Below are 72,089 nucleotides of genomic sequence, written 5' to 3'. Positions count from 1 at the left end.
AACAACGCAAGCATAAGGCATTTTTCATGGAGCAGTGCAACGTCTCTGTACAAACGCTTTGTCAACTGAGCTTTGGTAGACCACCAGCTAAAGTTTGGAATAACTAATGAGGCAGATGTGACGTCACATGAAACCCAGCAATTGCAGCTTCCCCAGCTAAACAACCATTCACACACACATTCACACCTATGAGCAATTTAGAGTCACCAGTTAACATACAGTAACTGCATGTCTTTGGAATGTGGGGGAAACTGGAGCACTCGGAGGAAACCCACACAGACACAGGGACAACATGCAAACTCCACACAGAATGTCAGAACATTTGATATATACAGCTCTAGAAAAAAAAATTAAGAGACCACTTGAATTTTTTTCTTAAATCACCATCTCTATGTATGGCAGCCATTTCATTCCAGTGTCTGTGCTGGAATTCCAAGCACACCTCATTTTACTTAATGAGGTACTGATTATGTGAACACCTGAACCAAATCTTATTTAATGAGGAAAAATATAAAAACCATTTGTGGTCCTCACTATCCTCTTGCAATTGGACCAGTTTGGATGGCAAAAACAGTGCTAGTAGTACCTTAAATTTAAATGAAATACAAAAATATCTATCCATCATGCCAAAAGAATTAAAAAGAAAAGTTTTCAGTGAGAAAAAGAACAGATCAGTTCTGGTTTTACTGACAGAGGGATACAGTGAGTGTTAAGTTGCTTCCATCCTCAAAATTTCAAAGATGAGTTCATAAGAACAAGGTCAAGCAGCAGACATTGGGGACAACAAAGGTACAGACTGGCAGAGGGTGAAAACGACTTGCCACTGGGCCACCGGGATGACTGTCAACTCCTTTGACTGTCATTCAACAATCATAGGATGACATCAAGTGACCTACAAAAATAATGGCAAATGGCAGCTGGGTTAAGTGTACGGCGAGGACAGTTCGAAATGGGCTCCTCCGGGCGGGGTTGAAGTCATGCAAAGCGAGAAAAAAAGCCTTTCAGCAATGAAAAACAAACGAGAGCCAGGCTGAGGTTTGGTAAAGACCATAAGGATTGGACCATAGAGGACTGGAGTAAGGTCATCTTCTCTAATGAGTCCAATTTTCAGCTTTTCCCATCACCTGGTCATCTAATGATTAGACATAGGCCTGGAGAGGCCTACAAGCCAAAGTGCCTCACATCCATTATGAAATTTGGTAGAGGATCGGTGATGATCTGGGGTGCTTCAGCAAGGCTGGAATGGGGCAGATTATTGTTTGTGAAAGACACATGAATCAAGCCATGTACAAGGTTATCCTGGAAGAAAACTTGCTTCCGTCTGCTCTGACAATGTTCCCGACCTCTGAGGATTGGGTTTTCTGGCAGGACAATGCTCCAAGCGACACAGCCAGGCCAATCAAAATGTGGATGGAGTAACACAAGATCAAGACCCTGTCATGGCCAGCCCAATCTCCAGACCTGAACCCCACTGAAAACCTCTGGAATGTGATCAAGAGGAAGATGGATGGTCACAAGTCATCAAACAAAGCTGAGCTGATTGAATTTTTTCACCAGGAGTGGCATAAAGTCACCCAAGAGCAACATGAAAAATTGGTGGAGAGCATGCCAAGACCCATGAAAGCTATAATTAAATATCAGGGTTATTCCACCAAATATTGATTTCTGAACTCATCCTAAGTTCAAAAACTAGTATTTTTGTTGTTTAGAGTTGAATATGATCTTGATTTCTATGCTTTATTCAAGGTCTGAAAACACTTCATCTTTTTTGTTATTTTGATCAGTCGTCATTTTCTGCACTTAAATGCTCTGACAAGATTTTTATGTGGAATTTGTGGGACATTTTGTCAGTAGTTTATGGAATAAAACAAAATGTTGACACATACCTATAAATAGTAAAACCAGAGAAACTGATATATATGTAGTACCTTGAGGATGATGATGTGCTGTCATTTGTGTGATTGCATGTGGCTCCAAAGTCAGAAGGCCAAAGAACAAATGCAACTACATACAGGGCAATGGACACCCGTCCATGTTGCAGGATTCGCAGCTGCTTGGTGATGACTTTTGCATGCAGTAGCTCGACGTTGGCAATGTCCATCTTCAAAATTGGAGATTGCTTTTCTGGTCAAGGCGTGCCACCTGGTCCGGTTAGAGGCAGCATCTTCAAGTTGATTGGGCAAGAGGTCAGCCCACTTGCAGTACATCCTGAGGTTGTCTTTATATCTTTTCTTTGGGTGACCTTGAATTCGACTGCCAGATGATAGCTCCCCATAAAATATTTGCCAAGAGATTCTTGAACCATCCATACAGTTTACATGGCCAGCACAGCGTAGCTGGGCCTGGAGCAGCTTTGCCTCAATGCTTGTGGTATTCGCTCTGTTGAGAATAGCAGTGTTGGAGATCGTCTTGCCAGCGAATCTGCATAATCTGTCGAAGGGACCGTGTGTGGAATTGTTCCAGCTGTTTGATGTGTCTGCAGTAGACAGTCCAGGTTTTGCAACCGTACAAGAGCAAGGGTAGTACTACCACAATGTATACCTTCAACTTCGCTGACATGCAAATATCTTTGTGCTACAAAATTCTGGAATGGAGTCTCCCCATCGCCTAACTGGCTTTCTGGATTCAGGCTGTGATTTCCTTGTCGAGGGAGCCGTCGCTGGAAATTGTGCTCCCAAGATACATGAAGGCATCTACAGTCCTCAATTGAGTACCATCAGTGATGATGCATGGTGCCTGTGGGGTACTATTGAAGGAAGATTGGAAAAGAACTTCAGTATTCTCGAGGCTGATTGCCAGGCCAAATAGTTTGGATGCCTCTGAGAATTTATTGACAATAGTGTGAAAATAGTACTTTTGGTGGACCATCAGGGCACAATCATCAGTGAACAAAGCTTCTGTGATGAGTTTCTCCAGGGTCTTCATTTTTGCTTTGAGACGGCGAAGATCATACAGTGAACCTTCCAGTTGGTATCTGACTTAAGTCCTGAGGTTGAGGTCTTTGACAGTGTACAGCAGAACTTGAGCGAAGAACAGATTGAACAGGACCAGAGCAAGGACACAGCCCTGTTTCACACCATTACTAATGTTGAAGCTTGCTCTCCACCTGACAGTCCTTCTCCTGTCATGTCATCATGGAACAGCTGGATGGGTTTCGTAAACTTCATCGGACAGCCCAGCTTCCAAAGTACAACCCACAGTACCCCTCTGTTGACTGTCAAAGGCTTTTGTCAGATCAATGAAAGCTGAGTAAAGATTCATATTCTGCTGTAAGCATTTCTCTTGGACCTGCCTGATGGTGAAGATCATGTCAACAGTGGATCAGTTAGCGCAGAAATGGCACTGTGACTCAGGGAGGTTGCGTTCAGAAATTGACAAAAAAAAAAGTATTCAGGATGATGCATGCGAGGATCTTGCCAGCTACTGAAAGCAGTGAAACGCCCCTGTAATTCCCGTGTTCAGCTCGTGAGCCTTTGTTTTTATACAGGGCAATAATTGTAGTGTCTCTGAAATCAGAAGGCATTGCTTCTTCTTCCCAGTGACTCCCCATCTAAAATCTTGTACAGTTCAGCAGGAATTCCATCTTGTCCCGGAGCCTTGCCGCAGTTCATCTGATTGATTGCGTTCTTGGTCTCCCTGAAAGAAGGAGGTTCATCCAGTTCTTCAAGGGTCAGCTGTTGGACAATCTGCTTGAGTGCTGATTGCACTACCAATGACAGACAGTTGAGCAACTGGCTGAAGTTGTTAGGGTTTTGCTGGGATTCGAACCTGGTTCGTTGGTGTGATAATCCAGCAAATCCCCACTAGGCCACTAGGGGGATGACTCAAATGCAGAGGCGTGAGGCAGAAGTAGAAAAAAGTATCTCTCATCTCATCTCATTATCTCTAGCCGCTTTATCCTTCTACAGGGTCGCAGGCAAGCTGGAGCCTATCCCAGCTGACTACGGGCGAAAGGCGGGGTACACCCTGGACAAGTCGCCAGGTCATCACAGGGCTGACACATAGACACAGACAACCATTCACACTCACATTCACACCTACGGTCAATTTAGAGTCACCAGTTAACCTAACCTGCATGTCTTTGGACTGTGGGGGAAACCGGAGCACCCGGAGGAAACCCACGCGGACACGGGGAGAACATGCAAACTCCACACAGAAAGGCCCTTGCCGGCCCCGGGGCTCGAACCCAGGACCTTCTTGCTGTGAGGCGACAGCGCTAACCACTACACCACCGTGCCGCCCCCAGAAAAAAGTATCAAAAGGTTTATTTACAGTATATACACAAAAAATCCAAAAAGTAATAATCCAAAAACGCTCAGAAGATATAAGGGAAAAAATCCAAAAGTACAAAACAAAAGCCAAAAAAACAGAAAAGAAAAGGCAAAAATACCAAAGCTCAGAAGATCCAAAAACACAGTAACTACTAGGTCCAAAAGAAAAGCAAAGTGCAAAACAAAGAATACGGTACAGAGGAAACTGGAGATAAGCATAACAGCACAAAGACTCGTGACAAGAGGACTGAACTCAGGGGGTATAAATACACAAACTAAATTGAACACAGGTGAAGATAATCAGGACTAAACAGGCAATTAACACAAAACACAGGAACAGTGGCGGCCTCTAGAGGCCAAAATAAACATGACACGAAATGGAAATAACAGCGGCCTCTAGAGGCCAAAACAGTCCTAGTCCTAACAGGACCCCCCCCCAGGAGCGTCTCCTGACGTTCCCAGGGCAATCCGGATGGGCCGAATGGAAGTCCCGACACAGTTCTTTATCTAGGACATCCCGAGCAGGAACCCAGCAGCGCTCCTCAGGACCATAGCCCTCCCAGTCCACCAGATATTGCAACCCGCCGCGGACCCGGCGGGAGTCAAGCAGGCGATGCACAGTGAACACAGTCTGACCCTGGAAGATGCAGGGGGGTGGGGGTTCCTAGGGGCAGGGGCATATGTAGACATCAGTACGGGCCGCAACAGGGAAACATGGAAAGTGGGGTTGATCCTCAGAGTCCGGGGCAACTGGAGCCGGTAGGAGACAGGGTTCACCCTGCGCACCACCTTGAAGGGGCCAGTGTAGCGAGGAGCAAGCTTGCGGTTCTTCACCCGCAGCGGAAGGTCCTTAGTGGACAGCCAAACCCACTGCCCAGGGCGGAAAGCATGTGCAGGTCTTCTATGGCGGTTGGCCTGAGTCTGGTTGGTTCTGGAGGTCTGTATGAGGGTCTTCCTGACCTTGCTCCAGGTCTTGCGACACCGTCTCACATATTGGTTGACTGAGGGCACCCCTGCGTCCTCCTTCTGGTCCGGGAACAGAGGTGGCTGGAACCCGAATTGGCACTGGAATGGCGACAGCTTGGTGGCCGATGACTGCAGGGTGTTGTGGGCGTATTCTGCCCATGGCAGCCAGGTGCTCCACGATGTCGGGTTATTCATAGCCAGGCCTCGCAGGGTGGTTTCCAGGTCCTGGTTGAGCCTCTCCATCTGACCATTGGACTGTGGGTGAAACCCAGAGGAGAGGCTGGCAGTGGCTCCGATGACCTTGCAGAACCCGTGCCACACTCGGGAGGAGAACTGGGGCCCTCGGTCTGAGACGATGTCCTGTGGAAGACCAAAGACTCGGAAGACATGATTAAACATAAGTTTCGCTGTTTCAAGAGCAGAGGGGAGTTTGCACAGTGGTATGAAGCGGCAGGCCTTGGAGAATCTGTCAACTATGACCAAAATGACCGTGTTACCTTGTGACTCAGGGAGACCCGTGATGAAGTCGACTGCCACGTGGGACCAGGGACGCCGGGGAATGGTCAGAGGATGCAGGAGACCCTGGGGACGCTGTCGTGGGTTCTTGGTTCTGGTGCAAACCTCACAGGACAGGACAAATGACCTTACTTCCTTCTCCATGTTAGGCCACCAGAAGCATCTTTTCAGGAAGTCCAGGGTCCTGCGAGCTCCCGGGTGGGCGGTGAGAGGGGAAGAGTGACCCCACTGGAGAACCTTGGCCCGGGCTTGATGTGGGACGTACAAGAGGCCCGGTGGCCCCGTCCCAGGACCGGGGTCCTGGCGTTGGGCTCGTCGGACAGCCTCCTCAATACCCCAGCGGACAGGGGCCACAATCCGGGACACAGGGATAACAGGTCCGACTTCATTCTCCCTGTTAGTGGCAGAGAACAGCCTGGACAGTGCATCAGGTTTGGTGTTCTTGGAGCCGGGGCGGTACGAGAGGGTGAAGTCAAACCGACTGAAAAACAGGGCCCACCTAGCCTGTCAAGGGTTCAGTCTCTTGGCTTGCTGGAGGTACTCCAGGTTCTTGTGGTCAGTCCAAACCAGGAATGGATGTTGCGCTCCCTCCAGCCAGTGCCTCCACTCCTCAAGGGCCAGTTTGACCGCTAGCAGTTCTTGATCCCCCACATCGTACCGGGACTCCGCAGGACTCAGGCGGTGGGAGAAGTAAGCGCAGGGGTGCAGCTTTCCTTCCGAACGTTGAGAGAGCACCGCGCCGACACCACTGTCCGAGGCGTCCACCTCCATGATGAATGGTTGGGAGGTGTCCGGGAGGACCAGAATGGGTGCCGTGCAGAAGCGGTCCTTGAGGTCTTTGAACACCTTTTCCGCCTGAGGAGACCAGACATAAGATCCACCTGTCCCTTTGGTGAGGTCCGACATGGGTGCTGCTACAGAACTGAAGTTCCTGATGAACTTGCGGTAGAAGTTAGCGAATCCTAAGAACCGCTGAACCTCCTTAACGGACTTGGGAGTAGGCCAGTCCCGGACGGCCAGGGTCTTGGCAGGGTCCATTTGGAGTTGGCCTGTCCGTACAATAAATCCCAGAAAGGAGACCTCGGGAACATGAAATTCGCATTTCTGGGCCTTGGCGAACAGATTGTTCTGTAGCAGCCTCTGGAGAACCTGGCGGACATGGTGGCGGTGCTCCTGCATGGTCTTGGAAAAGATAAGGATGTCGTCGAGGTAGACAAAAACGTACAGGTTAATCATGTCCCTTAAGACGTCGTTGATTAGGGCCTGAAAAACAGCTGGTGCGTTGGTGAGTCCGAAGGGCATCACCTGGTATTCGTAGTGCCCAGACGGGGTGTTAAAGGCAGTCTTCCACTCGTCTCCCTGTCGGATACGGATGAGGTGGTATGCGTTCCGTAGGTCCAACTTGGTGAAGACGGTGGCGCCTTGGAGCAGGTCGAAAGCAGTGGACATCAGCGGAAGGGGATATCGGTTGCGCACAGTGATCTTGTTCAGGCCCCTGTAGTCAATACATGGTCGGAGCCCCCCATCCTTCTTGCCGACAAAGAAGAAGCCAGCACCAGCAGGTGAGGTGGAGGGTCGAACGAACCCAGAGACCAGGGCGTCTTTGAGGTATTCCTCCATGGCCTTGCGTTCTGGCTGAGTTAGGGAAAACAGTCTGCCACGAGGAGGGGTAGTCCCAGGGAGCAAGTCGATGGCACAGTCGTAGGCCCGGTGCGGAGGAAGAACGGCGGCCCTGCTCTTGCTGAATACCTCCTTGAGATCCCAGTACTCTGTGGGAACTTGAGATAACTCGGTGAGATCAGGGGGCTCGGCAGGAGACACAGGGGAGCTAGAGAGCAGACAAGAGGCATGGCATGCAGGGCCCCATTCCACAACCTGGCTTGTTACCCAGTCTATGCGAGGGTTGTGGCGAGTAAGCCAAGGAAGGCCTAGAATAACTGGGAACTCAGGTGAAGGAATCAGGTGCAGGGATATTTCTTCCTTGTGACCTTGAGACTGGAGGAAGACTGGAGAAGTAACTTGGGTGACTCTTCCATCACCTAACGCTTGGCCATCGAGGGCAGACACAGACAGTGGGACTTCAAGAGGTGCAGTCGGAATATTGATGCTTTGGGCGAAGTGAATATCCATAAAGTTCCCAGCCGCCCCTGAGTCTAACAAAGCTTGACAAGAGTGGACAGACTCACCCCAGGAGATGGAGACCGGGATGTAGATTCCTTGGCCAGGGAGTCCGGGAGAGAGGGTAGGCCCTGTCACAACCCTCCCTCGGCTGGACGGGGCGGTCCTTTTCCCAAGAGTTCGGGACATGATGCTCGGAAGTGACCAGGCTTGCCACAGTAGATGCAGCATTTGTCCCTCCTTCTGCGCTCCCTCTCAGATGCGGAGAGGCGAGTACGACCCACTTGCATGGGTTCTGGACAGTCACTGAAGGAGGTAGACGGTCTCCAGGTAGAGGTAGGGAGGCTGGGGGGGCTCAAGGCTTGGTGGCATTCTCTCATCCTGTTGTCCAGACGAATAGCATGTGAGATGAGGGTTTCGAGGTCACTTGGGCATCCAATAGAGGCCAGACCGTCCTTGATGGGGTCAGACAGACCATGGTGGAAGGCTGACACCAGGGCAGTCTCGTTCCATCCACTTACTGCTGCGAGCGTCCGGAACGAGATGGCGTAATCTGCGACACTTCCTCCTTGCCAGATGGACATGAGCTTTCGGGCTGCGTCGGTACTGATGTCTGCCTGATCGAAGACCCGAAGTATCTCTTCAGAAAACAGCTGGAAATCAAGGCACTCAGGTCCCTGTCTCTGCCAGATAGCAGTAGCCCAGGCTCGCGCCTTACCAGCTAATAAGGTTATCACAAAGGCAATCTTGCAGTGACCCGTAGTGTAGGTGGTAGGCTGAAGCTCAAAGGTGAGTTGACACTGGGTAAGGAACTCTCGGCACTCACTATGCTTGCCGTCATACCTCTGTGGTGCAGGAAGGCTGGGTTCGCGAGGTGAAGAAGGCAGCATGGCAGGAGGCACTGGAGCAGGAGCGGGAGCTGGATCAGGATGAGGAGATGCAGAGATGTCAGCTGTGCCAGGGTTTTCCCAATTTGCTGAAGCAGTTCCTCGTGGCAAGCAAGGGCCTCACGTTGGCTGGTGAGCATACATCCATGAGTGTCCATGGTCGCTCCGAAGCGTGTCAAAGCTGCCATAATTCCCTGAAGGTTGGCCGGGTAGACAGTTGAAGCAGCCTCTGCTGAGTTGGTCATGACGGAGTCTTTCTGTTAGGGTTTTGCTGGGATTCGAACCTGGTTCGTTGGTGTGATAATCCAGCAAACCCCCACTAGGCCACCAGGGGGATGACTCAAATGCAGAGGCGTGAGGCAGAAGTAGAAAAAAGTATCAAAAGGTTTATTTACAATATATATGTAAGGCAGTGTATTTGTTTCTCCACTAGATGTCGCTATAAGACCATATTTAAGTTACCATTGCTATTTTAGAATTGCCTTTTGTCCCTCTGGTAACACCGTAGGGTTGGTAGTGTGTGTGTAATGCGCCATTTTTTCTTTAGTTCATGTTATCAACCCTACAGGTACGCCATGTTATTTTTCTGCTCTTGTAAATTACAAAATATCTTAAATGTGATCTCTTTTGAGTTAGTTGTTATCAACTATTTTCAGTACTGTAATGCTACGCTATTGGAAGTTGAGCAATTTTTGAAGCTAGCACTCTTATTTTTGTTTAAAATGGGTATTGCGACTGAGCGCACAACGTGGTGGAATGTACTATTGGGATGGATTAGCCTATTGTAAAATGTTTACTGGTGTGATATCAATCTGAGTTCATGTTATCAACCCTACAGCGATGTTGTGGAATGCAACTTACTAAAACAGCCACTATCCCGAACCCTTCTGTCTGTATCTTCCCCTTTCTACTGGCTGCGCCCCCCGTCAGCCGTCCATATATAACCAAACACAACGCAGAGTAGTGGTGTGAGGAGGTGCAAGGAAGCCAGCGGGAGTGTGAGAGAAGGGGTTACATCTATGGTGCCGTGACCCGGATGGTGGCGTTGCATTACTGAAGAGGAAATTGTATGACCAGGCTGGTATTGAATATTGAACTGTGAAACGTTTATCTGAGTGAATGGACATTTGCAGGTTATTTTCTGATCTTGATTTCTATATCATATATACAGACTGTTATGAGTAGAAATTGCTTTGCGGTTGCGATTTAAGTATTTTTCCATGGTGCAAGTTGAATTTTGAACTGTTTAAGCGGTATTACTGAAGATTTGTAGTGTAGGAAGGATTTTTTTTTTTGATTTATCAAAGTTTGTGTATTGAGCAAACTGATATTAAGTGAAATTTTAAGTTGAACAGTGACGTGAACTGGCAAAATATTTTAGTTAACAGTTTTTTGTTTTGTTTTTTTTTTGTTAAATTTTTTTTCCCTTTCTTTTCGTAGTATTGATGTATCATTTAAACACACATTGATAGTGTTGGAACACTCATACACACCTTGCTCATTTGTATACACACTATATTACTACAATATCGTTTCATTTGCTTTCCACTCATAGTACTGATATAGATCATCTCTGTATCATTTGAACATACACTGATAGTGTTGGCACACTCATACACACCTTGCTCATTTGTATACACACTATATTACTACAACATCATTTCATTTGCTTTCCACTCATAGTACTGATATAGATCATCTCTGTATCATTTGAACATACATTGATAGTGTTGGCACACTCGTACACACCTTGCTCATTTGCATACACGCTATATTCCTACAGCATCATTTCATTTGCTTTCCACACATTGCATATAGCAAGATGACACAGAATTATACTGATTTTGTACTTGAGTTGCAGTCCCCCTCCATTGTAATGCCCGGGCTCTTATCTACTGCTGGGCATGTAGCTGCTGATGTGCTGCCGCCCTTAGAACGACACTATCCCCCGCCCCACATGCTTTCACCTTATGTGGATCAGTATGTCACCGCAGCCCATCCATCCAGGCTGTCAGGCCCCAGGGCTTCAGGACAGGTATCCCCACTCTGCCTTGACATTAGCCTTGTTAATACAGCAGGCAGCCCAGCAGTGGGATTGGCAGGTGCTACTGCACCCAACCCAAGCGGACATGGCCCCACAGGCCCTCTGCAACCTACCACACCCAGTGCTTTGATACCAGCAGCTCTTCATCAGCCCCCTAAGGCCTACCCGGCGGCTACCCCCTTTGCACCTCAGTCGGTTGGACCAAGCCCTCAGGTGTTTCTAAACTACCCACACTCCGCCCCTGCAAACTATGTGCCTGATCCACGTTTTCAAACACCGCTACCAGTTAGCATAACAAACCAGCCTGGGGTCACTGGGCAGACCCCTCAAGTACGTTTCACTGGAACCACCGATCATAGTGCTCTGAGTTTAGGCCATAGTGAATCCTCGCCCCTACCCACTCCCCATGAAAGTGCTCCTAACACAACCCCCTACAGCTCCCATGCCACACACACTAACACAACTCCCTACAGCTCCCATGCCACACACACTAACACAACCCCCTACAGCTCCCATGCATTACACATGGCTGCTGATAGCCACCTTGATCCCACTGCATTACCCAATGTGTACACTTACCCACGTATGCCACGGTCAAAGACCCCTGTTCCGGCCATAGCCAGCAAAATCCCTCCAGTTTCAGCTTATGGTGGTTTCATGCAAACGCATCAAGTGAAAAATGTCCCAGTCTTTACTGGAAACCCTGACTGCAAAATTCTAGTGGAGGACTGGGTGCGTGATATGCAATACCTCCTGGATGCGATAGAGCTCCCCATGCACTTACGTTTTTCCACTGTGGTGCGGCACCTGAGCGGTGAAGCTCGAAAGTTAATCCTAAACCTGCCTACCCATACCCAGACCCCAGAGAAAGCGTTCGAGGAGCTGAGAGCAGAGTATGGTGACACGCGAGGTTCCCTAGACCCGCTGGCTGACTTCTATGAACGGAGCCAAAACCCAAGTGAGTCCGCCTGCTCCTATGCCATAGCGCTGGAGTCAAAATTACGGGATGTGGAAGAGAAGCAGAGGGGGGGAAGGCCTTTCCCCGACCGAGACAGCAAACTCACCCGACAGTTCATGAGAGGCCTTGCCGATGAAGAGGTGTATGTGAGGATAGCACCCATGACACCCCGGCTTTTGAGCTTCCGAGAGCTGCAGACTGAGCTCCGCAACCTGGCAAGAGAAACTAAGAAGTTCCAGCCTCAGAACAGAGCAAGGAAAACGTTTACACAAGTACACGTCATGTCAGACGACAGCATAAATGTGAAATCCGAGAAGACTAACCCCCGTTCTGAATTAGCTGAGTTGACCGAGATGGTAAAGAGGCTAGCCTTTAATCAACAAGAACAAATGGCCAAATTGTCTCACCTGGAGCAAAGAATAGCTTCGCCGCCCCCGGCCTCCCTACCGGCAGTCCAGCCAGCACAGATGAGGGCAGCCCCGAATACAAGCTTCACCTGTTATCGGTGTGGTAAGCCTGGTCACACCGCCCGAGTTTGTAGAGCAGTGCTCCCCCCTCTCAGCCCAGTTGGGGCTCCCCAGCCCATCACTCCTGCTGAGGGGCCCACACCCCAGTCACCTCAGCCTTTAAATGCTTAAAGCCCATGGTAGCCAGGGCAACCATGGGCATCCAGCAAGGGCCCCACCTGCCCAAAAGAAATGATAGCACTGGAGAGGAGGGAACCCCCATAGTCGGACCCAGGAATGAAGGAGAAGTTGAAGTGAATGGCATTCAGTGCAGGGCTCTCATTGACTCTGGCTGCCAGATAACCAGTATTACACACAGCTACTGGCGGGATCACCCTGTCTTACAGGGGCAACAGTTAAAACCATCAAAGATACCAATAGAAGGTGCAGGTGGCCAGGCCGTGCCCTACCATGGTGTTGTGCATATTGACTTGAAAGTCCTTGGGAAAGAGCATAAATCTGTGCCTACTTTCGTTGTTCCTGACTCCGACTACCGTTCTTCAGTCCTCCTTCTGGTGGGCACAAATGTCATTCGGGCTTCCTGTAGCTACCTCCAAGCATCCTATGGCCAGCAGTTCCTACACGTGGTGAAGGAAAAGCACCCAGAGTGGTACACGGCGCTGCAGAAGGTGGGGAGCGCCGATCAAAGTGGAATGCATGACATAGTAGGCCCTGCTGTATACCCTGGTCGTAAAATACGTATCCCTGCAGGGAAAGAGAGGGATTTGAGATGTAAGATTAAAGCCGGCCCTCAGAGAAAGACCTACACCGCCCTGATCGAAAGCCAGGCCTCGGTGCGGCTTCCCCAGGACCTCTTGGTTGCCAAGGTTCTTGCCGATGTACAGAGAGGGTATGCTCCAGTCAGGGTGATGAACCTCTCCCAGCGTGCCATCACTATTAAGCCATACACCCACCTGGCCAATGCAGTCCTGGTACACAGCGTGGTGGAACGGCCTGAGAACAAGCAGGGAAATGTTAGGAATAAAGAGGCGTCCCTCAGTCTGGGTCAAGTTGGGGCGAGTTGTGGGGTGGACCTGAGTGAAGCGGCGGTGGAGGATGAAGATCAGCGGGCCTGCCTTGAAGAACTGTTGGGCAAGAATGCAGATGTTTTCTCCCAACATTCCCTGGACTATGGTCACACAACAACCATACAGCACGAGATTCCATTGGTGGACTCAAGGCCTTTCAGGCTGCCCTACCGTAGAATACCCCCATCCCAGTGGCAAGATGTGTGGCAGATGTTAACTGAGATGCAGGCAGCCGGGGTCATCCGCCCTAGTAAGAGCCCTTACGCCTCCCCAGTAGTGGTTGTGACCAAGAAAGATGGGTCGTTAAGGCTATGTATAGACTACAGGAGACTCAATTCATGCAGCACCCGCGACGCGTTTCCGCTACCAAGAATTGAGGAGGCCCTGGAGTCTTTGGGACGAGCTAAATACTTCTCCACGCTTGACCTTACGTCCGGTTACTGGCAGGTGGAGGTTGTGGAACATGACAAGCACAAGACAGCCTTCAGCACTCCCATGGGGCTCTTTGAGGCAAACCGAATGCCATTTGGGCTTCAAAATGCCCCCTCCACCTTCCAAAGACGAATGACCTGCTGCTTTGGTGACTTAGACTTAACGCATCTCCTTATTTACTTGGATGATATTATAGTGTTTTCGGCGTCCTTTGATGAGCACTTAGAAAGACTGCAACTGGTCTTTGATAGACTTAGGGAGCATGGCCTGAAGCTTAAGCCCTCGAAGTGCCAGTTTGTCAGGAAGGAAGTGAACTACCTCGGTCACCTGGTGTCGGTAGACGGCATCAGGACAGATCCGGAGAAAATCAGCCGAGTGAAAGATTGGCCGAGGCCAACAGACCGCAAGGAAGTACTCCAGTTCCTAGGGTTCGCGGGCTACTATAGACGTTATGTAAAGTCCTACTCCAGTCTGGCTGCTCCCTTGTACCGCCTCACCTCTGGGGACCCCAGAAAGAAGAAGAGAGGGGCCCAGAAAGGTTCAAGCCCCGAGCCAACCTTTGTGTGGACTGCCGAATGTGAGGAGGCCTTTCAGTCATTAAAAGAGAAGTTGACAAATGCGCCGGTGCTGGGTTACCCAGACTACAGTCTACCGTTCGTGCTGCAGACGGATACATCAATAGATGGTCTTGGTGCTGTGCTTGCACAGATCCAGGGTGGAGTGGAAAGAGTCATTGCGTACGCGAGCAGAGGCTTGACCCCACCTGAGACAAGGTATCCCGCACACAAGCTCGAATTCCTTGCTCTTAAGTGGGCAGTTACCGATAAGTTCCATGACCACCTCTATGGACGCCAGTTCTCTGTTCTCACAGATAATAATCCCTTGAAGTACGTAATGACCACAGCCAAGCTCGATGCTACCGGTCAGCGATGGGTTTCTCACTTGTCTACGTATGATTTCGACATACAATACCGGAGGGGACAGGATAACTCCAACGCTGATGCCCTCTCGCGTATGTCCCATCAGGAGGTCACAGAGGCCTTGCAGACCTGCCCCCAACTAGTGGCCGACAGTGGACAGAGGCACAATGAGGCACAAGTCACCCACGAAGTGGAAGAGCCCTCTGGGGAGGCCGCTGCTGTCTTAGAAGAGCCTGAGAGTCAGCCTGTGGAGTCCAGTGAGCCATATGGAGAGGTGGGAATGGAGGCATTGCCGGCTATGACCACACAGGAGATCCGAGCTTGGCAAAAGGAAGACCCGGTCATCAGTCCAGTCCTGCACTTTAAGACCCGTAATCAGAAACCAAGCCGCGGTGAGAGGATGGAAGTGAGTGCAAGTGGGGGTCTTCTCTTAAAAGAGTGGAGGAGATTAGTGGTACGCAATGGTATCATGTACCGCCGAGTCCGAGGCTGCTATAGAGGAGAAGTGGAGCAGCTACTACTGCCAGAGAGATTGCGTGAGGCTGTCAAAACTGCTCTTCATGATGACTCTGGACATTTAGGATTTGAGAGGACGCTCCAGATGATACGAGAGAGATTCTACTGGCCGAGGATGTTCCAAGAGGTGAGAGCCTGGTGCGAACAGTGTGAACGGTGTTGCCTGAGAAAGACCTCTACCGCCAATGTCAGAGCTCCCCTGGTCAGCATACACACCCATGGAGCTGGTCTGTGTGGACTTTTTGACACTTGAGAAGTCCAAAGGTGGTATGGAAAATGTGCTCATTGTCACTGACCACTTTTCTCGTTACTCCCAGGCCTACCCCACCAAGGACCAAAAGGCAGGCACAGTGGCAAGAGTACTGTGGAAGAACTACTTCTGTCGCTTTGGCTTCCCTGCAAAGTTGCATGTGGACCAGGGGCGCAACTTTGAAAGTGCCGTTGTCAAAGAACTCTGCAAGTGTACGGGCATCACTAAAACCCGCACAACGCCCTACCATTCTCAGGGCAACGGGACGACTGAAAGGTTTAACCGCACCTTAATGAACATGCTTGGGACGCTAGAGCCTCACTTAAAGCCCCGCTGGCATGAATATGTTGACGCCATGACTCATGCGTATAACTGCTCCCGACACGACTCTACGGGCTATAGCCCATACTACCTAATGTTTGGTAGGCATCCGAGACTCCCAGTCGACCTGATTTTCGGGTCCTCAACCATCGAACAGCCCTGTGAGTACAGCGACTATGTCCAGACTCTGCATGACTCTCTGACGCAGGCTTATGCCCTGGCTAACCAAACGTCTCAGCATGCTAAAGAGCAACAGAAAAAGTATTACGACCAGAAAGCCAGAAGTGAAGACTTTGGCACAGGGGATAGAGTTTTAGTCAAAATATGTCATGTGGAGGGGAGACAGAAACTGGGAGACCGGTGGGAATCATGCCCATATGTCATCGTCAAGAAGCAGCCCAACTTACCTGTCTATGTGGTGCGACCGGAGAATGGAGGTCCTGAGAGGGTGGTTCATCGGAACCTCCTTACCCAGTGCATGTTTCTCCCAGTGGAGCGAAGCAGTGGAGTGGTCATGGAGGACAGTGAGACTAATGTTGATGTGGGTGATGAAGGGGATATTGAGAGTGGCAGTATGGTAGAAATGGGAGACGCAGCCGCATCCGGAACAGTGGGCGGAGAGGACCACCCCAGTATGGAGCAGAGCAATGTGGAGATACAAGAGGATACCTCAGCGGCCAGTGGGGGAGCTACTTCCACTCAACCGGCCAACACCCCAAGAAGAACACCGAGAAGGGGTCGAAATCCTCCCGTAAAATTCTCAATGGAGTGCCAGGTAGTGGAAACGGAGAGCAAGCAGCAGAAGATAGAGAGGGGAAGAAAGTTGTGGCAAAGGGCCAAAGCAAGGAGAGCGGCTGGACACACCTAGGGCCACTTGGTGCACACGCCTAGATGACCGCTAACAACACACACACAAACCTTATACACACTTTTTTTTTTCATAACTTTATATTACACACACCACACATTTGTTTTTGTAGGGTATGCTGTAAATATGTTTCTTCTTGTTGAGTCTGATGGCGGGGACGCCGTCACTTAAAGAAGGGGTGGATGTAAGGCAGTGTATTTGTTTCTCCACTAGATGTCGCTATAAGACCATATTTAAGTTACCGTTGCTATTTTAGAATTGCCTTTTGTCCCTCTGGTAACACCGTAGGGTTGGTAGTGTGTGTGTAATGCGCCATTTTTTCTTTAGTTCATGTTATCAACCCTACAAGTATGCCATGTTATTTTTCTGCTCTTGTAAATTACAAAATATCTTAAATGTGATCTCTTTTGAGTTAGTTGTTATCAACTATTTTCAGTACTGTAATGCTACGCTATTGGAAGTTGAGCAATTTTTGAAGCTAGCACTCTTATTTTTGTATTAAAATGGGTATTGCGACTGAGCGCGCAACGTGGTGGAATGTACTATTGGGATGGATTAGCCTATTGTAAAATGTTTACTGGTGTGATATCAATCTGAGTTCATGTTATCAACCCTACAGCGATGTTGTGGAATGCAACTTAATAAAACAGCCACTATCCCGAACCCTTCTGTCTGTATCTTCGCCTTTCTACTGGCTGCGCCCCCCGTCAGCCGTCCATATATAACCAAACACAACGCAGAGTAGTGGTGTGAGGAGGTGCAAGGAAGCCAGCGGGAGTGTGAGAGAAGGGGTTACATATACACAAAAAATCCAAAAAGTAATAATCCAAAAACGCTCAGAAGATATAAGGGAAAAAATAAAAAATCCAAAAGTACAAAACAAAAGCCAAAAAACCAGAAAAGAAAAGGCAAAAATACCAAAGCTCAGAAGATCCAAAAACACAGTAACTACTAGGTCCAAAAGAAAAGCAAAGTGCAAAACAAAGAACACGGTACAGAGGAAACTGGAGATAAGCATAACAGCACAAAGACTCGGGACAAGAGGACTGAACTCAGGGGGTATAAATACACAAACTAAATTGAACACAGGTGAAGATAATCAGGACTAAACAGGCAATTAACACAAAACACAGGAACAGTGGCGGCCTCTAGAGGCCAAAATAAACATGACACGAAAAGGAAATAACAGCGGCCTCTAGAGGCCAAAACAGTCCTAGTCCTAACAGAAGTACTCTTTCCATTGGTTATTAATGCCTTCTTTGTCCTTTATCCGGGTAGCTCCATCTGCTGAAAGCAAAGGGGCTATACCAGATTTAGAAGGGCCGAATACCGATTTGATGGTGTTGAAGAACTGTTTTGCATTGTTAGTATCAGTATAGTGTTATACTTCCTCTGCTTTCTTTTCCCACCACTGGTCCTTCATCCTCCTGATCTCACATTGAGCCTGGGACTTGAAGGATTTGAAACTTTCCTTCTTCTGTGTGGAACCTTGGTCATTCTGCCATTCAATGAATGCCTTGTTCTTTCTGGAGAGTAGGTCCTCGATGGCACTGTTGTTTTCATCAAACCAGTCTTGGTGAGAGTGCAATTTACATCCAGGCACTGACTTTGCTGCCTCCATCACTGTCTCTTTGAATTGATGCCACTTTTGAGTTGGGCCTCCATTCAAAGGTTCAGCAGCATGCAGCTCATTCTCAAGAGTGTATTGAAGTTTCCGGATGATGGATGGTTCTTGCAGTTTGGTGATGTTTAAGGTAGTGCAAGTAGTTTTGGGACATTTTGGAAAAGGGCAGGCAATATGTAAGTTGAGGGGGGCATGAACTAGCCTATGGTCTGTCCAGCACTCAGCTCCTCTCATTGCTCGTGTGATGCAAATATCCTGTGCATTCCTCCGGCGTACAATGTCATAGTCAATCAGATGCCACTGTCTGGATCTGGGGTGCATACAAGTAGTTTTGTACTTGTTAGCTTATCTGAAGACAGTGTTCATAATGAGGAGCTTAAATTCAGTAGCTTTGCTTAGCAATAGGAGGCCATTGCTGTTTTTTTTTCCCCACTCCATTTTTGCCAGGAACTCCCTTCCACCGATTGTGGTCATAGCCAATGCAGCCATTGAACTCTATAAATAGTAAAACCAGAGAAACTTTACACACACACACACACACACACACACACACACAAGCAGACTGTCACAGTACAGACAAGTCTGAAATGTCTGTTTGTCCAAATTTCAGCCTGTTCGAACTGATGGGCCAAAGGCCTGGAACAATGCGGCCAGGGGTCCAGGGCCTGCCTTAGGGCCCCGGAAGCTGAACGGCTTTAGATACTTGGAGATGGCTTCTCAGCTATTTCCAGGCACATTTTTGTGATCTTCAATGGCTAAATTACACAAGCCATTAGTTGCTAATTACACTACAAATTGAATATAATTTACAAGAAAATATCAGAAGAGTCAAGAAAAACATGCTTAAAGTTTTATATCCAAGAAAACAGTTGGACACACAGGTCAGTTCCATATCTAGAAGAAAGTACGGGGGTCAAGGATGTTCCAGTTGGTTACAACTTACTGGTACTCATATATAGGTACTATAATACTCATGAAACATTGTCAACAATGACTTTTTTATACTATATTTATAATAAGTCTATAAAAAATTTAGCAGTTAACAATACAACTATTCTTACATAGTAGAGTTAAAATTTTGAGTACAAGATTCCAAGTAACTTTGTAACAATATGAAATAAAATGACTCAGAACTACAGTGGTGCTTGAAAGTTTGTGAACCCTTTAGAATTTTCTATATTTCTGCATAAATATGACCTAAAACATCATCAGATTTTCACACAAGTCCTAAAAGTAGATAAAGAGAACCCAGTTAAACAAATGAGACAAAAATATTATACTTGGTCATTTATTTATTGAGGAAAATCATCCAATATTACATATCTGTGAGTGGCAAAAGTATGTGAACCTTTGCTTTCAGTATCTGGTGTGACCCCCTTGTGCAGCAATAACTGCAACTAAATGTTTGCGGTAACTGTTGATCAGTCCTGCACACCGGCTTGGAGGAATTTTAGTCCATTCCTCCGTACAGAACAGCTTCAACTCTGGGATGTTGGTGGGTTTCCTCACATGAACTGCTCACTTCAGGTCCTTCCACAACATTTCCATTGGATTAAGGTCAGGACTTTGACTTGGCCATTCCAAAACATTCACTTTATTCTTCTTTAACCATTCTTTGGTAGAATGACTTGTGTGCTTAGGGTCGTTGTCTTGCTGCATGACCCACCTTCTCTTGAGATTCAGTTCATGGACAGATGTCCTGATATTTTCCTTTAGAATTTGCTGGTATAATTCAGAATTCATTGTTCCATCAATGATGGCAAGCCATCCTGGCCCAGATGCAGCAAAACAGGCCCAAACCATGATACTACCACCACCATGTTTCACAGATGGGATAAGGTTCTTATGCTGGAATGCAGTGTTTTCCTTTCTCCAAACATAACTCTTCTCATTTAAACCAAAATGTTCTATTTTGGTTTCATCCGTTCACAAAACATTTTTCCAATACCCTTCTGGCTTGTCCATGTGATCTTTAGCAAACTGCAGACGAGCAGCAATGTTCTTTTTGGAGAGCAGTGGCTTTCTCCTTGCAACCCTGCCATGCACACTATTGTTGTTCAGTGTTCTCCTGATGGTGGACTCGTGAACATTAACATTAGCCAATGTGAGAGAGACCTTCAGTTGCTTAGAAGTTACCCTGGGGTCCTTTGTGACCTTGCTGACTATTACACGCTTTGCTTTTGGAGTGATCTTTGTTGGTTGACCACTCCTGGGGAGGGTAACAATGGTCTTGAATTTCCTCCATTTGTATACAATCTGTCTCACTGTGGATTGGTGGAGTCCAAACTCTTTAGAGTTGGTTTTGTAGCCTTTTCCACCCTGATGAGCATCAACAACGCTTTTTCTGAGGTCCTCAGAAATCTCCATTGTTTGTGCCATGATACACTTCCACAAACATGTGTTGTGAAGATCAGACTTTGATAGATCCCTGTTCTTTAAATAAAACAGGGTGCCCACTCACACCTGATTGTCATCCCATTGATTGAAAACACCTGACTCTCATTTCACCTTCAAATTAACTGCTAATCCTAGAGGTTCACATACTTTTGTCACTCACAGATATGTAATATTGGATGACTTTCCTCAATAAATAACTGACCAAGTATAATATTTTTGTCTCATTTGTTTAACTGGGTTCTCTTTATCTACTTTTAGGACTTGTGTGAAAATCTGATGATGTTTTAGGTCATATTTATGTAGAAATATAGACAATTCTAAAGGGTTCACAAACTTTCAAGCACCACTGTAGACATGGTAATATCATTTGGCATTCAGACTAAAATCTGCTGAACTAGAACTTAGAAAATAGAAGAAAATAAAAACTGTATTAAAATATAAATCTACATCCTACAAAGCATATGACTATGATTGTCATTCTATTATGAATGAAAAAAATGCACAGAATAACAACCACTGATTGGCAGTTTGGCACTTAATATAATACTGTACTGCAAAGTATGTAAACTGAACAGTATCTGATTGATCCAATCAACTGACTGGATCAATCAGATACTGTCAACCCTAAAACACTTGTTCAAATGCATTGTGCAATAAAAACAGTGAAGACTGAGTGTTTTATTACTGTATTATTTAGTGTGCCACTCGTGGAGAGGGAGGTGCCTGTAAATTTTGGCAAGCTAGGACCTTAGGTGGCCGAGCTATGAATTTTTAAATCCCCACATGAGAGAGCAGCTGATGCAAGGGCTCATGCTAAAGTTTTCCTCAAGCCACAATCGCTGCTGACATTGGATTGGGCTGTGTCTGGACTCGTTCGAAAGATCTCGGGGAGGGGGATGTCCCTGTAAAGTTTGGCAGGGCTAGGACTTTGGGTGGCCAAGTTATGAATTTAAGGCTGGTTAGAGTCAGGGCTTATACTGTATTAAAGTTTTAGGCGAGCAGCGCTCACGCAGGGAATTCGACAGCGAATAAAGGACTGAGGTGGGGTCATGCTGGGCCATGCCTGGGCTGGTTCAAAAGGGCTCGGGGAATGGGAGGTGACTTTAAATGTTGATGGGGCTAGGACCTTCGGTGGCTGAGTTATGAAGTTTAAATCCCTGTTGGTGAGAGCAGCTGGAGCAAGGGCTCGTACAAAAGTTTTCCGCAAGCCACGCTTGATCCTGATGTCAGATTGGGTGGTGCCTGGGCTTGTTTGAAAGGCCTCGGGGAGAAGGATGTACCTGTAAAATTTGGTGGGACTGGGACTTTGGGTGGGCAAGTTATGAATTTTTAAAGTGGGGCCAGCTGGGGCCCCTGTTTCACAGGCTGTGTTACAACATAATGTATTCGCCCAGTGTAACATTTGGAAGAAAATTAGAAGTAGATTAGACCCATAGCTTTGCAATTTTTCATAGGCCATCTGGTTTGATGCTTTTGAAATACAGACGGACAAATCCGAAAATTACTGGTAAATGTCCACCTGTCCGACCTTATTTCCCACACTGTATATCTTTATTTATATACATCTCATCTCATTATCTCTAGCTGCTTTATCCTGTTCTACAAGGTCGCAGGCAAGCTGGAGCCTATCCCAGCTGACTATGGGCAAAAGGCGGGGTACACCCTGGACAAGTCGCCAGGTCATCACAGGGCTGACACATAGACACAGACAACCATTCACACCTACGGTCAATTTAGAGTCACCAGTTAACCTAACCTGCATGTCTTTGGACTGTGGGGGAAACCAGAGCACCCAGAGGAAACCCACATGGACATGGGGAGAACATGCAAACTCCACACAGAAAGGCCCTCGCCGGCCACGGGGCTTGAACCCAGACCTTCTTGCTGTGAGGCGACAGCGCTAACCACTACACCACCATGCTGCCCCATATATAATTTATTTATTTTTTTAATTCTATCCACAGTCTCTGGATATGAGCAATCGCATGCTCTGATTGGCTACTCTGCTACTAGGCAATCAGCTCAGGTACCATGAGTAGAGAAAAACAAAATGGCATGTTGCTGAAACAGCCGAGGACGAAATAAAAACTCTATTCAAAAACAAAAACCCCAAAAATACAAAAAAGCAACAAAATATTGAATTAAAGTATTTGATGGTAAGAATGTATCTTTTGATGGTAAGAATGTATCTTTTTTTATTTTTCAATAATTATTATTAGAGCATTTTTCACAAACTGCTACTGTCATTTTGCCGGTTTCTTTACATTCTAAGTGGAAATAATTTTTTTGGACGTTTTGAATAAAGTTTTTATTTTTTGATTTTGCAAAAAATTAAAATAAAAATGCTCTGTTTCTCAAAATCCAGTGAATGTGGATATAATAAGTTATTCTGCTCAATATCGTTGTACCTGGCTTATAGCTGACTCAATGCTTATATATATATATATATATATATATACACACACACACATACTGTACAGTATATATATATATATATATCCATCCATCCGTCCATTATCTGTAGCCGCTTATCCTGTTCTACAGGGTCACAGGCAAGCTGGAGCCTATCCCAGCTGTCGCCAGGTTATCACAGGGCTCACACAGACACACAACCATTCACACCTACGGTCAATTTAGAGCCACCAATTAACCTAACGTGCATGTCTTTGGACTGTGGGGGAAACCAGAGCACACCCATGCAGACATGGGGAGAACATGCAAACTCCACACAGAAAGGCCCTCGCTGGCCTCGAACCCAGGACCTTCTTGCTGTGAGGCGACAGTGCTAACCACTACACCACTATATATACACACCTTTCACCTTCTCCACATTTTATTACGTTACAGACTTATTCTACAATAGATTGAGTTATTTTTTTGTCATAAAATTCTACACAAAATAGCCCATAATGACAAAGTGAAAACAGGTTTTTAGAAAAGATGCAATTTTATTTTACTGACAAAAATAGGTTATTTAGGGGTTAATTATCTGTACACACCCTTAGCCTAATACTTGGTTGATGCATCTTTGGCAGCAATTACATATCTTATTCTTTTTTATATTTGTAAATACTTTAATTTATCTAGAAGTTTTTCTCTATTTTCTATTCTCTGTTTATCCTGTAATGATGCTGCTGGAATTTTAATTTCCCTGAGGGAACCTGCCCAAAGGGATCAATAAAGTTCTATCTAATCTAATCTATAGCTTCAAGGTGTCTTGGGAAAGAAGCTACAAGCTTGGCACACTTGTTTCTGGACATTTTTGCCCATTCCTTTTGATATATCCTTGTGAGCTCCGTCAGGTTGGATGGAGAGCATTGGTACATGGCCATTTTCAGCTCCTTCCACAGATGTTCAATTGGATTCAGATCTGGGCTCGGGCTGGGCCACTCAAGGACATTCACAGACTTTCTCCAAAGCCACTCCTTTGTTCTCTTGGCTGTGTGCTTCAGGTCGTTGTCATGTTGGAAGATAAACCTTCGCCCCAGTCTGAGGTCCAGAGCACTCTGGAGCAGGTTTTCTTCAAGGATCTCGGTGTATTTAGCTGCATTCATATTTCCCTCTATCAGGACTAGTCGCCCCGTTCCCACTGCTGAAAAACATCCCCACATTATGATGCTGCCACTACCATGCTTCACTGTAGGGATGGCATTAACCAGGTGATGAGCGGTGCCTGGTTTCCTCCAGATGTGGCGCTTGGTATTCAGGCCAGAAAGTTCAAATTTGGTTTCATCAGACCAGAGAATCTTGTTTCTCATGGTTTGCGAGTCCTCTAAGTGCCTTTTGGCAAACTCCAAGCGGGCAGTCATGTGCCTTTTACTAAGGAGTGGCTTCCGTCTTGCCACTCTACCATAAAGGCCTGATTTGTGGAGTGCTGCCTGGATGGTTGATCTTTTGAAAGGTTCTCCCATCTCCACAAGGATATGCTGGAGCTCTGTCAGAGTGACCCTTGGGTTCCTGCTCACCTCCCTGGCCAAGGCCCGTCTTCCCCAATTGCTCAGTTTGGCCAGGCAGCCAGGTCTAGGAAGATTCTTGGTGGCTCCAAACTTCTTCCATGTATGAATGATGGTGGCCACTGTGCTCTTTGGGATCTGTAAAGCTGCAGCAATTTTTCTGTACCCTTCTCCAGATCTGTGCCTTGAAATTATCCTGTTTCTGAGGTCTGCAGATAATTCCTTTGACTCCATGGTTTAGAGCAGGGGTGTCCAAACTGATCCATAAAGGACCGTGTGGCTGCAGGTTTTCATTCCAGCCATGCAGCAGCACACCTGATTTGGCTTATTCAATCAACTGACACACCCACCCTTTAATCAAGGGTGGATGTGGCTGCAAGTATTTGACTGTGTGAAGACAGTTCAGTTGATTGAATGAGCCAAGTTCGGTGTGCTGCTGCATGGCTGGAATGAAAACCTGCAGCCACACGGCCCTTTATGGATCAGTTTGGACACCCCTGGCTTAGAGTTTGCTCTGACATGCACGGTCAACTGTGGGACCTTATATAGGCAGGTGTTGGCAATCCCCAGTCGTGTCCAATCAATTGAATTTACCACAGGTGGACTCCAATTAAGTTGTAGAAACATCTCAAGCAGTATCAGTGGAAACAAAATGCACCTCAGCTCACTTTTGGGTGTTATATCAATGGGTGTGCACATTTGTGTACATATGATATTTTACATTTTGATTTTTAATAAATTAGCACAAATGTCTAAAAACCTGCTTTCACTTTGTCATTATGGGCTATTTTGTGTAAAAATTTTGTAACAAAAAATGAACTCAATCTAGGGTATGCAGACTTTCCGGCTTGACTGACTGACTGACTGACTGACTGACTGTCTGTCTGTCTGTCTGTCTGTCTGTCTATCTATCTATCTATCTATCTATCTATCTATCTATATCTATATCTACACACACACACACACACACACAAATACACACACACTAATAAGACTCATAGGGTGCTCTAGAACCGGGGTTCTCAACCTTTTCTACTTTAAGGCCCACCTATTCGTACTTTTATCCAGTTGGGGCCCATTAAAAAAGATCCCCAATTATTTTTGCTCATCTATTCTATTAGAATCTAATAATCTATTGTAAAGTCTGTTAATGGAATGCAACATCACTCCCTGTTACAGATGGGAGCACAGGAACTAAATAAATGCAATAAAAGCAAACTGTTTTTAATTGCAGGTATTGTATTGCAAACTATATGGATGTGCCAGAAGCCATCATAAAATCATGCATGCAGTGCATTCTCAGTCAAAAGGGATTAATGATCCAAAAGTGGAGCCTGGTCAATTAACACAAGAATGTATTGCCATGTTTGTGTACAACAAACAAGCAAGTTATTAAAACCAAGAAGTACACTCAAAAGAAGTGAATATAGAAACCATTCAGTGGGATACATCCTTACACATTGAACACCTGGGTATTATGTGTATTATGTATGCATTAGTTTACAATATGACAACCATGATCAAATAGTAAACAAAAACACATCTGAGGACGTAAGCATCTCCTGAACTTCAAAACATCACGAAATAACAGAAAATTTCAAGATAAGTGATTTGTGAATCCAGACTAGACAGGGACACTCTAACGAGTGCAAACCCCACCTTTTCCCTATTAAAATACATTGGGCGAAAATTTCGAAGTTCTGCCATGACCTTGACCTTTGACCTTTGACCTCCAAAATTTAATGGTTTCCTTCCTGGGTGATTGGCAACACATGTACAAAATTTGGTCCAAATCGATCCATTGGTTCTTGAGATATCTTGCAGACACACAGACAGACAGACAGACAGACAGATACACACACACACAGACTGACGCAGGTGAAAATAATAACCCCTCCGACTACTGTCGGCGGGGTTAATTAAATAAATCAGAGGAATTTACAAACCTTTCACTAAGTGATCACTGCAAACTCAAGTGTTCTTCAACTCAGCTCCCATTGAGGTTCAAGAGCCACCTTTCTTATCATCTTTTTGTAAAATCCTTTGCTCTTTCACCCTTTATCACTTCACAGGGAGCCCAGAAGAAACTTCAGTTTCATGGTTTGTTTGATTCAAACAGCTCAAAACACAAGCGCAGGGCATTTTAATGACTATCAAGGTGCCCCAGCGATAGTAATGCTTTATGAACAGTGAGCTTAGCTGACCACCACTTCATGTCTTGCATATCTAATGAGGCATATGTGACATCGGATGCAACCCAGCAATTTTACCCTACTAAAAATTAGCTTCAGCTTGAAAAAAACCCCACAGCCCTCTAGATGGCGCTTTGCAGCCCACAAATGGGCCATGGCCAAGTGGTTGAGAAACACTGCTCTAGGATATTTCAGAAATGCCTCTGAATTTGAAATATAATGGCCGATCTGAATCTCATCTCATCATCTCTAGCCACTCCATCCTTCTACAGGGTCGCAGGCAAGCTGGAGCCCATCCCAGCTGACCACGGGCGAAAGGCGAGGTACACCCTGGACAAGTCGCCAGGTCACCACAGGGCTGACACATAGACACAGACAACCATTCACACTCACATTCACACCTACAGTCAATTTAGAGTCACCAGTTAACCTTACCTGCATGTCTTTGGACTGTGGGGGAAACCGGAGCACCCGGAGGAAACCCACGCGGACATGGGGAGAACATGCAAACTCCACACAGAAAGGCCCTCGCCAGCCCCGGGGCTCAAACCCAGGACCTTCTTGCTGTGAGGCGACAGCGCTAACCACTACACCACCGTGCCGCCCCCCTATCTGAATCTGACACCCTAAATACATTTGTTGCACAATTAAATATACATGTCATTATGCACAATTTATCTGTCAGGAATGGTTGGAAGACAGATGTAAGTGCAGAAGAGTTTATTATAAAATAATCAGGCATGCAGTCCAAAACAACAGATAGAAATAATAAACGGTGAACAAGCAATAGGTTGGGTGAGGCACAAACAGACTATCCAAGGCACAGACAAAAGCAAAATCAAAGAACAGGAATAGGGATCAGGAAACCAGGAGTTCAATGTGAGAATACAGCTCCGTAAAGTCTCACTAAACAACTCAATACTTTGCACTGTGAGTGTGCTTACACAGTCTTTATATAGGCACGCTGATTTTGCCTTAATCCCTTGCAGGAGTGAGTTGTTTACGGCATGCCCACGAGAGTCTGCTTGACACGCACACTGTCCAGAGCACGCCCAAGAGTTAGTCTGATACACGTGCCAAGTTGTGCAGGTGTGACAGAACCCCCCCCCACCACCAAAAAAAAGAGCTCCCTCAGAGAGCTTAAATCCATATTTACATTCCATGCAGCATCCCAGTGATTTATCATATGTTGAATGAAGGCCTCATGTAACTCACACAAGGCAGTGTCCCTGTCTGCCTGAGTGGAATATAAACGGCATTCACTATGACCAAGGTGAATTCTTGCGGAAGATAGAAAGGGTGACATTTGATGGTCAGAAGTTCCAGGCTGGGTGAACATGAGCATGTGAGAGGAGAAATGCTCACACTAGTGCACCATCTGTTATTCACCAGCAGACACACACCACCTCCTCTGGCCTTCCCCAACTCCATTGTTCTGTCCATATGGCAAACCGAGAATCTTGCTGGCTGTACTGCATGGTCCGGTACTGCTGGGTTCAGCCATGTCTCAGTGAAGCAGAGAAGGTTGCAGTCCCAAATGTTCCTCTGGAATTTGACTCTGGTCCTGAGGTCATCGAGCTTGTTCTCAGTGGATTGAACATTGACTAGCAGGATACTGGTCATGGGTGCACAATGTGCGCGAACCCATAGCCTGTTCCTGATACCGGCTTGTTTCCCTCGAGGTCATCACATAGGGTTTGTTCTCCCTCAAGATCTCCCTTGGCCAGGCTGGATCCAGAGTGAAAAACTTCAGCATGTGAGTAGATTGTTGACCCATAGAAATAAGGGTATTTCTATCATATCTAATCACTGTTGCCATACTGAATAACTAAAAATATCTAAAAACAACCAGCTGAATAGCTAAAAAAGCAAGCAAGAAAGAAAGTGTGGTCAGAGCAGTTAGCATGGCAGCCTACTCACTGGCATCATCTTATAAGATTTCCTCATAGCACAGAGACAGCACTGATTAAAGTAGTAAATGACCTACTGTTGGCCTCTGATCAGGGTGTGTCTCCCTGTTTGTATTGCTTGACCTTCGGGCAACCTTTGACATCATTGATCATTCCATTCTCCTTGATAGACTAGAAAATGTTGTGGAGGTCAAGAGAGCAGTCCTCTCCAGGTTGTTCTTATTTAACTGATCGTTATCAGTTTGTTGATGTAAATGGTGATTTTTCTAGACATACTGAGGTAAAGTTTGGTGTTCCACAAGGTTCTGTCTTAGGCCCACTGCTTTTTTTCTTAATGTATGTTACATCTGGGTGATATTATTTGTAAGCATGGTATTAGTTTCCACTGCTATGCTGATGACACACAGTTGTATGTTTGTGGAAAGCCAGATGAGAGACACCAGCTTAATAAAATTGAGGAATGCATAAAGGACATTCGACACTGGATGCTTAATAACTTCCTTCTGCTTAACTCTGACAAGACAGAAATGTTTAAGTCTAGGCTGAAAACATACCTTTTTAGTGAATCTTTTTGTTAATACTTTTAAAGAGGTAAAGGAGTAGATCTGGAGGGTCCTCAGGCATAGAGTGTTTTGGTAAACTGGGATGTATGGCTGCTGTTGCCCCCTACTATCACTCGCTCACTCAGTTATGTTGACGGTGTAGTGGCTGGCTGCTTTATGTCCCAGGGCACCCTCATGTCTGTGTTACCTTCTGGCTCTCCCCTATTAATTATGCCGTCATAGTTAGTCTTTCCGGAATCCCTGCTTGCACTCAGTACAAAATGTATACTGTTCTTACTCTTTAGGTGACATTGGGCATACCTAACAACCTGTATTTTCTCTCTCTTCCCCATCCCCTGTTTCTTCCTTCTGTCTATCCCTCTCTGAGTTACATGTCAATCCTGAGATACCAGTGATGCTGACCTCTTCTGCTCTTCAGATCTGCCTGAGCCGTCCTGATGCCCTACATCTGGCTGGAGTCTCATCACATCGCTCCTGTGGAGGATGGCCCCATATGGACAGTCGAAGGTCACACTTTGAAGATGGCTCTGGACACTTACAGTAATACATTTATGCCTGAGGACTACAGTTGACTTGCTAACTTTAGGGCTACAGTTGTCATGAACAGTTTTGCACTCAAGTTTCCATCAATGAACAGTTTATAACTTCAACAAAACAGACTTCATGTAAAACTATGATTTTCCTGGTTTCACAGTTATACTTTGTGACTCTATAAAACACAGTTATAGAAGTGAGTTATTTATAATCACACTATCTGTTATCACCCAAATGAGGATGGGTTCTCTTTTGAGTCTGGTTCCTCTCAAGGTTTCTTCCTCATGTCATCTAAGGGAGTTTTTCCTTGCCACTGTCGCCACAGGCTTGCTCACTGGGGATAAATTAGGGATAAAATTAGCTCATGTTTAAAGTCTTTTAATTTTCTGTAAAGCTGCTTTGCGACAATGTCTGTTGTTCAAAGCACTATACAAATGACTTGACTTGACTTGACCCCTGCCCCTCTCCCCATCTCATAGCTTACTTCTGAGTAAGAGACCAGGAAGTAACCTACCTGGCCCACAACCTAGAATCAGGGTGCCACTCCGACAGAATAATTGATTCAGACTGTAACATGATATCAGTGACATCACATGAAAATGAGCGATAGAAAACTGATTGTGCAAATTTCTCTGTTACAGTTTTCCTTTAGTGCGTGCGCCCTGTGCTGCCCCCAACAAGATGACACACTGAGTGGCTGCCAATATCTCATCTCATTATCTCTAGCCACTTTATCCTGTTCTACAGGGTCGCAGGCAAGCTGGAGCCTATCCCAGCTGACTACAGGCGAAAGGTGGGGTACACCCTGGACAAGTCGCCAGGTCATCACAGGGCTGACACATAGACACAGACAACCATTCACACTCACACCTACGGTCAATTTAGAGTCACCAGTTAACCTAACCTGCATGTCTTTGGACTGTGGGGGAAACCGGAGCACCCGGAGGAAACCCACGCAGACACGGGGAGAACATGCAAACTCCACACAGAAAGGCCCCCGTCGGCCCTGGGGCTCGAACCCAGGACCTTCTTGCTGTGAGGCGACAGCGCTAACCACTACACCACCGTGCCGCCGCTGCCAATATCATCCATACCTAAATCTACCATTGGCTAACTGAACACTCAGTGTACTGATACGTGACTTACCAATTTTGCAATTGCAACTGTGGTTATTGATCTTGTTTTGTTACCTGGTTTTTCCTATTCTGGGTTTTGCCCTGATATTGATGTTTACAGATTGACTGAACATTTGACTGAATTTATTTTTTTTAATTATTAGCTGTTCTTATGGGTATGTTAACTGTTTGGGGGTATTGAACCTAGGAGGAATGTGTTATATGAACACACACACACACACACAGAGAGAGAGAGAGAGAGAGAGAGAGAGAGAGAAAAGGAAATAAATCATGATGTATGGATAAGATACAGTTGTTTCCATATATCTTGGTCTTCTGTCCGTGAAATTACCATCTGTGTTTTCTTTATTTAAAACAACATCTTATTCAGTGCATTATTAGAAAATTTGCGCTTACTATTAATAAACAAAATTCATAATATAACTGTTTGAGGAATCCTAATATGAAATTTAAATTACCTGAACTTTTAATTCCAGGTTGCCACAAAACAGGAAAAACACAGAGGGTGTACACCAATATTTTCACAAGACACTGTATGTTTATTGTTGCCACTATGTTGTCTTATTTATATAAGGTGAAGGACTTTTGTCAGAAGGCTTCTTGTTTCTTGAAACCACTATGTACGTTTTTAAAAGTTTTTAGCTGTAAATAATGGAACACTAAATTAAGCTGATAAATGAAGCAGAGCCTGGTCAAAAAAAAATTCTGATAGCACAGAATGGTCAGTGTTGAAATCAAATATGTTTTGCTTTTATCTGCACATCTTTGTCCTTCATTACTTTGATACAAGTAGTTTAAGAGAGCTCATGCCACTCATGCCAGAGAGTTGATTCTTTTATTTTATTTGTGGAGATGTCCAGTGCTTTGTGTTAGATCATTGTGAGTGATGTGTGAACAAACACATATTGATCTGAGACAGGTGAAAGTCTGTGGGTGATAGAGATGTTTTGTCAAGTATGGATTTGTATGGATTAACAAAGAGTGTTCATCTTTAAGCAATCCCGTCTATGGTACATTACAAGTACTGTACAAATTAACATTCAAAAATGCCTGATTTGGTACTCACAATCAAAGAATTTGTTACTTTTCCTGACATCTTCTAGTTTGATTTTGTGCACATGCCAGAAATATTTCACTGCTTATGAAGAGATCATTTATTTCCTGATCTTTGTGTTACACAAGATGGAGTGAACATTTGGGAGGAAAGCAAAAACAAGAGTTAAAAAGAAAAGAGTTAAAAAGTGGTGTTAAAAAGTAAAAACTTATTACAAAAATTATAAATATCCTGCACATGAGTTATCGTACATAAATTTTCTTAGACTTTCGTACACTCTTAGAAAAAGATGTGTTAAAACTTACACAAACTATATTAAATTCTTACACATCACTGGTTGTGTTTTGGGACAATGCATGTTGTGTTAATTTTGACACATAATGTATTAATGATTTTAACACAATGTATGTGTCAGGAAGGTTAACACAAAGATGTGTAAATATATGTAATGTTAACACATTATGTGCTGTCCCTGGCTACACGCGTTGTGATAGATAGATAGATAGATAGATAGATAGATAGATAGATAGATAGATAGATAGATAGATAGATATGCCTAAAACCCTAGACAAAAAAAAAGTGTTATTTAACACAAAATTAGTTAATGACAATAATACACTAGGCCTTCAACACATTTATTATCAGGAAGTATTAACAATAAGATTCATAGTATAACCCACAATAAGATTCACAGAAATCAAACTGAAGAATAAAACACAATACAAATTCATGGAATAGAGTTTCATAAAATTTCAGCAGTGATAAAGGAAATTAAGACAAAACAATTATTTTTCCAATTTCATTTGGCAACATGATACATAACCACACCTTCTACAATTCACTTATTTTAAAACTTTGTAGCTTGGATTGATGTCGATCTGATCATCCAAGGACCCAGGAATCACTGGCCGAGGATCATCTTCAGATTGATCCATTTGCTGCATGATAAATTGATAAAATGTTAACATTTAGAGAGATAAGGTAGCAGCCACTTTTTTAAACGTTTTTACCCACAGCATTAGCCGATATCACAGCTAACGTCCCTCTTTCCCCTCAAACAAAATCTATGCGTTTAATGTTAGGCAAGATGAGGCTGCACATTCATACACCAACATTCTTACAAATCTGAACAATATTTTCTTAAGTGTATTTGTATTAAAAGGATTGTCATCATGAGAAATAACTTGATTAAGCTAGCCCTGGCTATAACAGGTTAATCTTAGTTAGCTATAGAGTAAAGTTAGATAGTTAGAAGAAAAAAAATATTCCTGCCTCATGATGCTGAATAATTAGAACTTCTAGTTCTAGCCAGGATTTTTAATAATACCAAGTACAAGCTAAATGCTAATAAAAATGACACACAATTAGATATAATTTCTCACAAGTTAAATTTACATCCTGCAAGCTGAGCAACAATACTTAAAAATCCCCACTGCCATATTTGTGCATATCAGGTAAAATAGCTGTCTGTGCCATTTTGACATTAAATTGAGCAAATTGTCTAAATATCTAAAGTTAATATAAATTATTTTTTTTGCGGTCCAAATCCTGCACTCTGATTGGCTGGCGAGTGGGTCCGTATCCTAGAGTACAGACCCCAGTTACGGACCTCTGGCGACTCGCTCGTTCACAACAAATAACATAGTAGCATTTTTTTGTCAACATTTACAGTGGTGCTTGAAAGTTTGTGAACCCTTTAGAATTTTCTATATTTCCGCATAAATATGACCTAAAACATCATCAGATTTTCACACAAGTCCTAAAAGTAGATAAAGAGAACCCAGTTAAACAAATGAGGCAAAAATATTATACTTGGTCATTTATTTATTGAGGGAAATGATCCAATATTACATATCTGTGAGTGGCAAAAGTATGTGAACCTCTAGGATTAGCAGTTAATTTGAAGGTGAAATTAGAGTCAGGTGTTTTCAGTCAATGGGATGACAATCAGGTGTGAGTGGGCACTCTGTTTTATTTAAAGAACACGGATCTATCAAAATCTGATCTTCACAACACATGTTTGTAGAAGTGTATCATGGCACGAACAAAGGAGATTTCTGAGGACCTCAGAAAAAGCATTGCTGATGCTCATCAGGCTGGAAAAGGTTACAAAACCATCTCTAAAGAGTTTGGACTCCACCAGTACACAGTCAGACAGATTGTGTACAAATGGAGGAAATTCAAGACCATTGTTACCCTCCCCAGGAGTGGTCCACCAACAAAGATCACTCCAAGAGCAAGGCGTGTAATAGTCAGCGAGGTCACAAAGGACCCCAGGGTAACTTCTAAGCGACTGAAGACCTCTCTCACATTGGCTAATCTTAATGTTCATGAGTCCACCATCAGGAGAACACTGAACAACAATGGTGTGCATGGCAGGGTTGCAAGGAGAAAGCCACTGCTCTCCAAAAAGAGCATTGCTGATCATCTGCAGTTTGCTAAAGATCACATGGACAAGCCAGAAGGCTATTGGAAAAATGTTTTGTGGATGGATGAGACCAAAATAGAACTTTTTGGTTTAAATGAGAAGTGTTATGTTTGGAGAAAGGAAAACACTGCATTTCAGCATAAGAACCTTATCCCATCTGTGAAACATGGTGGTGGTAGTATCATGGTTTGGGGCTGTTTTGCTGCATCTGGGCCAGGACGGCTTGCCATCATTGATGGAACAATGAATTCTGAATTATACCAGCGAATTCTAAAGGAAAATGTCAGGACATCTGTCCATGAACTGAATCTCAAGAGAAGGTGGGTCATGCAGCAAGACAATGACCCTAAGCACACAAGTCATTTTACCAAAGAATGGTTAAAGAAGAATAAAGTTAATGTTTTGGAATGGCCAAATCAAAGTTCTGACCTTAATCCAATCAAAATGTTGTGGAAGGACCTGAAGCGAGCAGTTCATGTGAGGAAACCCACCAACATCCCAGAGTTGAAGCTGTTCTGTATGGAGGAATGGGCTAAAATTCCTCCAAGCCGGTGTGCAGGACTGATCAACAGTTACCGGTTGCAGTTATTGCTGCACAAGGGGGTCACACCAGATACTGAAAGCAAAGGTTCACATACTTTTGCCACTCACAGATATGTAATATTGGATCATTTTCCTCAATAAATAAATGACCAAGTATAATATTTTTGTCTCATTTGTTTAACTGCATTCTCTTTATCTACTTTTAGGACTTGTGTGAAAATCTGATGATGTTTTAGGTCATATTTATGCAGAAGTATAGAAAATTCAAAAGGGTTCACAAACTTTCAAGCACCACTGTATCTTTTTTTATAAGATTTATTTATAAGATTATCAAAAATCTTATAAATTTTTGTGAGCATTTCTCAGGAGAATAGCATTAATTTTACAGCATGGATAGCGATAACGACAGTGTTCACAGCGAAAGCGAGTTTTACTACCCTGAAGAAGACAAAATAAAAGAAAACATTTCAGGAGAAAGCTAAAAACCTCTAACTTGCAAACAGTTTGATCTCATTAGTTAATGAGGCCCATTTTGGACCCTGTTATCCTAATACATAATATTACGTTAGGTAAAAACTTTAAACCAGTACAATCTCTTCTTCAAAGTTTCACCAAATGGCTTTATTTATGCAATATAAAGGTCATAATACTGTATAACTTTGGTCGAGCAAAAACACCGAGCAAAAACATGGCTGAATCCTGAATAACTCCTATTTGTATAAACAGGGGACTACATAGGTGGCAAAACGTAGTATTTTCCTGCCATGGAAGTGCACTTGTATACCGAGGAGGAAGCCATTTGCATTACAGCCGTGAATGAGGATTCAAAATGGCGGCTCGCCTCGGCTCGGTTTTCCCTTTCGGGCGCTCTCGTTTTCTGTTAGAATTTGGTAAAGAAAAAAATTAATATATTATTTACCAGCTTAAGGTCGGGCCGTATGGTGAAATACCGTGACCTCGGCCTTGAATACTGACCTCAGCCCAGAGGGCCTCAGTCAGTACTTAAAAGACCTCGGTCACGGTATTTCACGATACGGGACCTCCCAGCTGGTAAATAACATGTATACTGTCTAACAGTTCTATCAGAAACCAAACTAAACCGGTATTAAAAATAATAGCTACAGAAGCTCAGTCATTTTTGCATGTAAATATATATTAAGAAATGATTCAAGTATAACTTACAGTACCTCAACAATTTTGCTACCTGTCACCAGTGAGAATCCTCTCCCCATCAAAATGGCAGGTTTGATGCCATGATGCTTATCGCACACTCTGGTCAAAGTCACTGGAAGTTAGCATTACCCAGTGACACCATGTATGAAACAAACGTGTGCCAACCAAACCCAATTAACTACTACTATAACTACAACATAAACCAGGCTTTACCCGCTTCAAAAGCACATTGAATATAATTATTAAAAACAATGAGAAAGCTAATGTTATTAAAGCTGAAGACAGGCTAGCATTGACATAACACTACTTGAGTAACCCCATTATTTAAACTTCCCCCACTGAAATTCCTCACCTGAGTTACTATCATTCCACTGATTTCCAGGGGGTTGTAAGCAGGAGCCTGTGCTGAATGTTGTAAACAAACTCATAGGTTTTGTTAATTTTAAATCAACACATAGCTATGTGCTTAAAAAAAGCTGAATTCTTCCAACACAATTTTATTTAATACAGTGGAGCGCCATTATAATATGGATTGCTATTACATGAAAACCATTGTAATACAGTCAGCTCATGGCTTCCAAAATGTAAATTTAACCTTATACAGCTGCATTCGAGAACTCAAGTCTCAGACTTGGAAGAAAAAATATCTGAAAATGCATTAAGATGGTTTGAATGCAACAATACTTCTGTGACGAATGTCACGCATCTACGAAACATGCTTCATTTCATCTGACTACAGGCCCGCATGAGATTTCAACAAATCAAAGTTACAGACTTTTTCAGTACAACTGAGATGTGCTGTGTTATGTGCTGTGCCTGAACTGTGCTTGCTGCATGATAATCATTGTTCTATTCTTTGAACACTTCTCATTTACTTATTACATGCAGTTAATTATTATACGATTGTCCATATTTTTCTCACTGTTATTGGAATTTTATAACGACTTGTAATTAACTTGGCAGTGCTACTACGCTGTATAGAATTATGCTTAAAATTGTTCAGAGCAGGCCAAAACTTGCATTTTTAATACCTTGCAATGCAAACATAGGATATAGGCTATAGGGGAAAAAAAGTTTTGTGAAGAATAAATTTATTATATATATTGCATATACATGTAAATGAAATTTATTGAAATAACATGCATAAGCATCCATTGCCCTAAATCAAGGACAGGTACATGTAATCAGTCTTTGAGATGCGTGCTGTTCAGAGTGCAAGTGAGAGTCTGAATCACGCAGGCGCAGATGTGACAGGCAGCAAAATATTTTATTACATATTATTTGTTATAATAAAAGTAAACTTTTTTTTTAATGAGTTGCCAGCATGGTAAAAATGATCGTAGTTCTTGTAATTTCTTCGTCAGGGGACTGGTTTATCTAAAAAATAAAGCTTATAGGATGTTTTTTTACTTGAGCCATGCCAGATTTTCCATACTTTTATAACATGGATTCACTCATAACACGGTTGGATTCTTTGGATCCCGACTACTGTGTTATAATGGCACTCCACTGGTAGTGACACACTGTCACTACCAGAGCATTTTTTAACATAGTTACTGGGAGACCAAATGGTCTCCCAGTGGCCAGATTTGGTCTCCTAGTTAATGCCAAACCAGCTTCACTGGGAGACCAAATTTTAAACCAAGTTATGTCTTATCATTTGGTTCAATCAGTTGCAATTAATTAGCCAAGTACCATGTAAGTAGACATTTAACAAGGAAAACGAAGATCTATGTTATAAGATATACACACAAGATCATGTTGGTTAAGAAAAACAAAACTAAAATTTGGTTACTGAGATGGCTGATGTCAGAATCCGATGTCATTATTGTGTAACTTTGAGTGTCTTTGACATAACATTTGTGCTTGGTAATTGCTCTTGATAGCTGTGTAGTCACTGTAGTGTGTTTGTATCGTGATTGGTGAACCACTTTGCATCACAGAATATGCTGCAGCGGTGCAGCCGCATGGACTCTGGGGCCTGTGATTGTATTGCCCAGACCAGTTGGTCTCCTAGTGGAAAATCCTTAAAAAATGCTCTGACACAAAATGTGTAAACTAGAGTACTACACATAATCTGTGTAATTTTTCTACCCATTCCTTCTAAGAGTGTGAGCTTGGAAGGTTTTATAATTCTCTGTAACTTAAAGGTCATAGGCAACGGTCGGAGGTGAAACGTAGAATTTCAACTTTTTTGTCTAGAAGAACGACCCAAAAAGCGAATTCAATCTTCCTGGTGTCTAATTTGCACCCAAAAGTTGAATAAAATGCTTAAAATATACTGTTTTGCCCAATTTCCTAAGGTTTGTTTACATCTCACTTATGCGCACTTTCACCACCAGGGGGCCGTCGTCATGACGTCATTTATGCCAAACAGACCGGGAGCAGCTCTGTGTTTACTTGCAAACCGAGCACACGTTTAGGAGGTTCATTTATTTTACCACTTTCTAAATATACTTTTTTTTTTTTTTTGCTGGAGAGAAACATACAGGGCTAATTTTCAACAATTCAATAATAACATATACCAGGACATTTAATGGGGTTCCCCACTGATGCGCACAGGGGCACACACACATAATCCCTATAATAGAACGTGGATTCGTTTATATTGCTAATATAATTTATTGCTAATATTAATACAAGCATTATACTATTTATAGCCTACTCTAAACATACACACAGACAATCATGTTAGTCAATAGCATGTGCATGTCAGCCATTGTCATGTTAGCAGGCTAGCAGTTAGTATGTTAGCTGTGACTAATCAACTTCAACTTAATGGCCACATTATTAGGAATGCGTGTGTCTGTATAAACACGCACATACATTTAGCATGCAAATGACGTGAACCATTAGCATGTTAGCATGCCCGCAGGTATCATTTTAGCGGTGACAAATTAACTTCAGGGGCGGCACGGTGGTGTAGTGGTTCGCGCTGTCGCCTCACAGCAAGAAGGTCCGGGTTTGAGCCCCGTAGCCGGCAAGGGCCTTTCTGTGCAGCGTTTGCATGTTCTCCCCGTGTCCGCGTGGGTTTCCTCCGGGTTATCCGGTTTCCCCCACAGTCCAAAGACGTGCAGGTTAGGTTAACTGGTGACTCTAAATTGACCATAGGTGTGAATGTGAGTGTGAATGGTTGTCTGTGTCTGTGTGTCAGCCCTGTGATGAGCTGGCGACTTGTCCAGGGTGTACCCCGCCTTTCGCCCGTAGTCAGCTGGGATAGGCTCCAGCTTGCCTGCGACCCTGTAGAACAGGATAAAGCGGTTAGAGATGATGAGATGAGAAATTAACTTCAGCTTAGTGGCTACTTCATTAGGAACGCTTGCGTTCAGACACACACAGACATTTATCATGTTAGTCAATAGCATGTTAGCATGCTGGCAGGTAGCCATGACAAACAAGTGATGCTTTAGAAGAATGTTTACTATTTCTTAAAATAGTCACAGTGAATGAAAGTATTATTGGATTGGTTACCAAAATAGTAACAACTCAATTAAATGAATACTGCACTGTCTTGGTACTACTAAAATGCATCTTTCTCACTAAACACTTTCCAACAGAATTTTTAAAAAGCACTAGAAATACTATCAAAATCCTATCGTAATGCATCAAAGGAATTTGCTCATTTGCAAACTTTGACTGAAAGTTTTCAAACGAAATTATACTCCAGAAAAAAATTCACTCGAATGAAAAATTCTAGTACTACCAAAATACACTCACTAGTAATCTTTCACTTAAAACCTCAAAATGCTATCAAAATCAGTCACTTTCCAGATAATTCACTTGTAAACTTTCACTTAAAACTTTCAAACATAAATTCAAAATAGCACTAAGACACTACCACACTATTCAAATACACTCATCAAACAAATTTGATAGTTACGGCCACCCGACCCAGCATTAAAAATTTTCAAACTGAAATAAATTCGCGAGACCCGGATGTAAACATACAGACTTCTAAACTTTGACCTGTGCGGTCAGTGAATCGCTTTGTAGTCTTACCTTGCAAAATGCGTTGGTCTGGCTGGTCGAACATTTGCTTATCCATAGAAATTCATTCTCCCATGCAACCTGGTATTTGCATTCATATTTTTGCCGTTTGGTATTTAGTGGCCATGATGAATGACTGCTTGTAAAAAAAATGTCGAACAGCCTGGGTGAATCCTACATTACGGAAGTGACTGTCGTTCTGGTCGTTGATTGGTTAAAAATCAGTTGACGTCAGCAGTGTTTCTCATATGATTCTGATTGGACATAATCGAGAGTATTTTTAGCTTGGCAGTAGGGATTTCCCAAAACCGGGAGATTATCCAGTTTTTAACAAATATGATCGGGAGGCGGGAAACGGAGACTAAAATCGGGAGCCTCCCGCCGAAATTGGGAGGGTTGGCAAGTATGGCGGCGTATTTACCCGGCTGCCAACCCTCTCGCTTCACACGCACAATCCACACTCTTCTCCTCTTTTGGAAAAAGGTAAAAACTTCTTCTTGAACCGGTCCTGTTGTTACAGTTCACTGCACAACAATAAGGCTTTTTTTTTTTAAATTCCCGAACGCACGTCTGCACTCAAACCGAATGGCAATGAAAATACATGGAAGTGGACTCAACTCATGCAGTTTGTTTGGCTTAAATGACGTCACGCACCGAGTGGTCATGGAAATAGCCGACAGAAATTCGCTGTGATCCGTGCTAACTTATTTTAATTATTACTTATTAACAATACTTCTTGGGACCAGAAGAAAATTACAAAGGGTTTTTTAACATATAAAGTTTCAAATGTGCATAAAATTAAAACCGTTGCCTATGAGCTTTAATGCACCAAAAGGTAATCATGAAGAGTTGTGGTCAGTATATAATATTCTTATATACTGATATATCAGTTTCATTATAGTGTTCATCTCACTTCTGTCTACATGTGTTTTAGGGAGAAAAACTGCTGCTATAATCTCCATCACAGAACACTTTCAGTGTTTTATACTGGAGCCAGGCCAAATTCAGGGAGACTAAAAAAATTACCTGCCCTTTGTCCAAAAATAGCTGCCTGAAAAGTTCCTGCCAAAGGTTTATTATACAACAGTGAGTATGTTTTAATTTATTTCACCAAATACTTAGCCCATTTCTGTTCTATGTGTCGTGGATATTATGGAAACCAGTAACATGGTAATGAGCAAGTAAACAATGATTTGTTGAATTTCATTGGGCATGCTTTAAAGTAGCATGAAGCAGGAAAAGCTCTGTCAGTGAACACTTCCAGAACTAGAATGGTCTGAAATCTGACTTTGAAATTAAGAATATCCAGATGAAAAACAAGGTATTCAAAATACACTCACCAGCCACTTTAATAGGAACTTGTTCTTAATTCTAAGATTCCTGTTCTTTGCTGGTAGGAGTGGAACCCAATATGGTCTTCTGTTGTTGCAGAAGATGCTTTTCTGATCACCAAGGTTGTAAAGAGTGATTATGAGTTGTTGTATCCTTCCTGGCAGCTCAAACCAATCTGGCCATTCTCCTCTGACCTCTCTTATCAACAAGATATTTCCACCCACAGAACTGTCGCTCGCTCAATGTTTTTTGTTTTTTCGCACCATTCTGTGTAAACTCTAGAGACTGCTGTTTGTGAAAACCCCAGGAGAGTTTCTGAAATACTCAAACCAGTCCATCTGGCACCAACATCCATGTCACAGTGAAAGTCACAGAGATCACAATTTTTTCCATTTTGATGTTTGAACTGAACATTAACTGAAGCTCTTGATTTGTATCTGTATTATTTTATGCATTGTGCTGCTGTCAGTGGATTGGCTGATTAGATAACTGCATAAAACAGCAGGTGTATGGGTGTTCCTAATAAAGTAGCTGGTGAGTGTAGTCCTTTTCGAGCAGTTTCTCAACTACTTCTGATGACCAGCTTAGTCTGAGCGAAATGTACACTTTGTTCCTGCTATTTATATTGGAAATTAATGTACCTGACCCTATTGAACAAGATGTTTAGTTTCCTTTGTGTATTTCTGCATGCACTGTTAATTTTCCTGAGTCCAGATAGTTAAAAAGCCACTAATCTGAGACATCATGTCATGCTGAAAAACCACAGCAGGTTTAATTTTCATTTCTTTCTTAATAGCTGTCAGCTGGAGATCAAAATGTAAACGCACTGATGCCCTTGAACTGCAGTTAGCTCAGAATCTGACATTTAAACTCATGTTGCAGAATACTGAAAGCAGTCTGCAATGATAAGACAGAGTGAATGAATGAAGTGTTTTTATTCATAAGACCAACCCCAAGTGCCCTGGCATCGTGAACAGATGATTCTTGTTGGGGAGAACATGACTCCATGGATTCAGAACTGCACAAACTGTAGCCAAGCCCTGGCCATGGAGCTAAACATCGCAAAAGCCATTGTTCTGAGCTTTGTGCTGTCTGTTTTTGTCATATTTGGAGTACTGGGTAATATATTGGTCATTCTTTCTGTGGCTTGCCACCACAGCCTTCGGACAGTCACACATTATTTTATTGTAAACCTGGCAGTGGCTGACCTCCTACTGAGCTCTACTGTGCTTCCATTCTCTGCCATTTTTGAGATGCTGGGCCACTGGGTGTTCGGCAGGGCTTTCTGTGATGTCTGGGCTGCCATGGATGTACTTTGCTGCACGGCCTCCATAATGAGCCTGTGTGTGATCTCTGTGGACCGCTACATCGGAGTTAGTTACCCACTACGCTACCCAGCTATTGTGACTGAGAAGCGGGCACTGTTGGCACTTGTGGGAATTTGGGCTCTATCTATTACCATCTCTATTGGACCACTATTTGGCTGGAAGGAGCCTGCACCAGAGGATGAATACATGTGTAAAATCACAGAGGAACCTGGCTACGCCATTTTTTCTGCAGTGGGTTCTTTCTATCTCCCTCTAGTGGTTATCTTGGTCATGTATTGCCGTGTATATGTGGTGGCGCGTAGGGAGACGTACAGCCTTAGGAAAGGTCACAAGACGGAGAAGGCACACCACGCAGAAGCAGTGACGTTGCGGATACACAGAGGCAACAACATTGTGGCAGAGGATGAAACGTTGAGGAGCCGCACTCACTTCACAATCCGACTCCTTAAATTCTCCAGGGAGAAAAAGGCTGCAAAAACCCTGGGCATTGTGGTTGGGTGTTTTGTTCTCTGCTGGCTGCCATTCTTCCTGGTTCTGCCTATTGGTGAGTGTCGTTTTGTTTTTCTGTTGTTTTTGTTTATTTGCTTGTTTTTGTAGAACTTCAGTACTGGTCAAAATTTAAAAAAAAGAAAAAGTAACCCCTTCAAGTCCCAGATTTATATTCAGTTAATCCTATATAATTTTTAATTTATAATAGTATACCCAGTATGAATTAGTGTGCGGTGAAACTTAGAAAGGCATGAATGTGAGGAATTTTAAGTCTGGAAAAGATAATAGTATTTTTAATTTGTTTAAAACTTGGACACCACACATTTATTCTGTTATGTGCTATATAATAATGATGCAAACACTGTAATACTGGCATGACTCTAAGGATTCAGAAAATGTATGATTTACCCATATTATCTCATTCTGAGGGGGTGATTTTCAGCCTTATATCAGGCATGGCGTTTTTTGAAGAAAGCAGACCAAACAGTAAGCAGACCAAAGTCAGTAAGATTCACACTCATTTTATAAATTTGTTAAAAGAATGGCAGTACAGGATAATAATTTCACATTCAATTTACAACTATGAACAACCAACAATAGATTTTACATTTGTCAGGTATTGTGCAAACATCATTGTATGTACAATGGTAATAATACAAACAAAATCTAATAATGATATGATAAATAATGATATGATAAAAATAGATGATACTACTACTACTACTAATACTAATAATAATAATACTAATAATAATAATAATAATAATAATAATAATAATAATCAGCCTTCAGAACATCAACAGGACTCATCACTCAAACAGGTCATCATTTTCTTCATCTGACTCCCCAAGTTCAAATTTGGACTGTGGATCATCAGCTTGTTTTTGGTTGCTGCAGGTTTGCAACCTACACATATCTGTGCAGGACAGTCCATTTGACAGGCATGTGCAATCTGGAAGTTTGCATGAACGCACACACTTGCATGAAAGCAGCTCCAACACCACTTCTGGTGCAGGTGGGGAATGCATCCAATGAATGGCCAACTTGCCATCATTAACAGTCTATCCATGCAGAGTTGGGCTTGGCACCATGGGAGAAGTTTGTAGACAGCACTTCCAGATTGCTGCTTGATAGTTTGACCGTTGAACATGCATGTAAAGACAATCTCTACATGGTGGTAGCTGGCTAGACTCAGGCTACATCCACACAACAACGGCAACGAGATTTTATTTAAAAAAATATCGCGTCCACATGGGCAACGGATCAGTAAAATATCAGGTACATATAGCAATGCAACGCTTGCTGAAAATGATGCAATACACATGTGCTCTACGTGCACTGTAAGACGGTCCCATCGGAGACACCAGAACAATAGAAGAAGTAGGACGCATGTGCATAAACCCCTTCTTCTACCCGGCGTGAAGTACTCACAGGAACAAACACACAACAACAAGAAGAAGATGGCTGCGACTACGCGAGGAAATCGTGCCTTCTGTGTGTACAAATTAGTTTTATTAGTGTGCATAGTTTTATATAACTTAATTTTCTTATTGTGTGTGAACATTTTGAAAAGCATTTTTATATAATTTATATAACTTTTTATATTCTGTGTGAACATTTTGAAAAGCAGTCTTATCCAATAAAAAAAAAAGAAATTCAAGAAATGGTTCAGTTACTTGTTTATTTAAAAGAAAAGCTGTATACAAAAGTGAATGCAATGCAGTGGTTCATGCAAAACAGCGAGAGTGCTGCTTGTTCTAGTCATGTGGTTGTGATGTCATCGTAAACAAATCTGTTCTACTCATCCAGACGACTTCGCAACGGCGCCGTTGCCAGATTTTTCCACTCTGGAACCCGTTCTCAAAAAATATCATTTTGGGGCACCCAAAATGCCGGTGCCATGTGGACGCCAGGCCGAAACGATAAACAATTTTATCAGATTCACCTGAATCCATTGCCGTGTGGACAGGGCCTCAATTACTCCCCTTTTGGCATGGAACAGCTGGTGACGCAGTTCATTAACTTTACCTGTGCTTCTATTAGCTGTGTACATGCAACAGGTAAACTGCTCAATTTTCTGGAAAAGATCCTTTGTTACATTCCATGACTTTCCCAGTTGACTGAAGGTGTCTTGGTATGAGGTGTCCTTTTTCAGCATCTTCAGGGCTTTAAACTTCCCTTGACCAGCGAATGCACTGACCATATCACAGCCTGTGAAGGCATGTAGGCCAATTAGGCTATCACACACGCCATATCCAATTGAGCCTACCAGTTTAGTAATGTCAATAAAATGAGTACGATTCTGTGTTCCACATTTCTGATAAATAGGACAGGTGATGTCTTTCTGGAATGCAAGACAAAGCACCATGACATCAGTGTCTTCAGCTGTGATAATCACGGACTTTGAGCCTGCATTAGATGCATGCAATGCATGCAGTAGCAAACGTGTATCAGCTTCCTCATGCGTCGAGTGCAACTCTGTTACTTCCTCACACTTCTCCTTTGTCAGCTTGTAACAAGTTTATTCACAGGTCATGTACAGAATTTTGCCATGCAGCAATTGTCTGTACTGTGGATGTTTCCATTCTGCCACCAGAAACTTGATGAGGCTGCTCTTGTTGGAGGAACTACAAAGGAATTTCCGCCACCGTCTCACATAGTGTCCACCTACAAGGTCCTTGTGTTGGAGAGCGGAGTCTGCACCCCGGTTTACTCGTTCAGCATCTTTGATGGAAGGTTGGCGATAGACATCGAAAACAACATCTAGCCTCTCACTTTTCACACCTTCTTGTAGGACCGACATCAACGCTGACTTTGCCACCTGTGCAAAGGTTCTATTGTCGCCATTCATTTTTTGAATAAGGCTCATCCCATCAATGATGCAGGTAGATGGTGTTGGGATGTGTCCTGCTGGAGACACATTCTTTTCGAGTTCTCTAGCAAGTGCAGCCTTGTTGGTTTTTCATAAAGTGCCATCAGCATTGGCCAGGGCCCATGGCAACGGGCCAAGTGGGTGAGCAAGAACATCCTTCATATTAACATTCCTGCTTTCAGCCACAAGGATCATGTGGCTGAACAGGTTTCTATCAGCCTTGAGAACAACATCTTGACCTTTCTTTCCATGATATCTTTTTGTGTTAATATTGAAGAATGTTTTGAGGCCTTGTTTGGTCATCTTGTCAAGGAATTTTAAAGATGTTGGGTCCTCTTCTACAACCCCAATTCCAAAAAAGTTGGGATGCTGTATAAACTGTAGATAAAGTCAGAATGTGATAATTTGCAAAACATGGAAACCCTATTTTTCATTGAACATAGTACAAAGACAACATTTCACATGTTGAAACTGAGAAATTTCATTGTTTTTTGAAATATATATGCTCATTTTGAATTTGATGTCAGCAACACATTTCAAAAAAGTTGGGACAGGGGCATATTTACCACTGTGTTGCATCACATCTATGTGGCAGCGGGGGCATGGTCAAGCGCCGGTCTGTGACAGGAGGGCGGAGTCAGGGAAGGTAAGTGGCAGAATCACTACACCTGACGTCAATTAACCTGTGTTTGTGTGTGTCTTCCCAGTGACCACGCCCTATTTAAAGAGGGAGAGCAGAGAGCAGAAGAGCTTCCCCCGAACCAGATGCCGGTTGTGTGTGTGGCTGTCTGTGTTTTCGAACTAAGTTACGACTGAAAAGTGTGACAATAAAACGGTTTATCAACCTGAGCTCTGTCCTGCCGTTTTCTGTGCTCCGCTCATACACAAGAAGTGCCACAGTGGTGCTGAAACCAGGGACTGGAGCACCAACACCGAACCGCCCCATGAAGTCTTTCCCATTCGCCGACCTGGTCCACGCCCTCGCCACGGCCCAGCAAAGCCAGCACCAGGTGCTAGTCACGCTCCGTAAGGAGCAGGAGCAGCGCTTCAAGGCCCTGGTGTTGGCCCAGCAAGAGGACCGACAGGCGTTCCGGCACCTCCTCATGTCGGCGGGGACAACCGATGCTTCCACCGCGGGCCCGTCCCCCCTCACCCTGACAAAGATGGGCCCGCAGGATGACCCCGAGGCTTTCATCACGCTCTTTGAGCAAGTCGCAGAGACCTCGGGGTGGCCAATGGATCAGCCCGCAGTGCGCCTCCTCCCCCTGCTAACGGGAGAGGCGCAGCTGGCCGCGCTACAGCTCCCTGCCGACCGCCGGCTGGCCTACGCGGACCTTCGCCAGGCCATCCTCCAGCGTATGGGGCGCACCCCTGAACAGCAGCGCCAGCGCTTCCGCGCTCTGCGCTTGGAGGAAGTCGGCCGGCCGTTCGCGTTTGGCCAGCAACTCCGGGACGCCTGCTGGCGGTGGCTGAGGGCCAACAACTGCGACGCAGAGGAGATCGTCGATCAGGTGGTGCTGGAGCAGTTCATCGCGTGCTTGCCAACAGGATCCGCGGAGTGGGTCCAGTGCCACCGCCTGGCGTCGCTGGATCAGGCCATCGAGCTGGCGGAGGACCATTTGGTGGCTGTTCCGGCAGCAGGACAGCAGACAGCCTCTTCTCTTCTCTCCTCTTCTCTCTCTCTCTCTCCCCCTCCTCCTGTGTCCCGTCCTCGCCCCATTCCCCCACCGCGGAGGCAGGGGCCGGCACCACCACAGCCGGCCCGCCGCACCTGCGGTGCCCTCCCGTTTCTCCCTTCTGTGTCTGTCTCTACCCCTCCCTCAGGTGAGTGAGCCCCAGAACACCAGTGCAGAGAGGAAGCCCGGGCCGGTTTGCTGGCACTGCGGGGAACTGGGCCACCTCCAACAGCAGTGCATGGCAATGGAGGTGGGCGCGGTGGTTCGGATCCCCGACACGCCAGAAGCCGCCCTCGATCGGGCCGGAGCGTATCGCATACCGGTGAGTATTCAAGGGGATACATATCAGGCATTGGTGGATTCTGGTTGTAATCAGACCTCAATTCACCAAAGCCTGGTGCAAAACGAGGCATTGGGGGGAGCACAGGGGGTGAAGGTGTTGTGTGTGCACGGGGACGTTCACAGCTACCCTTTGGTGTCGGTCCACATTTTTTTCCGAGGGGAAAAAGTTATAGTGAAGGCGGCGGTTAATCCTCGCCTTACCCACTCTTTAATTTTGGGGACTGATTGGCCGGGATTTCGGGATTTAATAACACACTTAGTAAAGAGTGGGTCCTGCCATTTAACAGGGGGAGGTCCCGGTGTCGCTTTGGCAGGAGCAGCTGTCGCAGAGCCATCTACGTCATCTCCGCGGCAGAGTGAGGAGCCGCCGGCCCCTCCTCTCTCTGTTGGGGAATCCCTCTCAGATTTCCCATTAGAGCAGTCGCGAGACGAGACTCTGCGGCATGCGTTTGACCAAGTGAGAGTAATCGATGGTCAAATGCTCCAGCCGAACGCCACCCCGTCCTTCCCCTACTTCGCGATTATGAAGGATAGGTTATACCGAGTGACGCAGGTCACTCAAACTAAAGAGCGAGTCACGCAACTTTTAATTCCAAAGAGCTGCCGGGAATTAGTATTCCAGGTGGCTCACTTTAATCCCATGGCTGGACACTTAGGGCAGGATAAGACACTAGCCTGAATAATGGCCCGATTCTGTTGGCCGGGGATTCGCGGCGATGTTCGTAGGTGGTGTATGGCGTGCCGCGAATGCCAGTTAGTAAATCCAGCGGCCATTCCAAAAGCGCCTTTGTGCGAAAGGATTGGGATGGATCTCGTCGGGCCATTAGATCGGTCAGCACGAGGGTACCGCTTTATATTAGTTCTGGTGGACTATGCAATGCAATACTCAGAAGCAGTGCCTCTGCGCAATATCTCAGCACGCAGTATTGCGGAGGCGCTCTTCCGCGTTACCTCCCGAGTTGGAATCCCGAAAGCGATTCTGAATGATCAAGGCACCACATTTATGTCACGGACACTGCGCGGACTGTATGGGTTATTGGGGATTAAGCCAATCTGCACCAGCGTGTATCACCCACAAAGGGACGGTTTAGTGGAACGGTTCAATCGCACCCTCAAGAATATCATTAAAAAATTCGTAAGTGAGGATGCACGTAATTGGGATAAATGGCTCGAGCCCTTGTTGTTTTCAGTGCGAGAGGTCCCACAAGCCTCCACGGGGTTCTCCCCGTTCGAATTATTATATGGGCGTAAGCCGCGCGGCATTCTAGACGTGCTGCGTGAAAATTGGGAGGAGGGACCTTCACAAAGTAAGAACGAAATTCAATACGTTATGGACCTGCGCGCAAAACTCCACACGCTCACCCACCTAACCTAGGAGAATTTGCGGCAGGCCCAAGAACGGCAAGCCCGCCTGTACAACAAGGGTGCGCGCCTTAGGGAGTTCACACCGGGAGATAAGGTACTCGTACTGTTGCCCACATCGAGCTCCAAATTGATCGCCAAGTGGCAAGGACCCTTTGAGGTCACACGGCGAGTCGGGGATGTCGACTACGAGGTGAGGCGAGCGGACAGGGGTGGGGTGCTACAGATTTACCACCTCAATCTGCTTAAACTCTGGAATGAGAAGGTCCCGATGGCGTTGGTATCGGTGGTTCCGGAGAAGGTGGAGCTGGGGCCGGAGGTTCAAAAAGGGGCACTGGCATCACGTGCCTCTCCGGTCCCCTGTGGAGACCACCTCTCCCCGACCCAACTCACGGAGGTCGCCCAGTTGCAGACCGAGTTTTCGGATGTGTTCTCGCCCCTGCCTGGTCGCACTAACCTCATAGAGCACCACATAGAGACGCCCCCAGGGGTGGTAGTGCGTAGCCGCCCTTACAGGCTACCCGAACACAAAAAAAAGGTGGTTCGGGAAGAACTTGAGACCATGCTCAAAATGGGCATCGTCGAGGAGTCCCACAGTGACTGGAGCAGCCCGGTGGTCTTGGTACCCAAGGCCGACGGGTCGGTCCGGTTCTGTGTGGACTATAGAAAGGTCAATGCGGTGTCTAAATTCGACACGTACCCAATGCCTTGTATTGATGAGTTGCTCGATCGACTCGGCCCTGCTCGTTTTTATTCGACACTGGATTTGTAGAAGGGATATTGGCAGATCCCCTTGACTCCACTATCCCGAGAAAAAACGGCCTTTTCCACACCGTTTGGTTTACACCAATTCGTCACACTTCCATTTGGGCTGTTTGGGGCGCCCGCTACGTTTCAGCGGCTGATGGACAGGGTCCTCCGCCCCTATGCCACCTATGCGGCCGCCTATCTCGACGACATCATCGTCTATAGTAATGACTGGCCGAGGCACCTCGAACATCTAAGGGCCGTCCTTAGGTCGCTGAGGCGAGCGGGTCTCACAGCCAACCCGAAGAAGTGTGCGATTGGGCGGGTGGAAGTACGGTATCTGGGCTTCCACTTGGGCAACGGGCAGGTGCGTCCCCAAATTAACAAGACCGCAGCAATTGCGGCCTGCCCGAGGCCCAAGACCAAAAAGGGGGTGAGACAGTTCCTGGGGCTGGCTGGCTATTATCGTAGGTTTATACCTAATTATTCGGACGTCACCAGCCCGCTGACTGATCTCACTAAAAAGGGGGCACCAGATCCGGTCCAGTGGACGGAGCAATGCCAGCGGGCTTTTTGTGAGGTAAAGGCTGCACTGTGTGGGGGGCCACTTTTACACTCCTCTGACTTTTCTCTCCCCTTTATGTTGCAGACCGATGCGTAGGACAGAGGGCTGGGGGTGGTTTTGTCCCAGGAGGTGGAGGGGGAGGACCGCCCCGTCCTGTACATCAGCAGGAAGCTGTCGGTGCGTGACGGGCGCTACAGCACCATAGAGAAAGAGTGTCTGGCCATCAAGTGGGCGGTCCTCGCCCTCCGGTACTACCTGCTGGGGCACCCTTTCACCCTCTGTTCGGACCACGCGCCCCTCCAGTGGCTCCACCGCATGAAGGATGCCAACGCGCGGATCACCCGTTGGTACCTGGCACTCCAACCCTTTAATTTCAAGGTGGTCCACAGGCCGGGGGCGCAGATGGTCGTGGCGGACTTCCTCTCCCATTGGGGGGGAGTCGGTGGCAGGCCGGACGGCCGCCCGGCCTGAGTCGGGCGGTGAGGGTATGTGGCAGTAGGGGTGTGGTCAAGCGCCGGTCTGTGACAGGAGGGCGGAGTCAGGGAAGGTAAGTGGCAGAATCACTACACCTGACGTCAATTAACCTGTGTTTGTGTGTGTCTTCCCAGTGACCGCGCCCTATTTAAAGAGGGAGAGCAGATAGCAGAAGAGCTTCCCCCGAACCAGACGCCGGTTGTGTGTGTGGCTGTCTGTGTTTTCGAACTAAGTTACGACTGAAAAGTGTGATAATAAAATGGTTTATCAACCTGAGCTCTGTCCTGCCGTCTTCTGTGCTCTGCCCATACACAAGAAGTGCCACAATCTACTTTTAGCAACACCCGGTAAACGTTTGGGAACTGAGGAGACCAATTGTTGTAGTTTTGAAAGAGAAATGTTGTCCCATTCTTGCCTGATGTACAATTTCAGTTGCTCAACAGTTCGGGGTCTCCTTTGTCTTATTTTGCACTTCATAATACACCAAATGTTTTAAATGGGAGACAGGTCTGGACTGCAGGCAGGCCAGTTTAGCACCCGGACTCTTTTACTATGGAGCCATGCAGTTTTAATATGTGCAGAAAGCGGTTTGGCATTGTCTTGCTGAAAGAAGAAAGGTCTTCCCTGAAAAAGATTTTGTCTGGATGGCAGCATATTGCTCTGAAACGTGTATATATCGTTCAGCATTAATGATGCCTTCCCAGATGTACAAGCTACCCATGTCATGTGCACTAATGCACCCTCATACCATCACAGATGCTGGATTTTGAACTGTGCACTGATAACAAGCTGGATGGTCCCTCTCCTCTTTAGCCTGGAAGATGTGGTGTCCATGATTTCTAAAAAGAATTTCTACTTTTGATTCGTCAGACCTCAGGATAATTTTCCACTTCACCTCAGTCCATCGTAAAAGAGCTCGAGCCCAGAGAAGGCGCCGGTGTTTCTGGATATTGTTTATATCTGGTTTTAACTTGCATTTGTGGATACAGTAATGAACTGTTTTTACAGACAATGGTTTTCTGTAGTGTTCCTGAGCCCATACAGTGATTTCCACTCCAGGCACATGTCTGCTTGTAATGCAGTTTTGCCTGAGGGCCTGAAGATCACAGGCATCCAATGTCAGTTTTCAGCCTTGTCTCTTGCATACAGAGATTTCTCCAGTTTCTCTGAATCCTTTAATGATATTATGGACCATAGATGATGTGATCCCCAAATTCTTTGCAATTTTACATTGAGGAACATTATTCTTAAATTGTTGCACTGTTTGCCCATGTAGTCCTTCACAGAGTGGTGAACCCCTTCCCGTCTTTACTTCTGAGAGACTCTGCCTCTCTGGGATGCTCTATTTATACCTAAATATGTTACTGACCTGTTGCCAATTAACCAAATTAGGGTTTTTTTAAGTATTACACAACTTTTTCAGTCATATGTTGCCCCTGTCCCAGCTTTTCTGAAACATGTTGCTGACATCAAATTCAAAACAAGCACATATTTTTCAAAAACAATAAAATTTCTCAGTTTCAACATTTGATATGTTGTTCTTGTACTATTTTCAATGAAAGATAGGGTTTCCATAATTTACAAATCTTCACATTCTGTTTTTATGTACAGTTTACACAGCGTCCCAACTTTTTTGGAATTGGGGTTGTAGTCTTGATTGTCTAAATACCTTGTAAGCCTCTTCCCCTATCTCAGAGGCTCTCAGGAGATCCCTGGTCACATCAAGAGGAGCAATGGAGCCAGTTGAGAGGCTAACCAGATCAATGCCATTGGGGGCCATAGGATTGAGCCAGTTATTTTCCATAAGGTCTTCCGAGAGACTTGACATCCTTTTCATCTCTTATAATCCTTAGAGCCTGCAGATCTTGATGGGACAGCTTGGAGCTGCCTTGACCTATCAGGTCTCTCAGCTGTCTGAGGAACAAACATCTGTATTCAGCTGTTAGGTAATATTTGGTCACAGCTCCTGGCTTCAGACTGAATCCTTTTGTCCCTCCAGCTGTCTGGGTGTCTTTGTTTACAGTTTCTTCTATGGCTTGGTCAACAGGGATTCGACCAAAGGGATTGGTGGAGCCCATCTGAACAGAGAAACAACCTTCCATGAACTCTTTGAACACATCTGGGTGTGTGGAGGGCAGTTGAGACATTTGGGCATAGTAGTAGGGAAGGTAGCATGCATAATTTATTCTGCCATATGCGAAGCACCAAGGAATCATCGCCCGAATGCTCGCCAGGTGAAGGATCCAATCTCCCTCTCTAGATGCCCTTATGAGCCCCAACAAGATTTCAACCATGTCCAAATAGGACATCCAGAAGGCAGAAAGACTGCCATTTCCATTTCTAAGAAACTCACAGTATACTTCAAAAAGCTCCAAGATGCGAGTACAAGGGCTGCTCTCAAGGACCTCTTTCAAAGCATCCTGTAACACCTCTTCCCTGAAGCTAAAAATTGACTTCTGTGTTTCCTCGAGGTAACCTCTGGTGGTTGGGTGGTTATCTTCCAACCAGGCCAGGAAACCATTCCATGCTAGCTGCATGAATGCCTCATACAGAAGCTTATGTAGTCGCACTGCCCTGTTGTTCTTGTGACCATCCAATACACCAGCAACAGAACCTTCTGCTACAACACCAGATTCAATGCAGAGGTTTCGGAGTCCAGCGTCTTCAAAACATTTTCCTAGTATTCCCAGCATTGTGCAAATGGTGTGGAATACACCAAGTCTGATGTTTTGGAACTCACTGTGTTTCCATGCAATCTCAACAGCCTTTGCATAAAGAGCTTGGTCGAAGACACAAACAATCTTTTTCAGGCCTAACTGTTGCATGATCCTTAATGACTGGTTAAGCACCTCTTTGACAGTAGCCATTTGTGTTGCTGGAGCATTGATGGTGGGCAGGTAGCCTATATTGTTGGGGATGACCACCATTTTGTCACGAGTGAGGATATTGAAGCCTGTCCAGCTGCTGATTGCCTGTCCTTCTTGTTGTGGCAAGCGTGCAAGAACCCAAATAATGTTCTTTTTTCCTAGCAACCTGAGTATAGAGATCTTGCAGTCACATGACCGGAAAGTACACAGCCGCCATCTTGTCGGTAAAAAACACAGCTGAATACTGCTGCACTCGTGTACAGAATGGATCAATTTCAACCGATGGACTACACTGCTCATTTTTCTAATGAACAGATAACTAGATATGTGTCTAAAATAAACAATCTACAGATTAGTGACCCTTATGGCTTACCGGACGGAGTTTTCACAACCAGATTTTGAACTGCCAGCGGAATACCCAGACATGTATAATTACCTCATTAACTTTCCCTCGCTGTTCAGTGGTGAAGCACTGCGTGCTTATAAATCTCTGGACAGTTATCTTTACAGAAATTCAGGATTTGTCAGCGACTCAGATGTGGCATCTTGTAAACAAGAATCCTCATTGGATGGGTAAGTCACTTAAGTATTGAGTATAGCACTGACCAGCCGATTATAGAATAGAATAAGGTAATTCCAGCTGTAATTCCAAATCGTCTGTCTTGTTTATCATGGATCTGGCGTTGGAGAGATAGAGGCTTAGCAGTGGAGGTTTGAGTAGCTGTTTTCTGAGCTTAGTCAACAGGCCGGCTCTACAGCCTCGCTTTTGCTTCTGCTCCCGGCGCCGCCTCCTTCGCTTTGCTTCCAATAACAATCCACGCAGACCCCGCTGGTCTCGCTGTCTCGTCCGGAATGTTGTGCATGCGATTGAAATCGCTACAAACCGCCATTTTCTGCTGGAAACCAATGTCCAGTAAGTCCATACAGTTGTAGTGGATATTGAAGTCCGGTACAAACGAACAACACGCAAAAATACACACAAAAAACAAAAAACATGCACAGGTAGGGAGAGCTTGTAGCCGCAGCCGTTGTAGTAGAATTGTATATAGTAGGGTTTTCCAGAAGAAAAGGTAGAAGTAAAAGCAGAAGTAGAACTAGAAGTAGAAGTAGAAGGCGGAAATATGGCGTTTGACCGACAAGATGGCGTCTGTCACAATCTGGATCGGCTGTGACGTCACATGCAAGTGCTCCATTGGCTGCAGTATTGATGTCTGCACATTTGCTTTGTGGTGGTCCCACTCATTGTCCAGCATTGTAAGAAGGCAACATTGGTGCGGGTGCACTGATGCTCCGTTGCTTTGTTTTGGCAACATCTGGCTTGGGTTGGACAGCATCTTGGTCAGATTTCTTTGCTTGCACAGCTATCCCATTCACACTATGAAATGTTCCCTTACCACTGACTGTTTCTTCCAGGTGATCAATGTTGTCCCAAGCTAAAGTAGTGAATAAGCCAGGATAGATGTTAGTGGGCAAAGCTATGTCACTTTCAGCTGAAATTAGTTTTTGAAGACACAGGGCTGTGTCAATCTCCTCCATCTGTGAATAAGACACACAGTGACCTAGTCGGTTTAAGATATTTATCAGCTCTACATTTCCTGTTAATGACTTGACACTAAATGGGAGAATGATATGCTTGGAAGGTTTTATACTTCCACATGTCACTGCATATACTATAGCTTGACTAAATGATTGCACAAGCCGCTGGACTCTCTGAGTTGCATGATGAACATCATGAGAGCCTGTGAGTAGATAACAAAGAAAAACACTAAGGCTACATCCACACGACAATGGCAACGAGATTTTTTTTTTTAAATATTGCGTCCACATGGGCAACGGATGAGTAAAATATCAGGTTCATATGGCAACGCAACGCTTGCTGAAAACGATGCAATACACATGCCACACCTCTACGTGCACTGTAAGACGGTCCCATCGGAGACACCAGAACAATAGAAGAAGTAGACGCATGCGTATAAACCCCTTCTTCTGTAGCATTAGCCACATAAAGTTTTGATTATTAATCAGTAGCGTAAAACGAAAGACGCGGAAAGAGGAATGAACGGGGGTAGATGGAAGCCGGTACGCCAACATTCTGATATCCTCCAGAATTCTTTAATGGTCCGGAATAAATTGAATGCTACACGTTGATGGATTACTTTGTTCTTCTATGCCCTTTTTGAGGAATGTATTGTCGGACTTAAACCAACATCTGAAGAGGTGAGATCGCTCCTTTTTTTTTCCTGTTTGCTGGCAGGATTGTTTTTGTTTTTGGAAAGCGGACGGGCGGTGCACGGTTTGGTACTGCTTCCGCAGTGTTTGGACTAAAGACTCTGCCCTAAGGGCTATTCTCTCTCTCTCTCTCTCTCTCTCTCTCACTTTGCACCATTACACAATAAATATTCACAGTGAAAATATTTTGTAAGCGCGTTTCATGAACCAAGTTATAGGATTTGTTGACAACTCGCATTGAGTTCGTTACACTTCTACCCGGCGTGAAGCACTGACAGTCATGTGGTTGTGACGTCATTGTAAACAAATCCGTTCTACTCATCCACACGACTTCGCAATGGCGCCATTGCCAGATTTTTTCACTCTGGAACCCGTTCTCAAAAGATTTCGTTTTGGGGCACCCAAAACGCCAGTGCCGTGTGGACGCCAGGCCGAAACGATAAACAATTTTATCAGATTCACCTGAATCCGTTGCTGTGTGGACAGGGCCTTAGTGACTCTGGAATGGTAGGGCATTCTTCCTCTGATTTAACATCAGGTGGCCAGGATTGAGGAACATCCTGTTCCTTGATGTCTGCTCTCAAATTGATGACTACTCTGGCTACAACATCTTTGCCTTTAATTTTCAGGTTGTGGTTTTCTTTGACAAGTTCCCTCATGGACAGGTTATCTGGATAGAGCAGGAGTTTTCCATTATCGTCAGGGAAGATGTATAGTGCTCCACCAAACTCATGCTCAAGCTTTCGCCATATGTGCTTTTTGGTTGTATTTTTGACGTGGATCATTCCTTTGAATTTCATTGAAGCAGCCAGTCTAGAAGTTAGATCAGTCATAGACATCACTTTAGGTTTGGCAAAAAGCTCCATCCTGATGAACTGAAATAGCTCATCAAATGATGATTTTACAGCAGCTTCATACTGGGCTTCAACATCATCACATTCATCACAGACTAACACATTTTTAGGGATGTCTTCTTTTGTGTACAATCTGTAGCAAGATCTGTGGTAGTGTCCCTCTGCTGCTACAAGGTCTCTACTTACAATAGCCAGGATTCTATTGTCCATTTTTTTTGTGGCTACCCTTCGTATCTTTTCATCAGCTCGAAGTTCTCTACACTGTACCACTTTATCCCTTTTATTTTGTCCTGTTACATATTTGTCAGTTTTCTGACAAAATATGCACTCCTCGTCGTAAGTCCTAGATGTTCCTGAGACCTGTCTAACTTCTCTTTTAGATTCTTTCTTTTCACTAGAGCCACTAGCACTTTGTTTCTCTTTTTCAAGAATGCCATCAAGAAGTTTCTTCATAGTGAGGATACTGCGACACTTCCTGTGGTAATAAAGTGTTGGAATCTGTCCCTCAGGAAGGTCTTCCACCATTTCTAAAATTGGTGCATGATTCCGTATCTGAGCTGCCCTGAGCAGAGTTTTCCTGGAGTCAACTCCTTGAAGTGAAACCAACTTATCTTTATCATCAGAGCAGTGAATAATGCATTCCATTTTTGGTCACTTTGGCTCTGGACTGTCATTTGCTTCCTCACTGATGGCCATAATAACTGATATTTAGGCTACTTTACAGAAATAAAGCTTACCTAATTTACACAGGAGCCTAGGTTGATGTGTTGACTCTCATGTGCCTAACTGTCAACTAACTGTCAAAATTTAAACCCTGCAGATCTGGTGCAACATTCTGTGAGCACGAGCAGAACACTAACCAACAATTCTGTAACCAAAGAAACCATTCATTTTCATGTGAAGCACCAGGGTCAGTGTTTGTGGCCCTGCTCTGAGGCTTTTTAAGTTTCAGGTTTGACCCTGGTCTGGTCTCAACCCCTCATGGACAAGAAGTTATGTTCAAGCACCAGTTTTGGCCTCACACAAACAAGCATACATTTGTCACTGTCTGAAGCTCAGGCAACAGATCAAGTAGAAGTGGTCAGACAGTACTGACCAGACCAGCAATAGTAAAATAAACTAAAAAAATCATCAAGCCCAGAAGATGGTTGAGTATAAATTAAAAAGTCAGAGGCCAATAGCATGGGAAACCTCAGAGGTTGGCAAAACTAGTTTTCTTTGAAAAACGCCATGCCTGATATACGGTAAGGCTGAAAATCACCCCCTCAGAATGAGATAATATGGGTAAATCATACATTTTCTGAATCCTTAGAGTCATGCCAGTAGTGCAATGTTTGCATTTTGTATCTCTGATGCTCCCTGATGCCACAGGATTAAAAGAAAAAAGATGGTTTAGGCAGAAATGGCAAGAAAATGTGTGTGATTAAAAGTTTGAAGAGCTCCAGGGTTGGCTGTACTTGTCCAAAGTGTTCACAAAAGGACTTGAATGAAAGCTCAGATTGTCTCATCTCATCTCATTATCTCTAGCCGCTTTATCCTTCTACAGGGTCGCAGGCAAGCTGGAGCCTATCCCAGCTGACTATGGGCGAAAGGCGGGGTACACCCTGGACAAGTCGCCAGGTCATCGCAGGGCTGACACATAGACACAGACAACCATTCACACTCACATTCACACCTACGGTCAATTTAGAGTCACCAGTTAACCTAACCTGCATGTCTTTGGACTGTGGGGGAAACCGGAGCACCCGGAGGAAACCCACGCGGACACGGGGAGAACATGCAAACTCCGCACAGAAAGGCCCTCGCTGGCCACGGGGCTCGAACCCGGACCTTCTTGCTGTGAGGCGACAGCGCTAACCACTACACCACCGTGCCGCCCAATACCAAACATAATAAAATAAAATATTTAAATATGTCTTTAACAAAGGCCAATAGCAAGATATGCACCTGTGTCAAAAACGTGTTTTTTCAATGGGGGAGTGTAACTTTAACAGCTGACAACACTAATTTAGCTGTGACTCCAGAAGGGTTATCATACAAAAATGTTAACTACAGACATGTATCTTTTCAAAAAGTATAAGCAACCTTTGCCACCTTGAGTAGTACCAACATCTTGTCTGGCCCATGGACTATTACAGTTTTGTGATGATGGCTGAAGACTATAATTGACATGAACAGTTATGTTGTCATGAACAGTTTTGTACTCAAGTTTCCATCAATGAACAGCTGATAACTTCCACAAACTAGACCTGCATGTATGATGGTATTGAGCCTTGTTTGCAACCATGGTTACTTCAATACCTTGACCCTCATCTAGTCTCTCAAATGTGATGGTTGAAGGGAGCTGGCCAAGTTCACTGAACTGGATCAAATGCTCTGCAAGTGAACTGTATCCACTCCCCTTGTCTGCTCACTTGGACAGCAAAGGACATGTCAATGCCCCTGCCTTTTATTATTGGCATATAATACAGATTTTCCAGTTAGTCTTAGCTGTGCAAGAAGTTGATGGTCCTTGACCATCAAGTTCCACAAGTTTAAAGATTTTTAGCATTTTCTCTTACAGTTTCTTAAAGCAAAGGCCAAGGGTTTATCCTTTTACCACCTTTTACTTTAGAAAAACACATCCAGGTTAGGGATACAACTAGGTTCGGATGTGAAAATCGACCTACACCAAACCTGATCGTTCATCACCAAACCCAATCGTTCATCCATTGCTATTTAATTCCTGTGCGATCTGAACACCATCCGGGTAACTACATGAACGTCATGTAAAGCCCCATTACCCTTGGCTCGGCTCTCCCGTGCTGGCACATCCTGTCAATTCAGGTGCGACGATCTAACTACATCTAAATATGCATAATATTAACTTGATGTGGGGCTAACATTAGATAGCATTTAGGAAATTAAACTACACTACGACTAAATTATCACTACAAGCAGGCACAGAAAGCATGGCATTAAAGCAGAGTGTATTTAGCTGACTCTGAACCCCATGCTAGCCCTTACAGAAAAAACACATGAACTTCACATGTGATTTCTCACATGTGAAATATGTGGAAAATGTGTTTTGCACATGGGAAACATGTTATTTGCACATGGGAAACATGTGGTTTTGGCCCAATTTTATGTGAATCACATGTGGGAATGTTTTATACATGTGGTAACGTTTTCCACATGTGCTCTACATGGTAACACGTTACAAAATCTGATACCATGTATTCCACATGTGGTTTTGCACATGGGAAACGTGTTATTTGCACATGGGAAACATGTGGTTTTGGCCCAATTTTATGTGAATCACATGTGGGAATGTTTTACACATGTGGTAACATGTTTTCCACATGTGCTCTACATGGTAACACATGTTACAAAATCTGATACCATGTATTCCACATGTGGTAACGTGAAATACATGGGAAATTCATGTGTTTTTCCTGTAAGGGAAGTTTCACAGCAGTGGTGTCACCAGTGTGCCCTGGCTGTGCTTTGACATCCACTCTATTACATTTTCTGTAAAGTATGACCACTGATAGATAAATTGATCTAATTATGTCCTCGATATCATTAAATATCCATTCCTGATAAGAAAATTGATCAGAAAATAGCTGTCACTGATGACCAGTGGTGGCCATTTTGAAAAATGGCTGCCATGACTGACATATTGAAAACTGGTGATGGCTCAATATCCAAATTTTTTGGGGAATGCCTTTGGCTGTATGTGTACCAAATTTTATGCTTTTATCACAAAATGCACAATTGTATGGAAATTTCTAGCTAAGCTACACCACTATTACTGAAATGTTGATGTCTCACACACACATGACTGTGTGCCTTAAAGAAAAAAAATTACAACCCCAAATCAGAAAAAGTTGGGATGGTATATTGAAATTAAAATTTAAACTGAAAACAGTGATTTGTAAATAACACTTGACCTGTATTGCACTCAAGACAATACAATAGTAAATTATTTGATGTTTTACCTCATGAGTTTTGTTTCTTTTTAAAAATAAACACTTATTTCAATTTTGATTCTTGCAACACCTTTCAAAAAAAAAAGTTGGGACAGTAAACCATAAACATTATAATATTGCCATTCCTTCTCATAGCCTTTAAAAGATGTTTAGGGACTGAAGACACCAAGTGATGAAGCATTTCAGGTGTTATTTTATCCCATTCTTCCTTCAAACAGGTCTTAAGGGGTGCAACAATATGAGGTTGTCGTATTTTTCATTTCAAACTTTATACCACACATTCTCTATTGGGGACAGGTACCCTCTCCTTCCACAGTCATGCCTTTGCAATGTGTGCAGAATGTGGTTTTGCATTGTCTTGTTAAATCCCTGGAAAAGATGTTGTATTGAAGGCAGCATATGTTGCTCCAAAATCTTCGTGTTCTTTTCTACATTAATGCTGCCATCACAAAAGTGTAAGTTACCTTTGCCAAGGGCACTGGCACAACCCCATACCATGACAGACCCTGGCTTTTGGACTCGTTCATGGTAACAGTCTGAATGGTCCTTTTCATCTTTGGTCCAGAGCTCATGGCACTCATTATTTATTCAAAAAAAAAAAAAAAAAGACCTGGAATACTGATTTGTCTGACCACAATACATGTTTTGACTGTGTGATGGTCCATCCCAGATGCCTCTGAGCTCAGAGAAGTTGACGGCACTACTGGACACAGTTAATATAAGGCTTTCTTTTTGCAGAATCAGGTTTCATCTGCCATTTGTGGATGTAATTCCATATTGTAGTGCTTGACAAAGGTTTGCCAAAATACAGTAATCCCGAGCCCATGTGGTTATATCAGCTATAGATGAATGGAAGTTCTTGATGCAGTGCCATTTGAGGGATCAAAGATCATGGGTGTTCAGTTTAGAATTGTGCCCTTGCCCCTTACGCATCAAAATTCTTCCCAATTTCTTGAATCATTTAATGATCTTATGCACCATAGAGGGTGAAACATCCAAATCATTTTCTATCTTTCTTTGAGGAATATTGTTTTTAAACATTTCAACAATTTTCCTCAGCCCATCTTTGCTCCTCAAAGACTAGGCCTTTCCTAGATACTGGTTTTGTGGCAAATCATGATTACAAATCACCTGTTGACATCTGTTTCAAATCCATCCATCCATCCATCCATCCATCCATTATCTGTAGCCGCTTATCCTGTTCTACAGGATCGCAGGCAAGCTGGAGCCTATCCCAGCTGACTATGGACGAGAGGCAGGGTACACCCTGGACAAGTCGCCAGGTTCTGTTTCAAATCACATTATGTAATTGTTTTACCTCATTACTAGCCTTAAATTGTCCCCTGTTCCAGCAGTTTGGGAATGGATGTATATTAACAAATGAAATTAAGTTGACTCGACAATGCATAAAATATCTTGGGTTCATACTGTCTGCAATGAAATACAAGTCAAAAATTTACAAACTCACTGCTTTCTCTTTTTATTTGTGTTTTCCATACCATCCCAACATTTTCTGATATGGGGTTGTAGTTTCTTTCATTAAGGTCCTTCATTTCTGTTGGATAAAGGTGCCTCTTGTTTATGCAATATGCTCTTTGACAGTATTCAGGCACTAATAGCCTCAGCATTTCCCTTGTACACTAAAAATGGATGTAATACAAAGCAGAGCTAATCTGTATTCTCCGCATGTGGAAAGTAGTAGTAGTTTTACTCATCAGAAAAACAAGGTCCTCCAAGCCCTTGAAGGCTTTTTTGTTCAAGGTTACAGACAGGGGAATCAATATATGCATTCGTGGTCAAACATGGGTAAATGCAGCAAATTAGATTAATCTATGACTGAAAACCTAATGAAAACAAATAAATTGCCTTACAAATATCTAGCCAGTATTTCTTACATTTGAGGTCACAAATATTAAGTCAAAATGCATATTGCAAGTCTCAATGCAAATGTTTCCTTCAATCAGTACACAAACATATTGGCTAATTAAGATGAAGCATAATGGTAATGTAATGGAACAATGGTTTTAAGCCTATGGAATTTACACGACAAAAACAGACAACTGAATTTGAGGAGAAAATTCCTTAATGCTAGTGAAATTATCTTGCTGCATGGACAGATAATTTTACTTGACAAGACATCTTGGAATAAGTTGGTTACAATCTAGAACTAGTTTTAATAATCTCAGAGTTGGTGTCTTGTATTATTCTAATAGGAAATGCTAGATTGTTTCAACTATATTCAAGATATTCTAACTTGTTAAGATATCGTTTTTGCAGTGTAGAAGAAAACAAGACACCAACTCTGAGATTATTAAAACTAGTTCTAGATTGTAACCAACTTATTCCAAGATGTCTTGTCAAGTAAAATTATCTGTCCATGCAGCAAGATAATTTCACTAGTATTAAGGAATTTTCTCCTCAAATTCAGTTTTCAGTTTTTTGCACTATATTTGCATGTCTCAAACAGGGTACTGATCTGCCCGATTAAGTAAAAAAAAAATAAAAAATAAAAAAGTTGCAAACTTTATGCAGAACAGTTTATCAAAATAAAAACTGTTAATAGTAACTATTGACATTGCTGATTATTGCAGTAATGATCTTTATATCCTTATGGTACTTTCTGTCCTACAAATAAAATTTAGGGGTTTTGTTCTTAAGGAATTATGCAAAAATCCATTTAGGGCTGCTAACATGGCATCTTCCCACTATGGATTATTAGAGAAATATAAAATATATGTACAATCATGATTATGTATTTTACAGTATAATACTGGAGTATTTTCATGTTAAATATCTTTATTAATATGAAAATTTGTTATTTGAGCACATTACTTAAATCATCTTAATCTTTCCAAAACTATGGTGTAATAGTCCCTGCAGTGGGGCAGAACACTGAAGCACTGTGATAGGTGGGTGAATTCCAAAAACACTTATTTTATGAGGCTTCTTGAATTTTCAGCCTAAATTGCACGCACGCGTGCGCACACACACACACACACACACACATCATTAATTAGACACAGGTGTGATCACTTTGCCACTTAACTTCCCTGGCCTCGCCCTCCATTCACAAACTGACACTCAACCACACCCCCGCTGCCACATATGGGTATATTTATATACCAGTTAGATGAAGCAGACATTTTACATACTTGTTTTCTTCTTCTTCTTAATAATAATAATAATAATAATTACTACCTTTATCCCAAGCTAATTCTATACATGTTAATCAAGTTTCACTTTTGTAAGAGTTTGTGGGCGGCACGGTAGTGCAGTGGTTAGTACTGTCGCCTCACAGCAATAAGGTTCTGGATTTGAACCTCATGGCCGATGAGGGACATTTCTGTGTGGAGTTTGTGTGTTCTCGCCATGTTTGTGTGGGTTTCCTCGGGGTGCTCCGGTTTCCCCCACAGTCCAAAGACATGCAGTTAGGCTAAGTGGATACTCTAAATTGTCCATGACCAAAAAGCAGTGCAGTAGACGAGTGGCTAGGCGGCTGTACTTACTTAGCCAAGAAACCCTAGGAAAAGAACCCAGAGCACACTGGACGGGTGAAGAAGAGTTTGTAGGAATTTCAATTTAGTATGAGAAGAGTAGCAAGCTGGTCACATGCAATTCTGCCTACATTGCTACAGAATTTTGAAAGCAGACTGTTCTACATTCATTTTAAATAAGTGCTTTATCATGGTCATGTTCTTTCTGCCACTACCCTAAACATATACATTTCTAATAACAGTATCAGAATAATGCACAGAATAAATTAACCCTTTATGCTTTTACAACCCCATTTCCAAAAAAGTTGAGACTGAGAAATTATTGTTTTTTGAAAAATATATGCTCATTTTGAATTTGCTGCCAGCAACACATTAAAAAAAAGTTGGAACAAGGGCAACAAAAGACTGGAAAAGTTGTGCAATATTAAAAAATAAAAATAAAAAAAAAGCATCCCAGAGAGGCAGAGTCTCTCACAACTAAAAATGGGGAGGGGTTCACCACTCTGTGACAGACTATGTGGGCAAATAGTGCAACAATCTACCATTCCTCAAATATAAATTTGGAAAAAATTTGGGGATCACATCATCGATGGTACATAATATCATGAAAAGATTCAGAGAATCTAGAGAAATCTCTGAACGCAAAGGACAAGGCTGAAAACCAATATTGGATGCTCGTGATCTTCAGGCCCTCAGGAGGCATTGCATTAAAAACGGACGTGATTGGAAATCACTGTATGAGCTCAGGAACGCTTCCAAAAACCATTGTCTGTTAACACAGTTCGTCACCGCATGCACAAATGCAAATTAAAACCATATATAAACAATATCCATAAACATCCTCACCTTCTCCGCGCCCGAGCTCATTTGCAATGGACTGAAGTGAAGTGGAAAACTGTCTTATGGTCTGACGATTCAAAATTTGAAATTCTTTTTGGAAATCATGGATACCATGTTGTCCGGACTAAAGAAGAGAGGAACCATCAGTCTTGTTGTCAGCGCACAGTTCAAAAGCCAGCATCTGTGATGGTATGAAGGTGCATTAGTGCACATGGCATGGGTAGTGTCAGATGTGCAGGCAACTTACAGAAGCAATCTTGGAGAAGTGTCTGTAGCAAACTGGTAAACAAATCCAAATTGTGATTCAAAACGCACTCAGGGGAAGCGAGGGTCGAGCGAGGCACAGTCAGATTGTCAGAGGCAAAAAAGAGATCAAAGTGAAGAGAGGCAGAAGCAAAGTCATAAACTAAGAAAAGAAGAGCAGAAAGTCAAAGGCTTGATATGGTCAAGTATGAAAACACTGAGCAATACTTCACAATGAGCAGGTGGAAGAAGAGTGCTTAAATATGCTTTGTGTTGATTGGGAAATGTGGACCAGGTGCAGCACTAATTAGAATTCAAGAGAAGGAGGGCAGTGTAGACCTTTCTGGGAGTTGCAGTCCGCAGTGGTCATGTTTGGAGGCTGCTGCGAACTCGGAGCTTCTGTATTATTCGTGACAGGTAGCTTGCAAACCTGGAAGGCACCATTAATGCTGAATAATATATACAGGCTTTGGAGTAACATCCAGATGATGTCTTTTTTGAGGGAAGACCTTGCTTATTTCAACAAGACAATGTCAAACCGCATTCTGCACATATGAGGGGAGGTCAAAAAGTTCTAAAACAAACTGAAAAAAATCTTTATTTATGAAAATAACAAAGCTATTCTCTACATATCCTCCATTTAAGTCTAAACACTTCTGCAAGCGATGTTTCCATCGGAGAATTCCTCCTTTGTATTCCTTTTTTTTAATTCTTTTGAATTCCTTTTGAAATTATAACATCTGTCTTTGAACTTTTTGACTTACCCACGTATTACAACTGCATGGCTCCATAGTAAGAGTCTAGGTGCTCAACTGGCCTGCTTGCAGGCCAGATCTGTCTCCCATTGAAAACATTTGCCGCATTATAAAACGCAAAATTATGTGACTCCAAACTGTTGAGCAACTGAAACTGTTTATCAGGCAAGAATGGCATGCCATTTCACTTTCAAAACTACAGCAACAGATCTCCTCAGTTCCCAAACATTTACAGAGTGTTGTTGAAAGTAGAGATGATGCAACACAGTGGTAAACATGACTTTGTCCTAATTTTTTTTTTATGTGTTGCTGGCATCAATTTCAAAATGAGCATACATTATTCAAAAAACAATAAAATGTCTCACTTTGAACATTTGATATGTTGTATTTATAGTATTTTCAATGAAATATAGGGTTTCCCCTGGCGACTTGTCCAGGGTGTACCCCGCCTTTCGCCCGTAGTCAGCTGGGATAGGCTCCAGCTCGCCTGCGACCCTGTAGAACAGGATAAAGCGGCTAGAGATAATGAGATGAGATGAGATGAGATATAGGGTTTCCATGATTTGCAAATCACCACATTCTGTTTTTATTTACAGTTTACACAGCATGACCTCACATCCTATGTGGGGGTTTCACCTCCAATTTTACTTGGCTATAACAGAAATATTGTTATGAAAATCAGAAATCCATATGATAACTTTTGTACAGATTGGTCCAAATATAATCTTGGTTAAATTTCATGAAGATTGGACAAAATTTGTGACCTGTGAAAAGAGTTTGTTGATAAAATCCAATATGGAAGAAAATGGCAGAAATGTATGTCACAGGGTGCTTAATCTAGAGAATCCAATGGTACCTCATTTTATGCTGTATGCATAAAACACTCTTTATATGTGTAAACGCACCTCCAATTTGACCCATTGGTGGAGCTCGAATGTTTAAAGTGATAAAACTTGGAGAAAAGAATCAAGGGACTGTCCCCAATCAGTGTGACAAAGTTCAAAATGTTTTACCATATGGTTCGAGGGGCTGCCATAGACAGCCTAGCCAGAAGAAGAAGATTAATAAGAAAGGGTACAAAAACAATACAACTGTACAACTTTGCTACTTGGCCCCAAAAAATCTATTTTCATTTCTGTTTAATACACCATTTCTCCACCCCTACTATTTACACTCATTTCTCATTTGAAGTAGGCTAAATAATACAAAAATTGACTTTTTTTTGTCTTAGTAAAACTTTTTCCAGACTTAAATACATTGTGAAAATTAATTTTCAAAAGAGCAATTTCTAAAATTATAGTTATGTGAATTAAATCACTAGACTGCATTTTTATCCTGCCCACGTACACAACCCCCACAAGAAGCCCTCATAAAGTGTCCTGCGAGACAGCACATCATCCTTAGCTATAAAGATGGAAGCTTCATTTCAAGGATAGGTGGCTTCCTCTGACAGTTCATTTCTGCTAGATGATGCACCTTTAGACAATGCTAAAAGGTACATATAGGCTATGATGAGGAACATTTGTCCTTTTTCATTTCCCTGCCTGTTGTAAATATGAATGTCCTCAATGAAGTTTTCTATAAAACCAATATGGGACATTGGACTGTATTTCAAAGTGACAGTTAACCTTGATTATGAAAGAAGGTGCAAATAATAAAAGCCTATTAAAAAATGGCTTCAATCATAAGCCATGATGTACCATGTAAGCTTTTAGGACTTCCCATTTTCTTCTCCTACTCAAATTGTAATCTATGGCAGCTTTTCTTACTCTAAATGCAATGTGTTATCAGACAGACACATCCTGCCAATATGAGGATTCAGTCTGTCTCTACCAGTCAAGCTTTTCATCTCTTTGCAGATGTCCTTTAACTACTAGCAGCCAAATCAAAAAACCTTCATAGTCTTAAAATCGGTTTCCACTTCTTGAAGAAAAGCTTATAATTAAAATCTGTTAGTATAATACCTCTCTGTTGAAGACATCATCCTAAAAAATTGTTATTCTAATCCCATGAAAGGGATTAACTGGATACTGCTGTGTTCTATGGCAGTTGTTTGTATGTATTAGGTGTGAATATAATGTTATGTATGTAAATGCATGTGTGTTCCTCAAGGATCCATCTTCCCAGCTTACCGGCCATCAGACACAGTCTTCAAAATCACCTTCTGGCTTGGATACTTCAACAGCTGTATCAACCCAATCATCTACCCAAGCTCTAGCCAGGAGTTTAAGAAAGCCTTTCTGAGTGTGCTAGGTGTTCACTGTCTGCACCGCAGCACCAGACCTACATACCCACTGTGCCAGGACCATGCTGCAAGCCACACACAGTCACAAATGCTCTCACTGGGCTCAGGGAGCCGCACTGAGCCTTCACATTTCAGCCCGTCATCCTCTGTGGTCCTTTCCCGTACCCCTTCATCTTCCCCAGTGGGGGGATTAGGAGTCAGCACTGGGGTCAGTGCTGGAGCAAAAGTGGCAGGGGTGTGCAGTAAGAACCTGCTGAGGATGTGTTGTTGTGCTGGGAACTACCCAGCACGGACACAGCCTCCTGCATGCCATCCTCTGCCTATTATTAAGGTTCATCAGCTTTCTCTGTGTGAAAATGGTGAAGCAGTGTGAGATACAGAGGCAAAATACTGCTTCAGATAAACACATATGCCTCGGAGTGTGACTAGATTCTTATCAAGATCACTCTGTGCCTTTGGCAAGTAATGGTGACAATTTAAAGGAGACAATGATGTACATTCATTCAGTGTCTGTGATGCACCTGACTGTTACACTGAGAAAATTTAAAATGTGTGTCAAAGGGAAGGGGTATCTTCAATCAATTTGATTGATAAGCTTTGCACATTTGCACAGAATAAAATACATACTTTTATTTTAATGTTCAAATTTCTGCAAGTGTGAAAGTATAAAAGTATACTGTCGTAATTTTAAAAGGTTATGTAGTTGTCAATGGACCTGAATATATTGAGTTGCTTAAATGATGGTCATTAATACCAGTTTAAGACTTAATTGACTTTCATTAGATGCACAAATTGATTTGATTTATGTGGGGGAAAAGGTGGAGTAGTTTATACAAATCCTGTGGCCATTCATATACATGGGACTTTTTCATACTTACAATTACAAAGCTTTCAGTAATGAAACAATGGAATATGTAGAATACCTGAAATAGGCAGCAGTTTTATGTGTATGTTTGGTTCTTAACAAGAACAATGAAGAAGTGCTCCTTTCTGGAAGAGTCCAAATTCTTACCCTAAGACTCATGTAAAATGCTTGATCAAGTAAGATGAAATTAGTCATGCATTTTGGCCCTGATTTATTAAATATTTGCATATGTAAAAAGTGTGCAAAACTGGGGATTAACACAAACCTTGCAAGTTGATCTTTCACCAGAGGAAAACAACACGTCCATTTTGCATGTTTGCCTTAACAATATTCAATTTGGGATATTTGCATTTGAGGTACAAAATACAGGGCAGTATCAGTGCATTACACCATTATAAGATTATACCTTCAGGGCAGTTCATCCTCCAATTAGAATGTATGACGTGCAGACAATGAGGCTGTCACAATCACATTTGTGTGTATACATTTGTGTGTGTGTGCGCGCGCGCATCTCTTTCTATTAAGAAATATGAAAAAAATATGTTAGCAGTTTGAAACAGTGAACAGTGATAAATCAATTACTGATCACAAAAACAAAAACATCACAAGGGTGGTTGCTCTTAAACTGGTGAACTAACAACACTAACGTTCTATATGTAAAGACAAAGAGTGTCTAAAGGGACTGTAAATTTTGTTCATGAAGGTGCTAACTGAACATTACCGGTAGCTTTCAATAATTAAAAAACCTAAAAACTGTAAATTATAAAATGGATAGATTCAGTTCTAAAATCTAATTGGCTGAACTGCATTTTAAGCTGTTGTAAAAACCTCAAATTAAAAACACCAGTGAATGCATCACAATAAATTAATTCTGTATTTAATGTATTAATGTGTCAGGTTTTAAAACCAATAAAATTGTTATACTACAGCCATGGTTCTGTCCACAGAATGCCCTAATCCTTGCCTATTCTGTTGCTTAACTACCAAAGGATACTGTTAACAGACAACATTGGATGGCAGAGTTGTTTATTGTGAATATTATCAATTATAAAATAAATTATTTATTGAACAGTGGAACTGGATCATTTATTGTTTTTGTTGCAAATTGTGTCAGCTCCCTGCTCCTCTCTGTGAGTATCATTAAAAGCAAATGGATTCTACTTGAGAATCACATTTTTGAATGTAAATGTTGCAGAAAGAAAAGGAATGACTGGAATGACTATCCTTTGTCATTTTGTGTAACGTACCTCATATTACTCATGTAACATCCCTCATATCTCACTCTTTGCACTACCTGCAGCTAGCCACCATTCACTTTATGTTATCTTTTGTCGGAGGATCTGGATAATTAGCATGAAAAAAATTAAATATGTATTTCCTGCTTTTAGTTTCAGAATAATGATGTTATGTCAGTTGTATCACTTATTTGGCCTGTCCTCTCTCAAATATGCCCATCAACTATCATTAGGTTGGCAGCAATTCAATGCCAGACTCGTATATTGATAAAACATTGCATTTTCATTTCATCTCTGTGCAATGAAGGTTTAGCAACCACAGAATTTTGAAAAGAAACTTGTGGCACTAGATTCTTTGGTTCCATTTCATCCCTCCTAACGATTAAGGATAGTGTTTAACACCTGGATATCCTCTTGTGTATGTGCACACAATGTTGAAACATCCACTAAAGTCCTGAAATTACAGTGAGCACTAAAGCCCATTGCCATGACTGCATATGGCTTTCAAAACTATTCTGTGCAGTTTTTGTCTTGTGTATGCTTTGTGTTGAAGCTACAGTTTTTCAGCTCTTCAAAGCTGTAATAGATTCATCACAGTGGCTATGCCTCCACTGACTTTGTAAAACCCCAAATTAGAAAAAGTTGGGAGAGGATGGAAAATGCAAATAAAAAGAAAGCAGTGATTTCTAAATTTACTTTGAATTTGTATTTGACAGCAGACAGTATGAACCCAAGATATTTCAGGTTTTGTCTGGTTAACTTCATTTCATTGGGAAGAGGCCAGAGTCATTCGCGCTGAAGAAAATAGATTCCAGCGTTGGATTTTAGAGGCAGTGGAGATACGCAAGCGTGCGCAGAGAACGATGAACCGGGATGAGGGAGCATACGCGCTGTCACACACCTGGAGCGCCGTCCTGGAGGAGCGACCTGACAGCAGGAGGCGTGAACTACCTGTCAAATTGGGCGGGACGTTCACGCCTCCTTAGAGTAACATCAGCTGATAAGGCGCGTCACCACTCGACATCTGGTGACTGTTTTGAAGAAGGCGGAAGTTTATCGCCGAAACTGTCAAGGTAACATCTTAAAAAAATCCTTGTCTTAAGAAACGAATTTAAAGAATAGTTTCAATAGGTAGACATAATGAACTTTCACTACATGTCCATTCCTGTGTTTCAGGCCTGCAACACATTCCAAAGAAAGTTGGCATGA

General features: G+C 43.5%; 1 protein-coding gene across 1 annotated transcript; it reads left to right on the top strand.

Annotated features, from left to right (window-relative positions):
- The first annotated feature begins 42,386 nt into the window (after positions 1-42,386).
- Positions 42,387-69,153, top strand: adra1aa (adrenoceptor alpha 1Aa). Its single transcript, XM_060930784.1, has 2 exons — positions 42,387-43,299; positions 68,648-69,153. Exons 1-2 carry the CDS (start codon positions 42,405-42,407, stop codon positions 69,151-69,153), a joined length of 1,401 nt encoding a protein of 466 aa, XP_060786767.1. The 5' UTR covers positions 42,387-42,404.
- Positions 69,154-72,089: the final 2,936 nt, after the last annotated feature.

The sequence above is a fragment of the Neoarius graeffei genome, chromosome 10, assembly GCF_027579695.1.
Source record: "Neoarius graeffei isolate fNeoGra1 chromosome 10, fNeoGra1.pri, whole genome shotgun sequence".
NCBI lineage: Eukaryota > Metazoa > Chordata > Actinopteri > Siluriformes > Ariidae > Neoarius > Neoarius graeffei.
Note: the sequence above shows the minus strand (reverse complement) of the source record. Positions and strands in the feature narration are given on the sequence as shown.

Excerpts from the sequence above, each read along its gene's own strand:
- adra1aa (XM_060930784.1), top strand. The coding sequence starts at position 42,405 with ATGATTCTTGTTGGGGAGAACATGACTCCATGGATTCAGAACTGCACA. Across the intron at positions 43,300-68,647 it reads CTTCCTGGTTCTGCCTATTG|GATCCATCTTCCCAGCTTAC; the intron begins GTGAGTGTCGTT and ends GTGTTCCTCAAG.